Below are 60,948 nucleotides of genomic sequence, written 5' to 3' on the forward strand. Positions count from 1 at the left end.
GCTGAAAAAAGTGGATCTTTGATAGAGTGATATAGGTGAGACACCCCTTATCTTCTTCCTCTAGAAGTCTTGAGACGACAGCTTTGGAGATTGAAAAAATAGCTTGTGTTAATAATAAAAAGGAAGCAGCAATCACCAGAAGTCAGCATGAGTTCACCAAGAACTGGACCTGTCAAGGTCAGCTCATCAACTTTGACAGGGAAGTCAGACTGGCAGAAGAAAAGGTAGTAAAGTGTGGTGAGATTTTATTGAGACACCTGATAAATTTCCTTATGATGTCCTTGTGAACAGGATGGAGTGGTTGAGTTGGAAATTAGTAATCAGTTGTACCTCGACTGATGATTAATTAATGGGGCTATGCCAATCTGGGTTAAGGTTTCCAGTGGAATGTCACAGAGTGTTTGTAAAAGTGCTGCCTTATTCAACGTTTTTATCAGTGACTTGGAAAAGTCAAGTGTTATCAAATTTGTGTCTGATGGACCAGATAACTCCACCTGTATTTGGATATCTGCATTTTGTTCTGGATGCCCTATTTAGGAAAGGCAGAGGGAAGCGAGATGTTTTGAAGACAGCGACCAAGTTGGTGACCTGAAGGAAAGTGGCAACTATGTAACACAAGAAATTAGTGAGATATTTGGCAATATTCAGCCTAAACAATAGAAATCCAAGAAAGACATGACAGCCAAGAGATAATGTGCTTTACTTGGATTAAAGGGTGGTGACCAATGGTTCAAATGACAGGAAGGCAACCTCAGCTTGGCATACAAAGAAATTTCAGGATGTGAATTTTTCAAAGAAAAAATTCTAGCAATGAAATTTGAAAGTTAGCAAATCTCTATGGATTGATTTATAAATCTAGTAAAAATTCTAGCGAATATTTTTAAGGAATTAAGTTATTCCAACTATAGGAGAATAGAGACCCATAAAAGATAAATCAGTTTTGAAAAAGAAGAGCAAAACAGTTACTCTTGCCTAAACAATGATAAGATGTACCGCAAAGCCATATTAATAAAATCTGATGGACCTGGTACAGCCATGGGTAAATAAGTCAATGGAACAGAAGAAAGAGTTTAGTGACAGACAGCACTCCAATCAATTGCAAAATGAATGACTATTCAATGGGTGTTGTTGAGGAAACTGATGCATGAATGATACAGGAAAAACAAATTGGAAAATTTATACAACATACAAATATGGATTAAAGAAGTGAGAAAGATAAGCTCTAAGGCAAATGGAAGAAAATGTAAAACTACATACCTACAATTTGGGGGGGGTGGCAGGACTTTAATAAGACTTCCAAAGCACAAAGCATTGGGGGAAATTATACAAGTGTCTATTTTAAAATTGAGGATTTTGAGTGATAACATATAAAAAGTTATCAGATTTCTGACAGGTTGGGAAAAGTTATTTGCAATGTCAATGCTATAAGAGATTAATATCTAGGCAATATGAGGAATACCACAAGTAAATATTTAGGATATACAAGCAAACCCACAAGAAAAAGGTAGGAAACCTATTTGGAAAACAGTCCTATCAAAATGGACCCATGAGACTTTGGTTTCCTCATTTATCCATTCAATAAATATTTATTGAGTGCCTATTGTATACCAACACTCTTCTAGGCCCTGGGGATACAGCAGACAAAATTCTCTGACCTCATGGAATTTAAATTCCAAAATGTTCTTTCTCACCAATAGGAAAAAGAAATTAGTTTCTACTAAGTGTATTTTCCCTTTATATTACAATTACATAATTTTAAAGTCGGAAGGATCTTTAAGGTGCCTTTATTTTAAATTCATACTTTTGCATGGTGACAAATGGCAGCGGGGCATAGAGGTTGACGCCTCCCCAGCATTTAGACTATAAAGCTCAACGGTTAAGTGGATTCAGAATGCCAGACACTGAATCCCGGCTTTTCTTCTACAACCTATGTTGGCAACGTCTCTGAGCTTCAGTTTCTTCATCAGTATAATGGCACCAATGATGAGACTTCACATAAAATTGGTATAAATATTAAATACGGTATTTTGAAACAGAACAGCATCTGACGTGGTAAAAACTCAATGTTAGCCATTTTATTTCTATACTTTGATTATGATATGATTCTACAATTATTTTCCTGTACACCGTATTTCAAAAATGGTAACCTCTCTGGGTTACCAATCAAGTAACTAATTTTTTAAAGGAATAATCAAAAAAGGAAGTTATATACTCTTTATTATATTATACCCTAAAGGTTTATGAAATGTGTCTCATGGATTAACCGTTTACCCTCATGTGTGAAATCTCAACTCAGGATGTTAGGGTTGGAAGGGATGTGACAGACGATCTTGCCAAGCCTGGCCCTTCTTCTACAAGGAGGTCTTCAGAGATCTGGAGGAGGAAAGTGCCTTGCCCTGAGTACGCTGAGCCAGAACAATAGGACTTCTTCTGTAGTTGTGAAACTTGTCAATTGTCTAAGTCAGGTTAATGTCATCTGGCTGGCTTTTTAAAAGGGTGTGAAGTAAGAACATGAGTAATTGTCACTTAATTAGAGACCTAGACTCAGAGGAATTATAGTTACTCCATGTATGAACAATTGCAAGACTGTTGACTATCATTCTTTGGTTTAGTGGGTGGAGCCAGCTGTCCTCATTAGAATAAAAGTTGTTTATTCAACCCAAGTATAAATGGAAAAAAAAGATGTGCCCTCTGTCACTGAGGGTTGACTGACTGGAGAGCTCAAGTGCAGCAAAGAGAAGTGTCAGAGCATGAGCGCCAAGTCCAGAACCATAGGGATTATTGGAGCTCCTTTCTCAAAGGGACAGGTAAGGAAAAAAGTCTTTCTTTGAATTCCTGGAATTCAGTTGAAAATTTTGGACTTCAAAATTTGTAAGGTGCTATTGTCTAGTTAGTTCAGTTTTCTGATACAATCTGGCCTGGAAATGCATATTTTAAAGTCCTCTCACCATTTTCCAACATTGTATAATTATAGTCACATATCCACTTACTTTTGTGGCTCGTGATCTCAGCCAAAGCTAAATTCATTTGAACCTACAGAATGTTTTCTCACATTTTTTAGGAGAAAATATTTTTCTTTGAATTGAAATGGACTCTTTCTGCATTGTAGGTACTCATTTAGGTTTAGTTGCTCTTGTTTTTGATGTTACTGTGTGTATGTAGAGGAAGAGAGAATTTTAAGAAATACATTTGTTTAGTTATGTAATTAATGCCTAGAAAAATTTAATAGTTTGGTGGTAACCTTCAGACTTCTTATAATTTGGATAACCTAAATATTATTGTTTCATGCAACTTTGTGAATAATTCATGTTATGTTAGGGTTTTAATGTTTCTATGAAACTGTTCATTCATGGACTAGGTAGAATCTTTTATGTGCCTCACTTGGAAGGGGAAAAAAAGAACAAAAAAAGAAAGAAAATCCTACTGCAGGCTGGCAACTCTAAAAGAATTTTAATGGATTTATGAAACTCCCAGACTTCCTTAGAGCCACCAGCTATGAATCCACACATGCCAGCAACATTTGAATACACTTTTCTTTCTGCCTGGGCACACTTATTCTAGTAAAGAGAATGTGATGACAGAACACCATAGACTTCAACACGCATCTGTGCTTAAAGAGGATAAAAAACAAAGAACAAAATCAAACAAGACAATGTGTGAGTTGAAACTGCTAAAGTTGATTTTCTCCAGGTTTCTCAGGATCTGGGCAGCGTTTTGCTTTCTCTTAATTTGGAACCCTTGCTGTGTACTCTGACTTTTTACTGCAAAACAAATTGAGAGAGGCCAGAGGTTAGAGGCCCAAACTGCATTTGGACTGTCAGTAAATACTACTTTGCTTCCCCTGGAAATCCTCCAAAAGTCTCTCCCAAACACAGGGACATTTTGCTGACACAGAAGTGTTCCTTTTAAAATCCACACTGTTCTCACCCACTCTTGAACAGGTTATAATAAATATATAATTTAAAAACCTCACAAAAGGGAAGCAAGTCTCCTTCTACCACCCTCCTCCCATTAAAACATGATAATGAGGATGGAGTTCATTGTCTCATGATTGTAAGGACTAAGAGAGAGAGATTTTTTACACTAAGTCATAGAGTAGAGAGGATAAAATGGCCAACATTTAAGTATTTGTCCTCACCTAAAGGAGGTACAAGTTTGACAAATAAGCAAAAGGAAAGGATTAGAGGGCAGATGACTAAAATGTTGAGTCTGAGAAAGGGCTTCATCCCTGTCTCACCTCGTTGAAAGGCTTGCAAGGCAGTGAACAAACAATAAGGTAGGTATTATTTTTACCTTACAGTTGGGTTAAAAAGAGGCTCAGAGAAGTTTGGTAATATGCTCAACGTCACACAGCCTTGACTGTATAAGTCCAGACAAGATAATCTGATTCCAATGCCTATGCCCTTGATTTGCACTGATGTCTCTTCAGACTATTCAACTCCAAAGGCGACCTTATACTTGTGGCCATTTAGGGATTGGGCCCAGCTTAGAAAGTCGGTGGAGCTGACAAAGCAATTTCCAAAGTCGGCAGATAGAGCAAGCAAGAGGAAAGCCCAATCACGAGAAGCCATTTGAATAAAACAAATAAAAAAAATTCTAGAAAATTTAATGGCTGTGTTATAGCAAATATAGTGTCAACTAAGAGGTCTATGAGCTTTGTTCTAAAATCTGAAAGGGAGAAGGGTAAAAAAGCCAATGAGTTTTATCAAACTGAGGATTGAGTATCTACTATATGTCAGCTCTACACTACAAAATATAGTGCCCCAAGTGTAAAGCAAGCTGGACTGAAATCAAACAATGAGGAAAATACAAAAACAGACACAAAACTAAAGGCAAAACATGAACCAAGCAGCACCCTATTGGGGTTGAAAGAAGGAGAAATTATGTTTACTTGATTGGGGAGAGGGAGGTGTGTCAAGCAAAAAGGGAGTAAAGAAGCAAAATGTGTCAGGCAGAGGATAGGGCGGATCCCTTGCTGCCAGGGACAGGAATTTGACATCAAGGATTTGCTTGGCGCCCAGGGCAAGTGTTCTGTTCCTTTGAATGGGGAAGAAATATTTGCTTACTTTGATGCCACAGCCCCAATCCTAAAGATAGACACACGTGTCTTTTAACACATTGTCTCATCTGACAACATGTAATAGTCTTCTGCATCTAAAAGCTCTGTTGGAAATTAAAATCAGAAAGATACAGAAAAGAACTGTGCCTTTGGACCTCCAATTGTTCAGGGGGCTGAGGAAGACTTGCCCCTTGGAGGAAGAGTGTTAGCTTCCCTAACGTCAAAACAGCAAGGGTAGAACTTCCCATCTACTGTGTAAGCAGGCCAAAACTTGAAATTACTGGGTTGGTCTTTGTTTGTAGTTTTCAGCTCCCAGGTGATGACTTTTTCTGTTGCCTGCTTTCTCTCCAAGAGCTCTAGCTTACTGATGTGAGTACATTTACGTAGGTCTCTTTCATGTCACACTCTTTCGATGCTTTTGCCCAATCGTTCTCTTGGTTTGCAGAGTTTCTCCATCACTCTGTCTTGTTTTCCTAACTACATACTTATGTCGCAAGACTCAGCTTAAACAGCATTTATTTCTTGCAGCCTTTACTGACACACCCTGTCCCCGATAGTGTTAAGGGCATCCTGTTTTTGTTACTAGGACATTTTATATCATCACTGAAGAAGCTATGTATTGTAACTGGGGTCAAATGCCCATATCTCCTATCAGCTTACGAGGGACTCTGAGTCAAAAGCCTTTTCATTATTGGATCTCATCTACCAGACTGCTTTTGCACAAACTACGTGTTCACTGTGTTGATAACACGGTTTGACGGGAAGAGGGGATGCAGGTTTTGGAATCCAAAGACCTGAATATGAACATAGGCTCTGCCACTTATTAGCTGTGTGCCAGTCTGAAAACCATATAACCTTTGTGATTCTAGTTCTTTCTGTTTGGCATAAAAGTCATTCAGTCTACCTTGCTGTGAAGATTAAAAGAGATGATGTAAATTCCTGGCTCTGTAGGAGCTCAAAAAATGATAGTTACAGTCCAACTGATTAAATAATGAAAAGGGTTCCTGCTGTGAGCATCTGATGGTCATGATAATGTCTGAAGTACTTTATTTTTTAATTGTTCAGCCACGAGAAGGGGTGGAAGAAGGCCCTACAGTATTGAGAAAGGCTGGTCTGCTTGAGAAACTTAAAGAACAAGGTAATTTTTAAGTTGAAAAATGATCAGCCTGATTTCTTCCCCACTCTGAAGGAAGGAGCAGGCCCCTGTGAACCTGGAGTGTGTCTGGAATATTTACACCAGAATTGCAGTACTGGCTAAAACCTGAGAAACACATCCTACAAAAGGAGCAGGGCATGGGGAGAATGCTCAGGAAGCATTGCTGGATGTACATCCTCACTCGGATATTTTGTCTTTCCAGCCAAACTATGGTATAAGATAAATTGCATGTGCAAGAACGGGGGTTGGGGTGGATGGTAGGGGAGCCGGGAGAACAGCAAATAGAAGGCAAGGTGCAGCAGGAAGTATGGTACTAGCAAGAGGACCCCTATTTGTGAAATAAAATAAAATAAAATAAAATAAAATAAAATAAAATAAAACAGTAATAATGATAATAACAACAGCGCCTAGTGTTTGCGCAGTGTGTATATATACATACATATACATAAGCATGCAAATGTAAATTTACATATATTTTTAAAGTATGGGCTCAGTTTTCTGTTATCTTTACATATAAGATTCTGATAAAGTGTTGGTCAGCATGTGGAGCAACTAGAACCCTCATATATTTCTGATGGGAATGCAAATGATACAGCCACTTTGAAAGTAGGTGGGCAGTTTCTCAGGTAAACATATATTCACATTTTGACCCAGCAGTTCTACTCCTGGGTGCAGAGAAGTATAACTACAAACATTCAAGTACAAATCTTTGGTGGATATGTTTCTACTTCTCTTGGGTAAGAGATTTGTACTTGAATGTTTGGGGGCAGCAATATTTATAATAACCAAAAAATGGAAACAGCAAAATGCCCATCAACTGGTAGATGGTTAAACAAAAAGTGTCACATCCATGCAATGAGATAGTACTCAACAATAAAAAGGAATGGACTGGCCGGGCACGGTGGCTGAGGCCTGTAATCCTAACACTTTGGGAAGCCAAGGTGGGCGGACTGTCTGAGCTCAGGAGTTCAAGACCAGCCTCGGCAACACAGTGAAACCCTGTCTCTAGTAAAAATACAAAAATTAGCTGGGTGTGGCGGCATGAGCCTGTAGTCCCAGCTACTTGGGAGGCTGAGGCAGGAGAACGGCTTGAACCCGGAGGCAGAGGTTGCAGTGAGCTGAGATTGCGCCACTGCACTCCAGCCTGGGCGACAGAGTGAGACTCCATCTCCAAAAAAAAAAAAAAAGAAAAAGGAATGGACTGCAGACACAGGCAAGAACATGGTAGATCTCAAAACCAGCATGATAAGACACGAAAGACTACACGTTGCATGGTTCCACTGATGCGACATTCTGGAAAGACAAAATCATAGCAAAAGAAAGCAGATCAGCAGTTCCTGGGGGTTGGGGGCAAGAATTACCTCTAAAGGGGCAGGATGGAATTCGAGGGAGAATGGAAGTGTTTTAAATCTTGATTGTGGTGGTGGTTTCAAGACTAGATTTTTTCAAACTCATTGACCTGCACACTTAAAATGAGTGAGTTTTAGTGAACAAGAATTACACTTCATAAATCTTTTAAAAAAAAAAGACAAATACAGACACCCAGTAGAGAACAGAATGCTTGGGAAAATGGACTTGTCCCTTAACTGACAAGCATAATTTGGTCACGTGTTGTATCAGGTGAAATTTCTTGGAGGCGTTACTAAATCAGATTCACACAGACATGTAACAAATACCATATTTAATGGCCAATTAGTTCAGAACACCAAACTGACACCATATCACAGTTTTACATGAGACTATCTACTTTTCAAGCCTAATTCAAGGCCTTTTAGGGAGCACACCCAGTCCTTAGGAATTTGGGGTTACTTGCAATTTTTCCTTACTAAAAAGAATAACTAAAAAGCTTTATTTCCTAAGCTTCCAAAGTGTTAGGCTCAGTGCTAAGCACATATTCACATATTCTTATTTATTTATAATAATACCACTATGAGGCAGGTTCAATGGATATTTTGTGTGTCTGTGTGTGTGTATCTCCAGATGAAAATACACCAGTGCTTTCTAAATTTTCTGAGAATACATATATATATCGATATATATGTATTTAATTATTATCAAAATGAAACATGCTTACTATAGAAAGGTAAAAATCACATAAGCAGAGAGAGACAGAGAGACAGAGACAGAGACAGTGACATTGCCTATTAAGCCCAAACCAGATTATCACTGTTATATTTTGGTGTCTAGTTTAACTGGATGGATTCAAGAAGTGCTCACTGAGAGCCCGGTATACAGCCGCACCAGTGTGTGGTACTGGTAACACGATGTCAAGCAAAAGCAGACATGGGTCTACCTTCCCGAGATTTACAGACCTTTCAGGTTTTTCCTTTGCTTATACTTGTGAATATATGCCTGTTTTATACAATTGAGATCATCCTACACAGACTGATTTATAATCTACTTCTTAATTTAGTAACTCAAAACTTTTAATTTTAGAGTGTGATGTGAAGGATTATGGGGACCTGCCCTTTGCTGACATCCCTAATGACAGTCCCTTTCAAATTGTGAAGAATCCAAGGTCTGTGGGAAAAGCAAGCGAGCAGCTGGCTGGCAAGGTGGCAGAAGTCAAGAAGAACGGAAGAATCAGCCTGGTGCTGGGCGGAGACCACAGGTCTTGTTGAATAACTGTGTCTATGGGAATCTGGCACAAAGGAAGTGTAACCAAGGCCATAAGAAGAGAGAAAATATAGAAATATAGACAGAAAACCATTGACATATTTTATATCAAATTTTCTGCCTTTAAAAAAATTTTATAGGTTACTAACTTTATTATAGAAACAGACTTAGCTCAATTTGAAGTCTTACAATATCTGTATTTTGACCTAGTACAGCAGAAAATGTATGAAATACGAATGGATTTCATCTAAATATTCATCACAAGCTTACATTTCTAAATAAGTATGTGAGGCAATTCATAGCTTATTTGTTCTTAATTGCCGATAATATATACAACTCATATAGGTCAACAATTTCAAAGAATGTGTTTTTCATTATAAAAGTAATGATCAAAACATTTTTGAAATCAGACACACACACAAGAAAAGAAAATGTGGTAATTGTACTTCTCTAGCAACCATTTCAACCGGAATTGAAAATCTGGCACATTTCTTTCATGGCATCTTTTTTTCCCTTGTACATGATGACTTTGTTTAACATGTGTGTTTGTGTGTGTGTGTGTGAGAGAGAGAGAGACAGATGTGTATGTTGTGTTCTCACTCTACAGCACAAATTTCCTTGTTGCTTCATGGGATGTGCATAAGCATCATAAGCATCAGTTTTTTAATTGCTACATGATTTTTCATCAAGGGGTTACATCACTATATATGTACATATTGTCGCATATTCAGGTTGCATTATAATTTTCACCATTACAAATAATGTGGCAAAGACCATTTTTGTGCATGAGCCTTTTTAAATATTTACTTCCAAGGCCTAGGATAATTTTACCAGAGAGGCCTAATTAGATCTAAAAGCAGAAACACTTCTATGGCTTTTGAGCAGTCAGTGACTTCAGGCCTCCTCAGCTTCCTCTTCTAAAGCCAAACTGTCACCAAGGCCTCTGTATCAAAACTGCAATTGGGAAACTGAGGCTCGCTTTCTTTTTTAAGTGGAGAAATTTGTTAAGTGGAAACTTTAAGAATGGCACATGGCAAAAGACAAGAAACCTGAAGGGAAAACAGACATCACACTGAATAATCCATACCTGAACATTAAGGCATGATTGCTTCCACTTTGAGAATATAAAAGCTCATGATTCTCTGAATGATACTTAAACATTCACAAATGGGAGAATACAGGCATTGTATAGTATTAGCTTGGTGCAAATTAATTGCAGTTTTTAAATGGCAAAACCACAATACTTTTGCACCAACCTAATAAATCCTAACTTTCAACTTCTGTGCAAGATATCATTTATGTCTTCCATTCCAGCAAAATGTCTGGAGCTTGAAGTATTTGGGATGAACTTTGTTCCTGGTTGAGTGGGTAACTAGATGCATTGAATAGAATGAGTGAACACACACCATACGCTGGCTGAATAACTTTTGAGTAAGAACATGTAAGAACTTCTGAGTGATGCTCTCAAATTATAAAAGAGCTGGATTTTAAGAAAAATTCTACGACTTTGTCATAATTCACATGAAAGAATTAAGTATTTACCAGGAGAGATGAGTGTGCAGAAAATGATCCAAATTTAACTCTGAGAATTGAACAGTGTCTCATGCTAAGGAATTTCTTGTGTGGCTAGTATTTTTATACTCATTTATTTTTTTGGCTAAGCTCTAATCATGGTTTTCTTACAAGGTGGGTTTTGGGAAAAAAATCACAATTTTTTTTAGTAATGCAATCGATGTAAATATAACTAGTTAGTAAGCGTTAAGTGTAAGTTATGCTTTCTCTATTGTTATAACTAATTGGCATCTCCAATTCAGAACCTATCAGAAATATCAGACACTGTGACTTAAAGGAAAACCAAGTGGGAGCATTAAGTGAGTGAATAATATGATGTATGTAGTGACACTGCAAACTTGATGTTCACACAAACTTTTTTCCCCAAAAGTTTGGCAATTGGAAGCATCTCTGGCCATGCCAGGGTCCACCCCGATCTCGGAGTCATCTGGGTGGATGCTCACACTGATATCAACACTCCACTGACAACCACAAGTGGAAACTTACATGGACAACCTGTATCTTTCCTCCTGAGGGAACTAAAAGGAAAGGTAAAAGACTGGTTGGTACTCTAGTGCAATAGAATACTTTTTAGTAGACACTCAGGAGGTGGAAGGGAAATGAGTCCATGTTATCTTATTCTTGGTGTAATCTCAAATCATTTTCTCTGCAGCCAATAAGCAAAGGGTTGGTTGATAAAAGGCAGTGAGGCTCTCTATCTCTGCCTTGTGAACTGACTTAATATATATTTTCTCTGCTAATCGTTAAACTATCCTTTTAGTAGGTGGGGCAGAGAGTAATCATTTATAAACAGGTCAGTGGAGGTTCAGAGGTTAACCAACTTGCTCAAGATATATGCCAAGTCTATAGTGAAGCAAGGGCTAGCACCAGGTCTCCTCATTCCTTCCTCTTTCCACTACATGCCACACAGTTCTGCATTCTTACTGAGTAGTCCTTCTATATCATAGAGCCTTTTCAAAAAAGAAATTTTAAAATTTCAGATACAATGGTTTATGAACTAATATATTTACTGGGAGAAGCACCTATCTAAATCATAAGAGAAAGAACTATCTCCCTGCTCCCTAGAAACTTCTTTTCTAAAAGATGGAAAATAAAATGTCAGATTAAGATTTAATATTACAGCTTATAACTTTGTTGATATGCCATAGTAAGTATATCAATAAGAACAGTTTTTATTGATATAACATTTGGTCCTCATGATGATACAAGAGGTTAAAACCTCCTTATGTTAAATGCTCAGAAAAAGTGTCTTTTGAACTAATGACCAAGGGATGGGTTTATAAACTTGCAAAGTATCTACCCAGTACATGGGAAAAACTAAACGTCCTGGAGGACAAAGCAGATATCATCATATTATCATGTGAAGAATAACCAAAGGACAGGTCACAAATTTCCCTCAGCTGCTCTAGGCCATCCTCTGGATTAAGGACTTACTGAGAAAGGGAAGTAAAGAAGGAAGCTACCAAAGTAATGGGAGCACAATCATTTCTTTATAGAGGAGCCCCGGGAAAGAAGGGCCCAGCAGGAATGGGGCACAAAGTGGGTAAATGCCAAGTGGTTCAAGGCAAAGTCAAGGCAATCAAGGGGAGGCACACATCCTCTTCTTAATTGTGTATTATTTTTACATGATTTCTTCTATATTTATATTCTAAATATAAGATATATGCAATCCAATAAGTGTCTTTACCTTTGAATGTAGGATTTGTTCAAGAGAATCATACATAACCAAGTGAAAACATTGTAATTTTAGATTCCCGATGTGCCAGGATTCTCCTGGGTGACTCCCTGCATATCTGCCAAGGATATTGTGTATATTGGCTTGAGAGATGTGGACCCTGGGGAACAGTAAGCTTATTCCTTGATGTGATTTGCCTTCATTTTTGTCCCTTTGTGTGCTAGATATGCTTTACTGACCAAATCTATGAGAGAAAATTAAACATCAAGACACACACACACACACATACACCCACACACATATATTTATATACATGTACATACATATGTATGTATCCAGGCAATTAAATCTCAATTGACTTGCTGTTAAAAATAAATACAAATAAAACTATATTGAGTTAGGTTCACAGAACCTAAATGTTTTATATATTTTACTATATTTATATTTCCCTTAAAAGGAGACAGGCAGGCACAGTCAGCCTTACTAATTATAATTATCTTAATTTCTCTTTTATAGCTACATTTTGAAAACTCTAGGCATTAAATACTTTTCAATGACTGAAGTGGACAGACTAGGAATTGGCAAGGTGATGGAAGAAACACTCAGCTATCTACTAGGAAGGTAGGATTCTTTTGTGTGTGCACACCTGTGTGTAACATAAAAGGTTGCTACTGACATTAACCAATGTAAGTTATTAATAAAGTCTTTACGTGAAATAATGGGTTGCTACTTTTTATAAAACAAGGTAACAGATTATTTATCTATGAAATGTGAAGCCATCAACCTTAAACTGAAATCCTTTCCCACTTTTTAAAAGAAAGAAAAGGCCAATTCATCTGAGTTTTGATGTTGACGGACTGGACCCATCTTTCACACCAGCTACTGGCACACCAGTCGTGGGAGGTCTGACATACAGAGAAGGTCTCTACATCACAGAAGAAATCTACAAAACAGGTAGTTAGCAATCTGAGGGAACAGAGAAGCAAGTGTACACTTGACTAATATATATTTATACCTCCTTGACCTGAAAACCAAGTCCCAGTTGACACTTTCAGAATGTCCATCAGTCACAAGATGCAATAACTAAAGTGTTTTCCATTGGTTACTACCTTTTTCTGTTAGTGGATAATCTTTCAAGTCTGTCTGTGCTAATTTCAAAATGTCAACTATTTTATAAATTACATTATTACAATTTGCTGTTGTAGGGCTACTCTCAGGATTAGATATAATGGAAGTGAATCCATTGCTGGGGAAGACACCAGAAGAAGTAACTCGAACAGTGAACACAGCAGTAGCAATAACCTTGGCTTGTTTCGGAGTTGCTCGGGAGGGTAATCACAAGCCTATTGACTACCTTAACCCACCTAAGTAAATGTGGAAACATCCGATATAAATCTCATAGCTAATGGCATAATTAGAAAGCTAATCATTTTCTTAAGCATAGAGTTATCCTCCTAAAGATTTGTTCTTTCAGAAAAATGTTTTTCCAATTAGTATACTCTACAAATTCCCTCTTGGTATAAAATTCAAGATGTGGAAATTCTAACTTTTTTGAAATTTAAAAGCTTATATTTTCTAACTTGGCAAAAGACTTATCCTTAGAAAGAGAAGCATACATTGATTTCCAATTAAAAATTTGCTGGCATTAAAAATAAGCACACTTACATAAGCCCCCACGCATAGAGTGGGACTCCTGGAATCAGGAGACAAAGCTACCCCATCTGGAAAGGTACTATGTGTCCATGTCATTCAAAAGATGTGATTTTTTTATAATAAACTCTTTATAACAAGATTATATTGTCTACATATTTCTAAATACGTGCAACACACACACACACACACACACACACACCCCACATTCATAAATACGTCCTGCTTAAAACTACTAAGCAGGACGTATTTATGAATTACAGGCTCATGCCCATAATCCCACTGCTTTGGGAGGCCAAGATGGGAGGATCTCTTGAGGCCACGAGCTTGAGACCAGCCTGGGCAACACAGCAAGACCCTGTCTCTAAAAAAATAAAATAAAATAAAATAATTAGCTGGGTGTGGTGGCACATGCCTGTAGTCCCAGTTACTCTGGAGGCTGAGGCAGGAGGATCACTCGATTTCAAGAGTTCAAAGCTGCAATGAGCTATGACTGCGCCACTGTATTCCAGCTTTGGCAACAGGTGAGACACTGTCTCTTAAAAACAAAAAAATTTAAAAAACAAAACATTTGAAAAGTCACAGTGAAATCATCATCCCCAAAACACTGTGAGGCCTTGAGGCTATTTAAACTCCCTGGCTCTGGTTTCTTCAACTGTAAAACGGGTAATAATAGGTTTGGGCAATCTCCAAGTTCATTGGGCTAGATGTCCACGTTTTACTTTTTCTAAACCTCAAACATGATTTTGGTTAATATTTTAAAAACATGGTTGCTATTCAAGTAGCCTTTTGGGAGGTGGAAGATATTCCTGGCTGGATGTGGTGGCTCACACCTGTAATCCCAGCACTTTGGGAGGACAAGGAGCTTGAGTCCAGGAGTTTGTGACCAGCCTGGCAACATGGCGAAACCCCATCTCTACAAAAAATACACACACACACACACTAGCTGGGCATGGTGGTGAACATCTGTAGTCCCAGCTACTCAGAAGGCTAAGGTGGGAGGACTGCTTGAGCCCAGGAGACAGAAGTTGCAGTGAGCTCAGATCACGCCACTGCACTCCAGCCTGGGCAACAGAATGAGACCCTGAAAAAAAAAAAACAAAAAAAACCATATGCCCCAAAATCTATTCAGGAGCCACATAAATCAAATTGCTAGTTTGTTTTTAATAATTACTAATTCACCTGAGGATGTCATCTAAAATTACCTATGGCTTCCAACGTTTCACCCTTCACTCACTGCAATAATGGCATATCTCATTAGCTATATCCTAAAAACTCATCTTGGCTCTGGAGTGTAGTAAGGAAAATGGAAAAAACAAACCAGAGTAAACAGTAATCAAAACAAGGGAAGCAAAGTTTTTCTCCTCCCAGCAATTCATGTGAAAACCCCAGGGGGTTCTGTAAAAAAGGTAGGCTCCATGAATGGATTTCTCCTGTGTTTTTGTTTTAACAGCTATATGATAAAGAGCCCCTACAATCTGATTTTTCAAATGTAACACAGAATTTAAAAACTGTTACCTCTAACTCCTACAGGCCTTTGAAAGATAAACATTTTATTGAATTACTTTTAGATGGGAGCAGTTATAATGGATGTCACTCTAAGATATATTGTCTAACACAGTAGCCACATGTGGTCATTTAAATTAAAGCTTAATAAAATTAAAAAATTCAGTTCCACATTTCAAATGCTTCCTAGATAAATGTAGCTGCTAACTAGTGTATTGAATAGCACAGGTAAAGAACATTTCCATCACTGCAGAGTCATACTGGACAGAGCCACTCTAAACTTACTATTAATTTTCAAAAAGAAAATCTTTTAGGATGTGATAAATATAAAGGCATTTTTCCCCTCTGCTGTATTCTAAACCCAAATAAAGTTTTTGTCTTCTATTAGTCTCTGATTAAAAACGTATTTAAAAGCCTATCCAGGGAAATTATATTCCCATGTTTTTAAGCTAGAGAGGGAAAACTGAATTTTTAATAAATTAATTAGAATGTTTATGTCCTTAAGAAAGTGATTATATTGATTTTCATTTCCTCTATTCTGTTTGTATAATACTAGTGTCACAATTTTATCCTCATTCTAGGATCAAAAAGCAATAAATTCCTCAAGGCAGCAAGAATATATTGACGCTATGCTAAGATTAACACTTGAAATAATTTCTAGCATTTTTTCTGGGTAATTTTAAGAATGAATCTACAGGGACTGGGTGCGGTGGCTCACGCCTGTAATCCCAGCACTTTGGGAGGCCAAGGCGGCAGATCACGAGGTCAGGAGATTGAGACCATCCTGGCTAACACGGTGAAACCCCGTCTCTACTAAAAATACAAAAAATTAGCCGGGCGTGGTGGCGGGCGCCTGTAGTCCCAGCTACTAGGCAGGCTGAGGCAGGAGAATGGCGTGAACCTGGGAGGTGGAGCTTGCAGTGAGCCGAGAGTGTGCCACTGCACTCCAGCCTGGGTGACAGTACGAGACTCTGTCTCCAAAAAAAAAAAACAAAAAAGAGTAAGTCTGCAAAAATTACTTTTACCATTATATAAATTTTTAGCTGGACTTGCATGGCCAGTAATGATTTAGTGATGGCAATAACAAGAGCTACAAAGAAAATAAAGTTCTAGGAGGAATGTATTTAGAAATACAAATTTGAAATACAGTTGGTTAAATTCACTAGTTCTTTTTAAAAGAATCTGTAACTCTTAATTCCTAGGCCAATGTCAGTCACCAACTGTAGTGTAGAACCCAGGGAGTACTCCATTTCCAACTGACCTGAGCCGGCACACCGCCTGGCACACAGCCGACACTCATTCCAGTGAAGTCATGAAACAATCACGTGGTTTATTCATTCAGCAGACTTTACTCATTAGTTTTCAAGTCTTTCACAATGCCAATTCCCACAAAATTAACAATGTCTCTCAAAATCCAAGAAATAAAATGTGTACTGTATTTACAAATATAAAATTTAAAAATTTTAAGATTATAAAAATTGAAGAATTACATCATCTGTCAGGTGAGAGTGTCAACCTGCAAAAGCAATTAACTTATTTTTAAAAAAAGAAATTGGAGAATCAACCATTTAAGCATGATTCTAAGTTCAAGAATTTTCAGATGTTATTTTCTTACATGGCTTCCAACTAATTTTATACAGTAAGCTCGAGTCCATAGCAAAGGTAATAAAACTGCCAGTTGACCTTGATGGAAACTATGGAAATTTATAATAAAATTTCAAGTCATTTTAAAAAGAATATGAAGACTTGTTTGCTCCTACAATGCAACAAAATCTAGATTCTTTTTCTTGATATAAATCTCTATTATTCTGAAAATCTACCAGAAGAGATTTATGTAAAAAATATTTGTAATAACTGTTTTACATGTGTGGTGCCTTTAAAATAATATATCTGAAGACTAAATATGTCATTAATAATAAAAAATACAAACAAAAACAACGGCTAGAATAGGACAGACTGAAAGTGCCAATGACAAAAGTCATTTGATCACAGATACCTCTATGTTCCTACGTAGTTCTAATAAGTTGTTATGAATATGAACAACATGTATCTTACTTGGTCTCTTAGAGACAAAAATATAGATAGGGAGATGGGAGTTACAAGGTGTCAACAGATTCATCATTTGAATCAAAATAAAACAATCTGAACATCATCACTGCTTCTACTATATCACAATAGCGTGATCGCATTCAGATTTAAAAGGTTTGAGTCCACTCTCAAAGATGGATGTATTTCCACTTTCTCCACAGTACAGTCTGGCTTCACTGAGTTACTGGTAAAGACACGGGCACCTGATTAGACTGAGGTGCTGGAGACCCGCTGTTCATGGCTTGTGGAGGCACTGCAGCGGGCTCCATCTTGCTAATGTGTGTGATGAATCGAAGACGAAGTTTTAAAGCTGGTTTTAAGTTACAGATAATCTTCTCTACCTAAGAAATAAAAACACATTAAAACGTACTTTAATCAGAAAATTTCAGCTTCTCACATTTAAAGCAGGATTTACACATATCCGGAGACAATAAACTAAGGAGTGTCATGGGGTAGATGAGAAGTTTCTTAACATGTTCTGTGTTTTAAGAAAAGCAGATACAATTATTTCTTTCTTGCATGAGAAACAATATGTTCTCCCTCACTCACACCCCTTATATATTACATATGCATGTCTGTACATGTACCATATGTATATTCATATATATGCATATACTTACAAAAGCGTATCCACTCATCTAGCTAGCCAGTCATTCCACTAACAAAAGCTAGCAGAGTTTACACTGGAAATTTTATACATCCAGTAAGTTGATCATTCTTTTAAAATGCCATCTTTACAGAAGCATGAAGCATAATTATAAAGTTCTTTGAATAACTCATGTTTGCAACATTTATCTACAAAACTAATTATTTTGGTTTTAATTTACACTTGGAATTAACTAAATAATATTAGATCTACTCTTTTGAAAAACACTAAGGAGACAAACACATCAAGTCATTTCACAGCTTTCTTAGCTTTACTCAAATGCTCTTTGACCTTTTCCTTTCTGTACTCCCTTGTGTTAAAGTTTCTTAGGCCTAAATGTAAAGAATACTTTTTTAATAAAACAAACAAATAATTTCTTTTACAGTTTCTCTGCATGTTCTGTGTTGTAACAAAAGCAGATATAATTTCTCTCTTTCTTACATGAGAGAGAACAGGTCACCTCTCTTTGCCACTGCTGCTGAGACATAAAAGAGTCAACCTCCTTGGTAGCTCAACCTAAAGCACTGGGAGGGGTAGGAGGATGGACTTAACTTTCCCTCTCTGTCCCACCTCCACTCCTTTAAAATGGCCCAGATTCTGTTTCCTACACATAGGAAACTCAGTTATGATTCAAGGTCTTTTTCTACTTTCAGACATCCCCATTAGGAAGTTCCTCTTCATATGCTAAGTCAGGATGGCCTCCCTTTAACTTTACCAGAATTCATACACCCTCTAAAGTGACACAGAACAAATCTAATACCTATTCCAAATGAAAACCCTCCAAAATGCTGAGGTCATAAATAATTCCCTAGGACTTTTTTCTTCAGGATAAGCATTCCCATATTCTTTAAATGCTCTTCATGAGTTAGTCTCTAGTCAGGATCAGTCTAGAATCCTGACTTTAGACTTCTAGTTATGCCATGGTTTGTCTAATGTCACCATGAGTGTCAGGAGAAGTAGGACCTCCTTTACTCATAACACAACAACCTCTCTGCTCATATTTCAGCAGCCATATCCCACTGTTTCTCCCTAATGAGATTACTATTAATTAACCCTCTGGGTCTTTTTCAGATGTTCTGTTGCAAATATCAAGGGGGAAAAGTACAAGAAATTATAACATGTATTTACTTTAATACTACATCTAGAATAATATGCCTCTGTTGCCTAAAAAGATCTCATACCCACCCTTTTTCCTTAAAAAAAAAAATCAGACAAAATAAAAATAATCACCCAAACCAAAAAAGTCTTATTACTATATATTCAAGTTTTCTAAATTAAACATCATTAAAAATAATTAAACAAATTCAACTTACTTGCTCTTTCACGCTGTCGCCAGTAAACATATACTTCATGTGATAGAGGAAGTCACAGATGGGATCCATGTAATTTAAATGGGTGCTACACTGGTCAACATTCAGCAGCATGTCATAAAACGCCACACCAATCTATTTAACAAATAATGTAAAATTATTTAAGTGATCAAAAGTGATTCAATAATTCAGCTTGATGCAGCTGGGCTCCATTACAACACTTGCACTGGAGGATACTGTCTTTGCTGTAGAACTGTCACATACCATATACACCTCTATGCACATGAGATATGATATAGCTTGCATTTATAAAAGAATCTATAGTGCTACCAAATGCCCCTGACAAGGCTTAAATAAAATTTCTCTTCATAGTTTAGTAATTTCTCTTAAAATTAAGAGATAAACAATCCCCTTTCTAGACACCATCTCTCAATGTCTGGGATAACTCCACTCCTAGGGAGCCTTTGGATTATACTTTCTTAGTTCCATTTGGTAGCTCTTGCTTTAAGGTTCTACTCCTGAGTCCTTTCCTGTTTGCGACATCTTGTTAGAAGTGACTGACTTCATCCATTCCCATGATTTTAATTAGTTCCTCTGCACTGTAAGATCTCAAATGTACTTCTCCATCCTTAACCTCTTCTCAACCTTCATGATGGGTGTTTCCCCTGCATCTCCAATTCAATACATCCCACCCTAAATTCATTACTGGCACACTAAGTCCTCTAAAATTGCTCTTGGATCCTGTTAAACTAGTTTCACTACTAATGGTTGTGACCTGCAGTTTCAATAACACTGGTAAAGAAACCTAAATAGATACTTCAGAATTTAATCATGTCACAGGAAACCCAGATTATATTTTACCTCTATCATACAACGAGTTCTCTCTTGCTGAAATCTTTGTAAAAATGGTCCAACAAGATGGTATACATAAAGCAACTGGAATTCAGTCTTCACTATAGGAAGAAGTACTTCAGTAAGAAACCTAAAATTTGAAGATAAAAATAAAAATCTCCTGTGACTTGAAATTATTTAAATTGTTTGAATTTTGTTCATACAGTATTTACAAAGTATTACAATAAAATACAATTTTTTTAAGGTTCCTTTTAATTTGGTAACAATAATATTTCTAATTAATCTCACATCTCACTGGCTATTACTTTCACTTGATTATTTTTATTTATTTATTTTTTTGAGACAGAGTCTCACACTGTTGCCCGGGCTGGAGTGCAGTGGCGTGATCTCGGTTCACTGCAACCTCTGCCTCCTGGGTTCAAGCGATTCTCCTGCTGAGTAGCTGGGATTACAGGCACATGCCACCATGCCTGGCTGATTTTTTTATTTTTAGTAGAGACAGGGTTTCACCACATTGGCCAGGATGGTCTTGATCTCCTGATCTTGTGATCCACCCACCTCGGCCTCCCAAAGTGCTGGGATTACAGGTGCCTGCTACCACACTCAGCTAATTTTTTGTATTTCTACTAAAGACAGAGTTTTAATCAGATTTAAGTCATTCTTAATTGTAAAACTACTGATAGGTGAATTATCTGAAATAAAAAGAGAATAATCCAATAGAAATGCCACTCTTGAGAAATTTCAATCTAATTAATACCATTATTATGGTCAAGGAAAATAATCAGGAAAATAGGATAATATCAGTTATTCAGTTTAAAAGGTAACTTTTGGGATACATTCTGGAAAAAGCATGCATTTGACTAAGCTTCTTCAAACTATAGTGGAAAACTAGATTACCAGATTATTACTAGCACATACAGGTCAATTTTTAAAAAACAATTCTGAAGCAAAAGGAGCTTTCTGATTAACTTACTTTGCAAGTTGTTCTTTTTTTTTTTTTTCTTTTGAGACAGAGTCTTGCTCTGTCACCCAGGCTAGAGTGCAGTGGCGCGATCACGGCTCACTGCAACCTCCGCCTCCCGGGTTCAAGTGATTCTCCTGCTTCAGTCTCCTGAGTAGCTAGGATTACAGGAACACGCCACCACGCCCAGCTAATTTTTTTATTTTTAGTAGAGACGGGGTTTCACCATGTTGGCCAGGATGGTCTCGATCTCCTGACCTTGTGATCCCCCCATCTCGGCCTCCCAAAGTGCTGGGATTACAGGCGTGAGTCACCGCGCCCGGCCGCAAGTTGTTCTAATGAATGAAGTATATACCTCATCTGTTAATGAGATTAGAAAAAAATGAAATACATCCAATTTCTTTTTTTTTTTTTTCAGATGGAGTCTCACTCTGTCGCCAGGCTGGAGTGCAGTGGCGCGATCTTGGTTCACTGCAACTTCCGACTCCCTGGTTCAAGCGATTCTCCTGCCTTAGCCTCCCGAGTAGCTGGGGTTACAGGCACACACCACCATGCCCAGCTAATTTTTGTATTTTTAGTAGAGATGGGGTTTCACCATTTTGGCTGGGATGGTCTCAATCGCCTGACCTTGTGATCTGCCCATCTCGGCCTCCCAAAGTGCTGGGATTACAGGCATGAACCACTGCACCCAGCCTATGTCAAATTTCTTTAAGAAATTATTATACTTACTTTGGAATGAGAGAAAGTTGTCCGATGCTAGAATGGTGCCACACGGCATGTGCGAGAGCTAATGTATAGCTACAACTCATCTCAGAGTAGGACTGATGACAGGCAGTGAAATCAAAGAGGCGGAATGGATAGCCAACCCACTCTGTTTCAGACGTCAGGCTGGGGCTGCTGATGACACTCACAATTCGATCATGAAGAACAATCCAGTATGGCTCCTTTAAAATCGGAGGAAAGCTAGTGAAAAATGTCACTTATCCAGCATTCCACCCCAAAGTCTAAAGTAGTAGTGTTTTCTTTCTTTAAAGTTTTCTACTTTTCCAGCTTCTGCACAATACAGTTGGGTGACTTTGTAATTGGTCAAATTAAGCCAGTAACAACCTAGGAGAAGTACCTGTGAGTTAGGGGGCTCCATACATGTATCTGTCCAGCTCATTTAGGTACCTGATATATACTATGCAGTAAATCAATTAATTTATCAAACAATAAATCTATAGCTTTATTATTTATTTAAAAATAATAAACTTTAAAAAAATATGTGTGGAGGTCAGAGAAAGGCGTCTTCATGTGAGCTGGAAAAGTCAGGGAAGACTTCATTCACTGAGAAAGGAGGCTCTAAGCTAGCAAAGAATGAATAGGCTTTAGAGAAGGTGATGGAAGAAGAAGGTTCTGGAATAAGAAAAATGTCTTATTCCCTCACATTCAGAAGTACCTAAAACATGTCTTAAGCACTATCTGCAGGAACAAAGGCTGTAGATATACAACATGTTAAGTGGCCAAGAGTAGATCAGGCTATGATGTAAAAACTAAAGTTGGATAGGTAAGGTGGTACCAGAAAATGCAGAGACCTGTAAGTCACATAGATATATTTAGATCTAATACAGAAAAGCAAAAACTAGTCACTGTAGATTTTTAAAGCAGTAATAATATGAAAAAACTTTAAAAACATAAAATACTTCATTAATTTGCATGACGTCCCGTACAAGGGTATCCTATATGCATCTTTTTCTTTTTGCTGACATGGAACAGCTGGCTGTATTTCATCCCTAAGTACAAATCACAATTATTAACTCACTGGTAGGGCAGTGATGATCAAACCAATTGCATTCATCCATGCTGTAATGTTCTCTCTTGGCACTAAAGGCTGACTGCAACCGGCAAAAAAGAATGTAAGTATGAATTTATAAAAACATTTTAGATGGCTGACAACGGATCTTATTTTTAAAGAATATATCTAATTCAGAGGATCGACAACTAATCCATTTCAATAAAACAATGGGGAATTTTTTATTGAATAAAAATGTAATATGCATAAAAACTCAAGAAGCCTTTTTAAAAATACTTCCTCCCCAATCATTATCCCATACTTCATGCTAATTTTTAAAAGAATCTTGAAATCTTGAAAACAAGATGAAGAGAATCTTGTTTTAAGTGACAAGTTAACATTATTCCTATATTAAATGTCAAACTGCTATTAATGAGTAGAAGTAGGAACAAACCCGGATCTTAGGATCCTGTCCAGGGCTCATTCCATAACTCCTATATCACAAAGACAAGATCTGGAACCAGAAAACAGTCATCATCCAATGTGCATCAGCCTTGCAGCAACAGGTTTGTCTTAAAGTTCCAAATAGAATACCATTCTGTTTACAAATAAACAACAAATCTTACTGCATGAACCAGAATACATACCTTTTTAGGACAACATTTAGAAGGGCATTCCCAACCTCTTTGCCTGAAACTGCCAAGGCCATGAGCTCCACACAAGTAACATGGAGAGCATGGGCAGCTGGGTTGGGAAACTCATTGAATCTCCAGTCACAGTTTGGAAAGGGACCAGGAGATTTGCCAGCCATCGGTGCACACAGTTAAAGCAATAACAACTGGACTATCTCATCTGATTGTCAATTTATCTGATTATGAGCTGCCAAGAAGTGATTTATCTACACTTAGAGAGATTAAGAGGCAAATACAAACCAAATACAAATGAGTTTGACATGACTGAAATGTATTAAGAGCAACCATTTGACTAACCACAGGTATAAATGGTTGGTCTTACAGGTGGGTTCTTATAAATAGGACATATAATAGCCACAGACGCAACCAAGGTATACCTAGGTTTCATAAGCCTATTTCTTTTAATAGTTATAAGACATTAATATGAAAATTATTTTCTAATGAGTCATTCTTTTGCTTCAGAAAATAAATTCCTTTGTGTAAGAAAATAAGTCATGCTCATTTATGCAGAATTTCTCTACCTAGTAAAATAGTGGTATGGTTATAGACATTAAGTATACAGTGCTAATAACTGGAAATATAAAATCAGAATGAAGAAATAAACATCCAAGTACATTTTCACTAAAATATACCTTTTGAATAAAGAAAAATACATTTTATCATTTATTATTTAATACAGACATTAATTTTTTTAAAGTAACAAGATCCTACGTTCTCCAGTAGCACACAGATGCATGTGCTACAAAACATAGTATGTAAGAATAAGATTTTTTCTTTGAAACAAATCTCCATGAAGTCTATTTTTAAATATAATTTTTTTACCACTTATCCTCAAGTTCTAAAATATAAATTTTAATAGAATTTCAGCCTATCTGGCGTGATGCTGCTAATTTAAGATTTCAAACCTTTACAGAGATGAAAATGGAAGTAATCTTAAAAAAAATTAAAACCTTGAAATATATAAAAAATTACTTTAAAAGAAAAAATATGTTCTCATAAATCAAAATACTATTATTTCTGGGAGTCTAAAATCACAATAAAAAGGATATTATCGACTAGTCTGCCAATCAATCTGCAATAGTAGGTGTCATCTGGAACCCAGGGATTTTCCTCTCGTGCATTCATAGCGCATTTCAGGTAAGTGTCACTTAGACACCAGCCCTGTGGTCGATTATCCTTGAGAGAGCCAATGATCGCATGGACGAGTTTTCGTTTGAGAAATGCGCGGTCTCTCAGGTGCATTTCATAATAGTGCAGAGTGTTATACAGATAAGTCACTGGACGATCTGCCAAGAAAAAAACATAACACCACAATGTTTAACTGGTTACTAATAACTGTGAAAAACTGATCAACTGCTTTCCAGATAACTGAAAAACAGCTCAGAAGATTTATGAAACAACTTCACATACTGGGCAATTGTATACTATGAATATTTTAATCTGAGGAGAGGCAGAAGGCTCAGAATGTTTCTAGTAATATATAGTTTGTATTTATATTTTTTTTATTTAAGTGGAAGCAGTTCCATTTCTGAAAATTTATCCTGCATAAATTTTAATCCCTTGACATACAACAAGGGATGTCATTGCAGCCCTGTTTACACTAGCGAAAGATGAAAAACAGCCTAAAAGGTCAAAAACAGGGGACTGATAAAGTAAATTATGGCATGTATGAGGCAGCTCTTTATGTACTAATACAAATGACCAACCCTAATACATGATAAAGTTAAAACAAACAGGGTACAGAACAATATGTGTATTATATTTTACTTGTGTTAAAAACAAACAAACAAAAAAACCAGCCAGGATATCTAAGAGGGGATGGCAAGAGACTGGTAACATTGGCTGCCTACAAAAGAAACTGGCTAGCTGGAGGCCAGGATGGGACTAACTACCTTTCACTGTATACTCTTCCCCATCAAGTATGTATATTACCTAACCCAAAAGAAAAATGTTTTTAAAAGAATGCTCACTTGAACTTTATGCCTATTCTATCACGTTAACACACAATTCGTACTTCTGCTTTGAGGGAAGGTATCTTAAAGATGAAGCAGGACTGCCCGCCAGACAAACACTTTGTTCCCACAGTGGCTGCTCCAGGACCTTCACATTTCTGTCACTGACCCTGCCACTCTCCAGTTACTATGCTTAAAATTTCAGTTGTCTTTTTCTTTCAATATTCTCCTTATAACCAGCCAATCAAGTCCTGTTTCTTCTTTTGTGACCATTTGTCCCTTTTCTCTCATTTTCAATGCAACCATTGTTGCTTAGATACTAATCACACAACTGAGCTTTTTGACATGTCCTTGTAATGGCTTCATCCCAAGACTGCTGCCAACTATAACTGGATGTACCTTTCTGAAATAATGTTTCCTATGCCATGATCATACTCAATAACTTCCAGTTGATTATTATCTGCAATTATAAAATCAGCCTAGCATTCAAGGTGATCTACAGTTAGGTACAATCTGTCTTTCCAACCTTATTTCTAGAACTCTCTGGTAAGAATTTTCAATTCAACCCAACGTAGCAATTTTTCTTCAAATATACCTTATTTTATCTCTTCCATGATTTCCCCCAAATGATCCCTTCTGCCTCGTATGCTGTATTTTCCCTGCTGCTGCTATAAATTGGATGCATCAAGTTCAAATCCTACCCACCCAAGAAGGCTGCCAAGATCTGTTTAGTTTACAGTAACATCACCCTGTTCTGAACTCATACTTTTGTTTATATTTTTATGTTGTATATTTTATACTTCATGGCACCATCCATAGTACTTATCCTCAAAACACTTCATTTTTAAAATAATTAAAATAAAACCTTTAGAGCCACTATTACACACTATTATGTGATCCTGCCCATCCTACTTTTGATAATGGAGGTATTAGATGAAATTAAAATTTGAAAAAGCTCACCATGAAATTTATATAAGCCTCCTAGGTGATCCAGTAGAGTCTCCAGTGATTTGGACACTGGAAGCAACTCTAAAAATCTGTGGATTACTATATCAAACACTGGAAGGAATCGAAGACACACATTCCCAAAATAGATGGGCAGATAGGGAGACTGGATCTGTACAGGAGGATCTACCTGTTCCGCGAGGCCCTCAAAATACAACTTCTCTGGATATTTCTGTGGGATTGAGAAGATGATAAATGGTTAGAGCGTTTTTAAAAAAATTCTCTTAAAAGAGCTAAATGTGAAAGCATTGTTTAGATTTTTTTTTGCAGGGAAACATTTAAAGTTATACTTGATTATACTTTACTTCTTTTTATATAAGTACTTATGTCCACTAAAACTGCAGTTTCAATTTATTCTCAACATTATAGAAACTCTCAAACCTTGAAGAAGTTCAGAGAGCTAACTTACTTCTATATAGACAAGAGAAAAAACATTAGAACCAGAGAGAAAACGGCCAAATCAATTCATCAAATACTCAAGTATGGCTTTAAAAGGATTATTTGAAATACTAATTAGAACTAGTACCTTGTGATAATTCATGTGCTTGGTGTGCCAGTCATTCTGTAACCAGTGCTCTGGGGAATTTTCCTTCACAAAGTCACTTACTCGATTTCTAAAATCGTTTGGTTTGAGTAACAGCAACTGAATTATGAAATAACAAACCTGGGCTTCATTTCCTTCATGACTACGCATGGCCTTTGAAAAACAACAGAAAAATTATATGAAAATGTTCAACCTGTGTAAAATCATGAGGGCCATCTGAAAGCCTAAATTTTAACAAAGTAAAATCTCGCTATTATAATTTCCTTAGACGTCTAGTCTATCCCAAACCAACTGTTCAGTATTCCCCAAACATGGATGACCTTTCTTGCCTATTTTTGCCTTACTATTCCTTCTGCCTGGGATGTCCATCTTTATTTTTTTAAAATTTAATCTATCTTTCACATCTATCACCTAAGCAGATAAGATTTCTCACTGTTTCCTAGAAATATTTTTTCTACACCTCCATCTTATCCTGATATCTTATTGATTTATAGACTTACATTATTTCCCCTAAAATATAATAACTACTTTTATATCTATGCTCCACAGCTAAGGGGTTAACGTTAAACTATGCCACTCCAAATATCACCACCATATAATTTTTTTCAGTGTAGCATTTTCCAGCCTACTTCAGTATCTTTTTAAAGAAATCTACCCAAAGGCCAGGCGCAGTGGCTCACACTTGTAATCCCAGCACTTTTGGAGGCCGAGGCGGGCAGAACATGAGGTCAGGAGATCGAGACCATCCTGGCTAACACGGTGAAACCCCATCTCTACTAAAAATACAAAAAATTAGCCGGGTGTGGTGGTGGGCACCTGTAGTCCCAGCTACTTGGGAGGCTGAGGCAGGAGAATGGCGTGAACCCGGAAGGCAAAGCTTGCAGTGAGCCAACATCACCCCACTGCACACCAGCCTGGGTGACAGAGCAAGACTCCATATTAAAAAAAAAAAAAAAAAAAAAAATCTACTGGAAATAGACATCAAAGTCAGGAGAAAAAAAAAAACATTTGGGGAATGTTTGTTACCAAAGTGTAAAGAAATGGTTGTATTAGCACTCTGTGAAGAAACACAGTGACTTACTGCTACTTCCTCCCTCTAGTGGGAGTTTTGGAGAATCAACTCCGGGTCTAATTGCTCATATTTTCAAAGTATCACAAGGCTAGGACCACACCTATTTTATTTACTTCTGTACCTTCTATACATAGAACACAGTTGATATTCAATATGTACTTATTAAATGAATGAATAAGGAAATTGGGGCTGGAAGTAGTAGCTCACGCCTGTAATCCCAGCACTTTGGGAAGCTGAAGAGGGAGGACGGCTTCAGCCCAGGAGTTCGAGACCAGCCTGGGCAACATGGAGAAACCCCATCTCTATAAAAAAGTTAAAAAGAAAAAAAATTAGTTGGGTATGGTGGCATATGCCTGTACTCCCAGCTACTCAGGAGGCTGAGGCAGGAGGAGATTGCTTGAGCCCAGGAGGTTGAATCTGCAGTGAGCCATGATCATGCCACTGCACTGGGCGACAGAGCGAGACCTTGTCTCAAAAAACAAACAAAAAAACAAAAACAAACAAAAAAAGAAATTGGAAAATTTCTAGCTCTTTAGGGAAGTGACAGCAATGCTTGATATAGTATAAATTCATTAAATCCTTCAAAGCAATATAGAGCAGATCGGCATAAGATATATTAGTCATACATCTTGATCTAAAAGAGAATAAGTTTAGAAACATATTTGTTCTTACCAGGCAGAGAATTAATCTGTCCAGTGTAACAATGTTATATTTCCATACCATGTCATTAAGAATTTCAATGCATTTATTGAGTTGCTGACCCCCTGCTGATGTAGAAAACTCATATACCAGGAAATCTGCAAATGTCCTCACATGGGCTACCAAGGCCCTGGCTCCAATTCTCTCTAATACTCTGGAAGGCAGAGAGTAAAACATAAACTCCATTGTTGTATGTATACAACAATTTGCCAAATGGAATGCAAATTAGGTTTTTGACTTACCTATAGCCAATCTGATTAATATGATCTGTTTCCAAGAGCATTTTCCAGAGAAGACAAAGAAAGAGAGGAGGGGAGCCCTGCATAGAGAAGTGGGTAATAATGTCGTTTTCGTTGCTCATTGACTTCCACTTCCTATACTCCTCCTCCACATTTTTTTTCAGATTAAAACGGCTTTCCTGAGGCACATTATTTTGTTTGAAGAATGCCTAAAAAGAGGATCAGAAGTTTATTTCATTGGTTATAGTAGAAAGAGCACTGGATATGGAGTTAATAAACCAGTTCTAGACTTGATTCTGACATTAATAAACTCTAGGTGACCTTGAGCAACTCAGCAATTAAGGCTTGAATTTCTGTGTCTGGAAAATACATAAGCTTGACTAGATTATCTCCAAGATTCCTTTTCCTAGATTTCCTAAATGGAAATTCTAGGCAAGCCTGAATTCAAAGCTTCTTCAATCATCTGTTGATACTTCCGCCAATCTTAAAAAGAAAAAAAAGAATGAAATGTCTCTACCCTTTGGCTACATATGTTCGTGCCTTTAAGGAAAATCCATTGCACTAGCCCAGTGATTCTCAAGAGTGTGGTCCCAACACCAGCAGTATCAGCAGCATCTGGGTCTTACAAGAAATGCAAAATTCTCACATCTTATCCCAGATTTACTGAATCAGAAGCTCTGTGGCTGGGGGCCCAGCCAACTGTAGCTTAGCAAGCCCTCCAGGTGATTTGGTAAGTTTAAAAACCAAATGCTCTAGCCCTACCAGGAGTTATGAAAAATGGATGTTCATCATGCCTAACATTTTTTCTGAAAAGAAGAAGACAGATGAGGTTTGCCTTTCTCCCTATTAGAAAAGCCAGGTTTACAGTTTTTCTGTGATTAAGAAAAAAATTCAGTGAAGTGTCATATTATGCGCACTCTGTGAAGCTCCATTACATTATACTTCTCCCCATTTCAGTTCTATGAGAGAGAAAAAAATTTTCAGGTACTATGTTAATTTTCATGAGATTCTAAAACCATTAACTATTTTTTTCTCTTTTTCAATTTTTTTCACCTTTACTTTTTTCCTCTTTCTACTCTTCCTCCCCTTAAAACTGTTAACTAAGATGAAACCATAATAATTAAATTTTTAGAAACATGTCCAGTACCAGAGTAGGACACAGAACAACTTGAGAGATTTTGTAAGTAATGACTTTTTTTTTTTTTTTTTTTTTTTTCTAGAGACAGGGTCTGGCTCTGTCACCCAGGCTGTGGTACAGTGGTGTGACCATAGTTCCTTGTGACCTTGAATTCCCGGGCTCAAGCCATCCCCCTTGCCTCAGCCTCTCAAGCAGTTAGGACTAGAGGTTTGTGCCACCATGCCCAGCCCCTAAATATTTTTTAAAATAAATAAAAGCTAATTTTATTCAGAAGTCACCAAGACTCACTCTAGAACACCATTGTGAATGGGAAGAAGGATTTCATGTGTATTCAGTAAGTAATTCAAGACCAAATTACCTGTAGTGGGCCTGGAAAACAGCTCAGGGTGTGTGAAGCCCAATTATGAGGAGTGAAACTCATGATGGTCTGAAGTATGTCTTTACACCAAGTTCCCTGAATTGAATCAGAGCCTGTAAAAAAATCTAAACATAAACAAATAGATGTAATCCAGATATAAATGATTATATCCACAATTCATAAAAGATTATAGCGAAAATAATAATTATATACACTGAGAATTTCACCGCAGTGCATTCATTGCTTAACTAGTTATATTCAGCTTAGAACCTAAATTTGCTTAGTTTATGAATGATCTGGATGATCACATTAGAAAATATGAGAACAATTTATGAAAAGATGACAAAAGACATTTGGAATCTCTCTTTTTTTGAGGTTACAGAGTCCCAGTGATAACAGTAACACAAGCCCACCACTACTGTTCATTTACTTTGACACTGATTTAGTAGTACTTTATTCGGCCAAGGGAATAGAATAAAGAAAGATGTCTTTTTTGGTGAGTGAAATAATTACATAATGCATGCATAAATCTCAGAATTGAAGAGGGTTCTTTATGTAAAACAACATAATTTACATAAATGTATTTGAGGTTGCTAAAATCAATAACTATCTCTTTAAAACATCAGTTCTAAAGTGTGGTCTGTAGACCTCTGGGGGATTCCCCAATAGCCCTTCAAAGATTCAATGAGGTCAAATAATAATAAAAAGATATCATTGGCTTTTTCACTTGATATGAGCACTGACGGTGCAAAAGCAATTGTGGTAAAACTGCTGGTCCTAAGCACAAATCAAACAGTGGTGCCAGACTAGATGAAAAGGCTTTGTATTCTCCACCACATGCACTCAGTGAAAGAAAAGTGCCAGTGTCAATCTCGACACCTATTTTTAATATCATACGTAACAAAAGGGGAAGCATATGCCTAGTGTTCCAAAGTTTGATGGGTGTCTTGAGGAAAAACACTTGTGCACTTGTGTGACTGACTGAGCACTGAGTTAAATCAGTTGCTTTTTTTTTTTTTGAATTCCAATTTTACTTGAAAGAATGTCTGACGGAAAACTATAGCTAGCTAGACTTATGTATTTAGCAGACATTTTCTTGAAAATTAACAAAATGAGCTTGTCACTTTAAGGAAAACAAATGATAGTAACTTTTACCAATGATAAAATTTGACCTTTTAAGTAAAAGTTGAAATTTTGGAAAACCTGTATCTACCACGACATGATAGCATTCTAAAACTTAGATTTTTCTAATAAACTTTGCAGTGATATTAACAAATGTAATTTTCTGATACTGTATAAACAAAATGTCAACGTTTGCTAGATCTACGTAACTCAGTGAACCAGTATTTTCAAAATGAATAATTCATGAAGTTACAAAACATGCATGGATTTAAATATCCACTCAATGTACAAAACAGATGTACAGGTTACAATGTAACAAAGTGCATGAAGTTCACTGGGGGTTTTGGATTCCATATTGCAGCTAACCTTTAAGCAACTATCATTTTTCCATGTGATGTCAAAGAACATTCCCTATTATCTGAAAAGGCTATTAAAATACTCCTCTCTTTCCAACCTCATCTGTGTGAGGCCACATTTTTCACTTACTTCAACTAAAACTTCAATGGATTAAATGTCTAAGCAGATGAGAATCCAAACTATGTCTTCCTTTACGTCAGATATTAGAGAAGTAAAAATGTAAAACAATGGCACCTCTTCTCACTAAAGTTTTGCTTTAGAAAATATACTTTTTTTCATAACATCATATATTAACATGTAATGTTTATTATTGCTATTTAAAAACAAATTAAATATTTGTTTAAATATTTTTAAACTTCTTAATTTTAATATCTAATAGAATAAATATCCATAGATATAATCCATATAAACAGAAATTCTTTGGGAATTTCAATTTTGTTTTTAAGAGTGTAAAGCAGTCCTCAGACCAAAAAGCTTAAAGTATTACTACTTTAAAATTATGGAAGATAGCTGAAAACTGATGCTCAACCCAGTTATTAATAGAATGATGGTACACAAAAGAACTTCCATAAATGAGTGAAATAGTGAAGATATCAAAACAACTGGCTTTTTTCAAACAAATGAAAAGTATCTTTTTAGTATGTTATAACTATAGTAATTAGTAGAATCATGGCACACTTTAATTCATCTGTTGTTGTCTGTAGTCACATATTCACCGTACCTGTTACATGAGTTGCTCTAGCCAAGGTCAATATCAAGGCTCGGTTCAGTTCTTCAGATTCTGCTGAGAGCACTGTTTTGGGATCACTAAGGAAGCGTGTGAACTGCGGCTGTACCTCTGAACTACCTAATGCTGTTATAAGCCTGAGGGCAGTGCTCTCGACACTGAGAAGTGGGAGAACAAAAAGAAACGTAAAAAAATTTCAGAATTATGGAATTAAATCTAATTCTAAGGTTAATTCCAATGGAAAAACATGCAATCTATGACTATCCCTTCTTTAATTAAAAAAACACTTTTGTGTGAGAATAAATGTTGCTTAATTTGTTTAAAAAACCTAATTTGTCCAATTTTATAGTGAAAATCATGACTTTTTACACATTTGAAAAAGATGGCTTGTCGCCTATAGGACTAAAAAATTTCACCTGGAGATACTGCATTTCAAAAATTATATTTTTCTATCTAAAATATATTTTAATTTAAAGCAAAATCAATGTGACATGATACTTTAACCATAATCTGAAGTATACTTAAAACCAGCATTCTAAAGGGCTAAGTTACAACATAATAATAAATATCCTGGAGTACTAATTCTCAGTCCAAAGATCCTGAAGGAAGGACTCAACTATCTTAATCAGTTTCTATTTAAAAAGCTGGACTCTGCTCCTATACTGGAAACAAAATACTTTAGAAGCAGAGAAGTTTTATGACAGACGAAAAAAAAAAAAAAACAAAACTATAAGGTAAAGGATTAAGAACCTCATCTCCAAGAAAGCTTCTAATAAATCTTAAGGAAAGATGGTCTTCAATGAGCTCACCAAAGATGGAGCTGGTTCTGGTTGGTTTGTGCAACTGCAGCCAAAGTATGAAGATGACTCAGGAGCTGAACTCTATAATGAGGCTGAATATGATGCATCCGGTAGCTAAACATCTCAAGGAGTGTGTGTAAGATCCCCCATGCATGTGATTTGAAAACAGTTGGCAAAAGCTGACCTGGAGGAAAAAGACAATTTAACGTACCAATTATTAAAGGCTATGCATGAAAAGATATTTGAAGAAAGTCACATTGAGTAAAATATAAAGATTTGATTGTGAAAATACACACGCACACACACATATATATTCTCCATATTTTCTTATTTTCTACTTTTAACAGTAAGGAAAAATTCAGATCCTAACTATAATGCCAAGTTTGCTTTTTTCCTGGGATTTGGCAATTGATAATCATGTTTATCTGGAAAAATAAAATGAGACAAGATATGAAAAAACATTAATCTTCTCAATTCTGGTATCTTTTAAGTTATTTTTAGACAGTTAATGTTCCATACCTTTTGAAGTATGAGGTTCACTTTTTAATACAAAAAATTGTATTACACCTGCCCTTGTTTCCTCCTACCCCCAAGAAAGTTTTATTCAACAATCAGTTATCTAAGAAGAGTTATTGTGGTTAAAATTAAGACTATGCTGTATTCTTGAAAAGCTGGAATTACCATGAATCAGAAAAACACTTCTATATTAGAAAGTATCTATTATTTTAGAACTATATAATAAATAAGACATTATAATGTATCTTCTGCAATGTAGGAAAATTCCTTCTTTATTGCCAGTCAGCCTTCATATGCATTGGAGGACAGCATTACTGCCTCAGGCAGAATCCATTTGCATGAGGACAGGGACCGAGTCTATCCTGCTCTCTGCAACCCAGGCACCTAGCACATTAACCTTTTCTTAACACTTTACTTAAAAATGCAACAAACCTCCCGACCCTCACACTTCCTATTCCTTTTTGCTTTATTTTTCTCTATAACATGTATCATCTGACATATTGTATATTTCATTTATTTAATGTCCCCCTCCATAAGCTCCATCATGGTGGTGACTTGTTCTCTGCTGTGTCCCCAGGACCTAGAAAAGTAACTTTAGAGTTAATGAATGGGTTAATAGTTATAAACACCAGAAAGTCCTGTCTTACTGATAAATCCTTTGATGCCCAAAGACTCTATTTCCATATAGACCAATAAACGACTGTAAGTTTCCACTAGGGCTGGAGCCAAGGCCACACTGGACTTTGCATGAGCAAGTTTTATCACCCTGGTTGCAATGCTGTGAATAAGGCTGAGGAGAAAAAAAGGGAAGAAAATAAAAATCCATATTTTTGACATAAACATATGGGCTACTCTTCTTAGAAGTAACTTAGTATAAATTTGAACTTAAAATGATTCAAATGAAGTTGATTCATTTAATGTGTTTAAGCTGTGCAGGACACTTGGTAAGGATGCACTGCACAACCTGAGAGTCATTCCGTTTCTATGGTGCTTTCAATATGCATACGGATCCCCTTGCTCATGGAAAAACAAACTTTGGGTTCAACTCATAAGAGCATGCTTGAGGGATTTTGGTCACTCAAATGATGCATCAAAATACATTTGGGAAATTAAATAACTTTTGTCACAGATTTACTTTAATAAATCACTGCTAAGACCCAAATGTTAGGTTCTAATGGGGCTTTGCTCAAATCTGTTATATATGCAAGTGAAGCACATGTGTAATTCTATCACAATGGTTACCATTTGAAAAAAAGCATAGCTCTACAGGACTGATGCTCCACTTGGAGGCCCACAGACAAATTCTCTTTGGCTTATACAGTGGTTGTTTTAAATTTGAGCCAATACTTAAAAGCTGAAAGACTAGTAATAAAAAATCTGGATTTCTAGCCCTTTCCAAAAATATTGGAAGCTCTAGCTACACTAGTCCTCATTCTTAACATCTATAAAAAATGAAAAAAATATGTGCAAAAAATTTTTATAATGCTTATCTCTCATGGAGAGATTACGACAATTACTTTCTTTGGGTTTGTTTATCCTAGAATTCCTATAATAAAAAATATTTACTTTTGTAATAAAATAAAGCTAATTTTTTTTTCTTAAATGTACCTGACTATGAAATAATACACACATAAAATCATGAAATAAAGGTTTATACTATACTTGTATCAATTCCCTGACATGGAACCAAATTAATAAAAAGAACATACCTCATTTTGGCATGAACTGTCAGTGAATCCAGGAGGTTCATAGGTAAGGGGGTAATAGATCCTGAAGCCATACAGTTTGTTCCAGGGAGAGGTATCCTCATAATTCCATTTCCATAAATAGTTTCTACCAGAGCTCCCATGGGTAATGTAAAACATTCTGAATTTGTAGAGTATGCATTACACAATAGAGCAATCTTATAGTCATTCATCTGTAAACTTTTATTTCTCAGACTCTGCTGCAGGAACCTAAAAATTCATGTTCCATTAAAAAGAAAAAAATGAAAATAACTTCCATAATGTTAATTTGTATTTTTTTAAAAGTTCAATTTTTTGCAATTATTTATTAATGCTATCTTTGTTCCTATAGGTATTATAGTTTCTGTGTGAAATGTACAGTGGGAATACACATAGAAGTTTGAGTAGCATTTCAGAAGAAAAATAATATGAAATAAACAATTAATGGGTACTGTTAAGTATGTACTACATATATAACCACCATATTAGGCTAAGTTTCAGAGAATGAAGAAATAACTCACAAGTCTATGAACCAGGTTTCTATTTATTATCTGTCTGTATAAACACAACAATGTCTTCATTACAAATACCACTATGAAAAGGTGGTTAAGGGGTGTCTCATAAAATGAAAACCAAATGAAATATCAAGTCTGACAATCCTGCCATCTCCTGTGAAGAGATGTGGCAGTCCTTTTCAGAAGCTCTAGGTGGGAAGTTAGGCTACTCCTAGCACCCTTGACTATAATACAATGCTATCTAAGAATGGTATCTTCTTTGAGTCATCACAACTTTGGAAGAGATATTAAGGGGCATGCCAGCCAGATCAGCTCAATCAATACTGGCAGCCCAGAGATGAATGATATCTCAGTCAGCTTATGCTCAAGTTCCAAGCACTTGAGAAATTCTGAAACATTTTTACATTTATAAAAAATGATATGCTTTCATTATATTAATAACTTTAAAGTATAACATACACAACTGAAGATCAGCCTTGAAAATTAAAAAAAAAAAAAATCTATACATATAAGCAAGACTAATCTTGTAGCTGTTTCCTGATATAGGTACTGGTCAGATTCTCTTGCTATGACATATACATCAAGTATTTGCCCTTACCTATAGTGGGTATGGGGAGATTTCCAAATTTCACACAAACACCGAGACCAATATTAGTCTACAATCTGCTATTAATCAAACAAGAAAATTAAGTATCAAGCAACAAATAACTTACTCATGGTGAAGTCTTAGGGAATGAGGTATTGGAATCTGTAGCTTGGAGTTGTCATTTTGAGCTTTTCTATTGAGATGAATCCAAATACAAGTCATTGCAAAGGCATGGGTTGACTGGGGTTTGTTAATATCAGGAACTGGGATATACTGAAAAATAACAATTTGAAAAATAACACAATAGAAGAAAGAGAAGAATTAAATAATTATGTATATTTTCGTAATCAATTTCTAATATAACTCTTTTTAGCATATCATGTCTTACTTTAGCCCCGATAATTCAATAATACAAATCAGAAGGTCTAACAGCCATAAAATTTTGAAATTATTACAAGATGCTTTATTTGGTATATGTTTTTACTTGTTTTAAGTGACACAAATTCACAGGTGCTTTGTCAAGATTTTCCTACTATCGCAGAGCATTCTCAAATAAAAATAAATTTTTAATTTTTACTTTTTAAAAATTAAAACACATCATCATGAAATCTTACTAAAGTGGCAAATGTAACTAAAAACAAGACTTTCTAAAAGTCCCATAACAATTTTTAAGAACATATTAAAATCTAAGAAATACACAACCTAAATAAGTATCATTAAACATATTGACTATTAATAGGTAAAATGATACGGGTGTCTGGGATTTGCTTGAAAATTGTCCAACATTAACAAGAAATATAAGGAGGAAAGATGAAACAAGAGTATTTCTTGATGATGGGTATAACATGGTGGGGTTACAGCTAGTGCATGGTGGAGTTACAGTAACCCCACCATGTTATACCCATCATCAATAAAGACTCTTGTTTCATCTTAAAATTTTCTGGGCGGATCACCTAAGGTCAGGAGTTCAAGACCAGCCTGGCCAACATGGCGAAACCCTGTCTCTACCAAAAATACAAAAATTAGTCGGGCATGCTGGCATGCGCCTGTAATCTCAGCTACTCGGGAGGCTGAGGCAGGAGAATTGCTTGAACCCAGGAGGTGGAGGTTGCAGTGAGCTGAGATCACGCCATTGCACTCCAGCCTGGGTGACAAGAGCGCAACTCCGTCTCAACAACAACAACAATTTACGATAAAGTACTTCTAGAAAATGGCAATCATCAAAATCCATCACATTTTACTCAAATATCTTATATGACAAAATACCCAGGGGACATACTGAAGCTCAATTGTCAAAGAAAAAATAGCTATTAACAGAGACTGTTATCTGGCCATTCAATGATGTATATAGATTAAAACAGCTTTAGTGATTTCTATAATTGTAGACCTACCTAGAATGTAGAGAAAGAGCTTGCTACACTTAATATTCAATTGTGATTTAGCATAAACTTTAGAAATACACAAAATCACACTAAAATCCTTAAACATAAATTAGACATAATTTACTCATCATGTTGTTATGAATAGTTACTCAGTAAAGCTTACTTCTTTTTCTGGGTATAGCAAGTCGAAGAGCTTCATCACAGGGAGAAAATCAGCTAGTGCATTTTTCTGAATACTTCCAGAAATGAATTGCAGGAGAACCCACATAAGATGATCTCTGCCTTTAATCAGTCCTCGCCCTGCTAACTATAAAAGATGTTTAAATACACATGTATACACTGCTACTTAAAGATATGAATACAGGAAGTTTTTTGTTGTTTTTTTGTTTTTAAGGAGAAACCCTGGTTCTTGCTCTCAGAAAGTCAGCATCTAACTTTGGCACTTAGTAATTACTTAGTCTCAATTCAAGACACACCATGCAAAACCTGCTAAATTATTTTAATATTATATATATGCTTATTTCCTGCTCCCCAAAACAACTATGCATATAAAAAACGCAATGTTTTAGAACATAGTCAAGTTGATCATGTGTGCATGAGAATCAAGTTTAATATGGGATAATTCTTATTTAAAAAATCTCATCAAAACCTGGGGAATACTCTATCATACCAAAAGGATTTTTTTTTAAATTTGAAATTATCATGGACTGGTTATCATAAAACATGCTTCCTGGTTTTCTGTACACTTTGTTTCTTATTTATTTATTTATTTATATCTTTTTAGAACAAGGATAGAGATGGGGTCTTGCCATGTTGCCCAGGCTGGTCTCAAATTCCTGAACTCAAGCGATCCACCGGCCTCGGCCTCCCAAAGTGCTGGGATTACAGGAGTGACCCACCCCACCCGGCTGGTTTTCTGTACATTATAATAGAAACTAATGGTGGTTTCTGGGAGAAGGTGGTTGAAAGGATTTTAACAATATTTATGAAAAATTTTCCCCAAGATAATTCATGCTGTGGAGATGTTACATAAAACAACATTTATTTTATTCCCATTCAATATGTCTAAAATTTTTGACAAAAAACATCTTTTCCCACAAACTTAAGTCTTCCACTTGTCTCCCTCTTTTGGATTCATCATCCTCCCTTCTATTCATTCCCAGAGTAGGAACCACTCAGCAAGCCTAGACTCCCGCTACTCTCTGTATTCGCTGTCAGTCACCTAGTCCTATTCCACTTCAGTGTACCTGATCTCTGGCTCCTCCTTTCTGTCCTGGTTGAGTCCTTCAGCATCTTTCACCTAGTCCACTGTAGTATCTCTCACTAATTTCCTTGCCTCTGGCTTTGTACCTGTCCATTGCTATACCACCTTCTTTCTCCCTGTGGACATTAGCATTTTTCCAACTTGCATATGATGATGCCATTCTCCTCTGCATTGCCTCCAAAACAAAATCTAAACTCCTTAGAACAGGCACATGGCCATTTAAAGCTCTCCATGTCTGCCCTTGCTTTCCTGCCTTCCTTATCTCATCAACGATTTCCCCTTTATATTTTTATTTCCAGTTCTCACACATCTCTATCCCTTTCTAAATGATGGTCTTATTGCTAGGAAACACTTTTCTTTTTCTCTCAGCAAGTTTCTATTTGTCCTTCAAGTGTTAGCTTAAAGATCTCTTTGATACAGCCATCCCTGATATTTCTGATAGAGACTATTCCTTTTTTTTTTTTTTGACACGGAGTCTCACTCTGTCGCCGAGGCTGCAGTGCAGTGGTGTGATCTTGGCTCACTACAACCTTAGGGACTATTACCTTTTATTTGTGTTGCAGGCAAATGTGCTTTCTTTAGAACAACTATTAAGATATAATCATGTTGTGTGTGTGTGTGTATATGTGTATATATATGTAAAGTATCTCCTCCTCTAGTGAGGTGCTCCTTGAGGATATTACAGTGCCTTTTCATTTTATATCCACTGGTGCCTGCACTGAGAATACATAGAATGAATGACTGAATCCTGTTTTTACAGTGACAAGAAAGTAAAAAGTTAAGAAACTATAAAAGCACTGAACAGGACAGAAATTAGGGCTCAGAACTTCTGTCAGTTCTAAAATCACTAGGGAATGCCCACAGCAGTCTAAAATACAGTAATCAACCGGTGAAGTCACTCCGACCAAAAGATTTAGTACATACCTTCTGATGAAGAGAAAGCACCATATGTGGAAAACTTGCAAACTGGAAAAGCACAAAGAAAATGAGCTGACTTGAGAGATGCTGCCACAGGAGTTGGCTTGTTCCCCCATCATCAAACTTCTCCTCGGTCTCAGATCGTTCCATGGCATAAACAACCAGATCCACCAACTGGTCCTCCAGCACAGGGCAGCGCTGCTTGTGCTGTAGGGCAGAGATTAAATACAGTATTCCAAAAGCCTCTCGGTTAGTTTCAGAAGTTACCAGTTAATGGGCATTAATTGTAACAAGAGGCTGAGAAGCATGGAATGAAGTTGAAACTTAAGAAGTCAAGGTTAGATTTAGACTATTAAAGCTGCATCATGTTATATTATTATACAGGATAAGCTTCATGAAAAAATTTTTTCAGGTTTCCTACAAAACAGACTTCCCATTAACTTTTGACTTCCACTATGGACATCATTGTTTCAATTTGACAAAGGGCAATGCATAGTAGAAAATTTTGTTATTTATCCTTTGGAAAAAGATAACATCTTAAAGGGCATATGAAACAGGGATAGCAGTATTAATTTTGCAGTCTAAGTCAAAAGATGAAAACCCTGGATTTACAGGGATCAAACGTTGTGACAGAACAAATAAAGCAGTTATGTGAATCTCTTTATTTTAAAGTAACCCCTATAAGTTTACACTAACTTTATATACAGAGGTATATCTAAATAGCTACCAGATTATTCAACATCTGTTTTCAATATGTGGTATTGGTCCTGATACTGAAATGGAAACTTCTTCCACAAGGGGAAAAAAAATTGATCTCTCTGCTCTTCCTTCTTGGAAGCCAAACATAATGCAGCTTTAATTTTAAATTAGACCACTTTAAAATCTAAAACAAGAAAAAGAATTGAGTTTAAACACTAAAAATGAGAATGCAACTTCCCTTTCTAGAGGCAAAAAGATCTGTGCTTTTAAAAGTGATTTAAAAAATATACTTTTACCAAAAGAAATATGTTAAGCCATGTTTAAGCCATTTTCATATTTCCTTTATAAATATGTTATATGACTTAGTAGCAGGCAGTTGGAAGCCCTTCTAGTGAATACAATTACTAATACAGATCTTTCCCCCTAAACTTTAGATGTGATTATCAGTCTTTTGCCATGAAAAAGGGATATGATTTTTTCAAATTTAGGGAAAAAAATGCAAAATGGGGACAAATTTGGAAATAAACAAGACATAATGAATAGCATCCCCTCTTTTGCATGCTCTTTGCCAGCTCCAAACTTGTAAAGCTCCAATATGGCTGCAGTTTCTTAAAGCATGCATATAAAACAAACATCTATCCAAATGATAAGCATCAATGGTTGTTTCATATTTTTTCCAAAAACACAATGCCATGACCACAGTTCAATCACATTACAGGTTTACAAATAGCAATATTAACACCACCAGTTGAGACTACAGTACTTTTCCTCCAAATGTAATTATCATTATGAAGCAGAGCAAAGTGCAACAGACAACACTACAGACTATTTCTTAGATCAGCATGCAAAACTACTGTGTACAGGGCTTGAAATTCACTAGTTCTGCCAACCACCAACAACCTAAGAAATGTGTCAGACAACACAAATTTAGAGTGAGATCATTCAAAGTATATAGAGTCAGAAAAAATTGTGAAAAGAAGTAAAGCCAGGATTTCCAGTAGGAATTTTTCACTAGTGATGGGAATTTGCTTCCAGTTTGGAAACTGACCAATTTGTCATCTATTTCTCCATCCATAATGGTCTTCCATCAATCTGCTTTAGGAAAAAAGAGCAAACTAAATAAAACTGGTTTTTAGCACCTGAGTCACTTTGGAGTTTCCTTTTTTAGTATTAGCTATTTAAGAAAAAAACTGGATTTTCACCTACATATTTTTAGGCATGTAGTGATTGTCATACAGTTAATGATTTTAAAAGGAAAGCAAAAATATTATGATTTTGACAAAGCAAGAACAACTAGGAAATTTACAGTTAAAGCTGATGGTCTTTCAATATATGCCATGACTCAAGATTACCCTTTTCTGTCAAAAATTAAGTCAGTCAGGAATATCTACAGTACCTAATGCTCTGGTAGCTGATGGTAGCAGAAGAGCTATCAGGATTAACTACAAATTTCCCAGGTGTTTTCGGTTAAAACCAAGGCTATTTCTCAAATCAAATTTAAAGACAGCTTAAATATGTTGCTTTATTTGCAAATTTTGGTAATATCAAAAAAAAAAGAAAAGTCTGAGATACAAAATGATCTGTGTTGCTACTTCAGAATAATAAACTGCTTTAGTTTTCAATTATTTAAAGATAGGTACATCAAAATTAAGACTCTCTACTACATAGCAGATGGTTTTACAAAGTGGAACAAACATTTGTAAAGCAGTTTCAGAATCTATGAATAAAAGTTAACTGTCAATCACTAGGCTAAGATTATTTCACAAGCCAATGGATGCTATCCCTATGACTGTTCACATCTTGTTTTGTGAAAGCTTTGGTGAATTTAAGTCTTCAAAATACTGACATGTACAGTTAAATTTGTTAGTGTACATCATAACTATATGCCTATTTAGTTAAAACCTGTTCTAAGAATATTTACATTCAATATTTTAACAATTCTATTTCTACCTAGTAGCCCAAACTATACTGAAACTTCATTTAATAGTTTCAGCTTTGATAAAAGCTAAAAATCAGGCAAAAGACATTAATAGAAACATTAATATTAACCCTTGACCTATGCCCAATTCCTCCCCAGCACTATTTCAAATGGCAAATGATAGCGGTTTTCAGTCTTAGCATCTCATATCCTATATTGAGTGGTACTTCACGCTTTTCATGTACAGATCTCGTAATGCTTTTGCAGCGAAATTTTAACATACCTGTACTTAGGTGAGCTTAATTTTAAATTATTTCAGTGATGTAAATCAGTTTTAAAATAATATCTATTCAGGAGAAGCTGGGAAGAAAAATTCTTTTCAATGTCATTTTCTCTTTCAAAATCATATTCTGTGCTTTAACCGAGAAAGTTACCCAAAATCAGAATAATTTCAAAGAGAAACTTACTGATTAACATAAGATCAAATGAATGATGAATACTTCACTGTCTCATAGTAGCCAGGGTTCACACACCACCATGTAAGAGCTTGAGGAGTGTATCTGTTTTGTAGTGCTTTTATTCGGCAGAAAGAATACAAACTCTTGTGTAAGCACATAAAAAACAAGATTTTTCCACTGTGAGTTGAAGTCTAATGCTCCACCTTGCAGGTCATGAAACTGGGCTATTTATGACTCGCTGAACGGAACCAATATTAGCATAAAATATAACCCAATTCCTACTGGAAAATGTAATATGAACAGCTCTTAAGGTTTCAAAAGCTGTGCGTAAATTATCACATTGCTAGAGAAAGGACAAGAAAGTATAGTGTAGGATGTAGTTCTGTAATGATAAAAGATGTGATAAGATGACTTGGTTATCTTTAATCATATGCTTCTTATACTGTGGGTTCTCGTTTTCTAGTCTACTTTCCACTAGGTAAAAATATCAAGTCAACTGAGCATATTGTCTTCTATCTACACATCCCCTAACTAAAGAGTTTTCTATGAAAACGATTACTGATGAATTGTGAATTTTTGACAATGTTTACACTACAGTGGTACCAATACTAATAATGTTCTGTCAGCATTTCCATTATAAACTTTATTTTTTATGGATTTATGTCTTAGTCATAAACTTCTTTTAGGTTGAAACTTGTTATCGAAATGATCAGATCAGAAATACTCTCAATGGTTTTGTCAATTTCTAGTTTGAGAAGAGCTGCCCGCCCCCAAGAGAAAAAAGCTTAGGATAGCTAAGGATATCTGGGGGAAGGTATTTGCAGCTCAAATGACCATGGGTACATTTATCCACCAAACTGTAAAAAAATTGAGTCCAGTATGACTTAAGGTTCACTGTAAAAATTAGTTTTAAAACATAGCATGAAGCATTCTTTCAAAGTTAACTGAATACTTACCTCTAATTCAATGAAAGTTGATCAGAATTAATGACTTGGTATTTAAGATGTTAAATTGACAGATTATATGAGGTAACTGTCAGATACTCTAGTGTGAAGCAGTTTCAGTTTCACATGTACAAAAGCTTGTCCAAACAAGGAAACTTGGCAAATTTTTCAGAAGAAAAAACTTAAAATAATAAAAGAGATACTGCTACTAGGGTGAGGTTTGGCATGCAAAGTTTCAACACTGAGCAAGTTTTATGGCCAAGCTATATGTCCTTAAAAATAGGGCTTTATAAATGGAAGCACTGGCACAACCTTCACTATAGTATTGCAAACAGTAACGCTATTTTATATAACCTAGACAAGAACGTCTTTTTAAAATCAAAAAGCTGGTCTATTTTAATATGCTGGGCTCAAAAATTTTTAACAAAAATAATTGGAACCACTATTTTGTTTAAAATATCAAAGGTGAAAAGTCCTGGAACAGACTTGGGACTGTTAAGAGTTTGATTTATAAAGTTTGGCCAGAGTGTTTTTCTCCCACCACAGGTGAGCTCCAGTTGAGAGGAGCTCACTCTAGGAGGAAGGCACTTCTGGCAAAGACTGACAAAGAAGGGTGTTTGTCAAGCAGGTGTGGGGTCACCTAAGAGTCTGACATTTCTTAGTCAATCCCCATGTTTCCAAAAAAGCCTTTCCTGTATAAAGTTTACCACTCCAACTTTTAAAAGCAGCATATCTCTATTAAAGTGCCTTTTTTCTCTTTTTTGTGTTGTTTTTAATTTGTTTTTGTTTTAAGGCAAAGCAACATAAGTATTTTTGTTGTTATTATTTTTCTTTATTTGTTTTAGTAGTCTGGAAAGATAAAGGCCACCACAAATCTTTCCATCTCTGAAAATTCCACCAGGCTAGCTTTAGCCCTAAAGTAGGAAAAAGTAAATGGAGTGGGAAGGAAAAATAAACCACCAAAAAGTGACAGGCTTCATTGAGTGCCAGGTGTTGTCTCTTAGTTACCAAAAAAAAAAAAAAAAAAAGAAAAAAAAAAGAAAAAAGAATATTAAAAAAACAAACACCAAAAAAACAAAAACAAAAACAATCCACCAAAAATAACTCTCATATCCCAAGAAGAAATCGTTTTTTAGTGGCCTTGGTCTCAGCATGGTCCTGCCAATTTCAAGCCCCGACCATACACGTATTCTCTAAATGGAATCAGTGGCTACAAAGCGGCCAGCGTATCGTTAGTCACAATACAACAGTAAGGTTGTGAACATACCTGAGCAATGTTCAAGGTCTAGAGCATTGGAGGATGGGCAGGACAAGACAGGACAGAACAAAAATAAAGGAAGAAAAAAAGAAAAGACAAAACAGTGACTATGAGGCCAGCCTCAAGGAACCCAGAGTCAGCACAAACCCTCCCACATGTTAAACCACCAAAAACAAGCAAACACACACCAAAAAAAAAAAAAAAAAAAAAAAAAAAAAATCAGCAAGAAGGCCACGCTGAAGATACCAAGGGTTATATAAAAATAGACACCCAAACAACAAAAAAAGTCAAAAATTATGGTTGAGTCATGTGTAGGTTTCTCTGGCAAAAGGTATACTTGAAACTGGCCTTATAGAAAAAAAAGCAATGCAAAATAAACCAACTTTAAAAATTTTTCTTTTTAAATTTAAACATTCTTAAAGCAATATATAAATGATAGGAATAATATATTGTTTAAAAAACCATGTATTTTTTAAAAGTCACTAAATAGTTCTTAACTGTTTTGCTCAGTTAGCTATAGCAAAGAAAAGAGAAAAGAATAGTGCAGATTCTATGCAGAATTTACTAGGTTTCCAGCATAGTACAGTACCTGCTTATTTAAACCTAGCATATTGCAGACCATATCCCTGGAATAAGGCTGCTCCAATACATATCTCAACAAAGCAGTCTGTGGTTCAAACAGATCCTTTAAAGAAAATAAGAAAATCATTGCTTCAAGATCAATGTCAACATTAATCCAAATTATTAGAAATGAGATTAAAAAATCCTCTAAAGGCACTTGTTACCTTCACAGAGTAGGCAGTATCTAGTGGGAAAAAAATCATAGGATTTTAGTGCTTACAGTTCATCTGTTCCCACCCCTCATTTTCCTCATTTGACACGTGAGATGAAGTGGCTTGCCCCAAGGTCATACAGAGGGTAACAATAAAGATAACACTAGAACCAGACCTTCCAATCCCCCTTCTCCAGTGCACTTTCTACTATCCTTTCCCTGAAAACGCAGAAGGTTTAAACTTTTTAAATTTTAGCATCTCACTAATGTCAATTTATATAGATTTTGTCCTAGGTGATCATGTCTCCTAGACATAAAGAAGCATCATTAATAATATCTTTGCTTCCTTTCTGTTAAAACTTAACAAGTCAATTTTCTAGAAGTCTTTCTAGGCATGTAAGTATATAATTTCTGATAGCCAAATTCAGCTTATAATAAATAGTACTAGGCTGGGCATAGTGGCTCACGCCTGTAATCCCAGCACTTTGAGAGGCCAAGATGGGAAGATCTCTTGAGCCCATGAGTTTGAGGCCAGCCTGGGCAATATGGCAGAACCCTATCTCTACAAAAAAAATACAAAAAACTAGCCAGGCATGGTGGCATATGCCTGTAGTCTCAGCTACTCAGGAGGCTGAGGTGGGGAGGGTCACCTGAGCCCCAAAGGTTGAGGGTGCGGTGAGCTGTGATTGTGCCACTATACTCCAGCCTGGGTGACGGAGTGAGAGCCTGACTTAAGAAACAAACAATCAAACAAAAAATAATGATAGAAAGTGACATTAAAAACAAAATCTTTTTCAGAATTTTCCAAATGACAGGCTGAATGTTTATTCAATGTCTTGAATATAGACCAATCAATTCCCTATTTTCCTAATAAGATTCAAAAAACAGCTTTTTACCTTAAAGCATATCAACTTTTTGAGAAGTAGATGAAACAGTGATAAGCCTATTTATATCTGTTAATTTTGCCTGCCCATACTTAAAATATATGAATTTAAAAATATTAATTTATATTTATTAAATATATTAATTTAGAAGGATTTCATTCTAGTTTATTCTAACTCTTCCATGATGCTAGATGGTTTCTGAGTCATCTAACGGCTTTCTAGAGCACATCGTTTTCATTTCTATCCATGTTGCTGGGGCCACAGCATTGTGATAGAGTCAATGAAAGTTTTTCTTCTTATCAACCTCAAGTACTATTTGCATAATGTTAGCTGGATTTTTTTAAATGTCCCCTTAGGTGGATGGACGGATAGATAGAAAAAAAAAAAACAACACTTTATATACCGATTTTTAAGATAATCTTTAAAAGACTATGCTATTTTAAGTATGATGTAAAAACCCTAGAAACAGTTACGGCATTAAATTTCTTTTTTTTTTTTCTTTTAAATTCATTCCTATCAGCCTGCAATCCCTCTCTATTCACCCCATCTACCAGAATGTCTTTGTTTACTGTTTCTTTCTTCATTTTAACAGTAAAATGTCTGGGAAAGGGGTCTGAGTACATAAGCATTCACTTCAATGTGCTAATTTTAAAGAATTCCCGAGGCATTTAAAAACAGAATAACCAAAGTGACTGTTTTACGAAGACGTTCTTATAGCAAGAGTTGACAATGTAGATATAGTTGTAAAAAGAGCAACTAGGCCCAAAAAATTATCAGTTCAGTCAGCAAGACTGCTCACTAATGCAACAATTTAGAAGGACTGGTGCCCCTTAAAGGGTATATCAAAATTTCAGTGATTTGAAAAAGCATACCCTCTTCCCTTTAGGGTTAAACTTAGAAATGTGACTTCAGATATAGTCACATTAGTCTTAAGTATCATTGTAAGGAAGTAATTTTCTGCTCAGAAATGTAATCTAAGAAGAATGGAGACAGTTTCTAAATACTGTTTTACAAGTGTAAACAAAAACACTATTTTCAAATTTGGAAGGACAAATAACTTGATAGCACAGGTGTTAAGAGTGTAGACTGAGTTCACATTTAAAAAGCTCTACTACTTTTAAAATGTGGGGACTTAATCAAGGAATCAATTTAAAATTTCAGCTTCCCACCTCCAAATACTTCGCCAGAGGTGGACCACTGGAGCATAAACACCCACAATAGCATAAACCACAGGGTATATTTAGATACTAGAATAACATGATAAACTATAAACTATCTTTCATTAAATATTTACTTCTTCAGATTATGAAGCAACAATTTAGCATCACATATCTTATAATCTAGGTTGAAGACTGTCGGACTAAAAGTGCCATTATATTTAGCAACATACCTTATCATATGGCAAAAGGCCTTTCAAAGGAAAACGAAGAGTAGCAGGATCCAGTTTCCATGAATTACAAATGGCACCTGAGTTATTTACAACTGGCAGAAGACTACAGCGACCTGTATGTATTATAAAAATGTTTTTAAGTAAATGTGAACACAGCAGTACTTCATTCACTTCAGAAATATTTAATGAACATATATGCTGAAATAGGCATTGGTTTAGTTTAAAAATGGCTTATAAAAATGTTTCAATGAGACTGAAGTTTGGGAATTTTTAGTTCAGACAGTTGAAGATCAATTTGCACAGTCTTTCCAAAGTTGAAAATATTGCATTTTGTCTAAATGTCTAGGGCAGAGATCAGCCAACTATAATCCATGGGCCAAATCCAGCCTGGCACCTGTTTTTGTAAGGTTTTATTGGAACACAACTGCTTTTGCAGTCCAATGGCAGAGCTGAGTAGCTGCAACAGATTCTGTAGCCTACGAAGCTTAAAATATTTACTACATGGCCCTTTACAGGAAAAAGTTTAAGACCACTAGTCCAGTGTCAACATGATTAAACTTTATGCATGATATTCCTAGAGGCCTTAGATGTCACATATGACTATCAGCTCATACATCCAACTGCCTAACAAATATCGTCACTTGGATGTCCTACAAGCACCTCAAGCTTAACATGTCTCAAATTCATCATCCTTCTCCAACCTACTTTGCTTCCATAATTCACTACATATCAATATCCACTCAGTTACAAAAGCTAGAAACCTGATAATTATCTGTCTAGTGTCTATTTAGATTATATTTGTATTTTCAGTATCTAGAATAGCACCTGGCTTATAGGAAGTACTCAATATTTGATCACTGAATAAACAATGGTCTATATTTCCACACAGTTCTGAGGTCACCATGATTTCTACAAATAATTAAAGAGGATATGTGGGCACTGCAAAAATTGCCAAATCACATGGTTATTTTTAAAAGAAAGTTCAGAGACTCTAACAAAACATGGGAAAATGTGAAAGGAAGAGCAAAAGTGGGAATTAGAATGGGCTGAGTGAGCCTGACACTTTTACGTTCTGTAGCCTCAGAGGGACAGGTCTGTTGAGACTTCCAGCTGCCTAGAAATTCCATGGTGCTTTACTAGCTGTATTAAAATGTCTTTCTAATCACTAAGAAACCCACTTCTAGAATGGTTTTAAAAGAAGCTTAAACCCATTCCAGAGAGTTTCTTTTTCCTCCCTGTACTTGGCACACAGAGTAAGTGAAAACAAGTGAAAGGCATTATATTAAGCTCTTAGAGAGTCACCGAAATGACAAGCCACCAAGGCACATATTAAGAGACCATCCCTCAGCTGTGTTCAATAGTTAGATTACTAAAAATCAGGTACTATTTTGCATATTTAAAATTATAATCCTACCACAAATGGAGTTTATCCTTGCTGTGGGCCTGAAGGTATCCACAAAGTCTGATACTAGGTTTCCAAGTAACTAAAGAGAGAAAGAAAGAGGGAAGTCAAATAAATAAGTACAAAAGGAAAATTGAGACTGCCCCTGAAATATCTGAACATTTACATAAAATGAGATAATATATGTAAAGATTGCACACGATAACTGTTTAAAGGTTAGCTCCCTTTTGCTTCCTTCTAAAAAATCACTCACCAGTTCATCTGTCCCTTAATTAAACCAAGTCACACCACCATATCCTTAGCTATTTGATGAAGCTGATCATATTTTATCACATGGCATATAAATTGTCTCAATGGAAATGCAAAGAAATGAAAGAAATACGTCATGATTAAAAATATACATATTATCTAAGGATAAAAATCATCATTAAAAAAATAAGCACACAAAAATAAGATTAATATAACTGTTTTTTATAAAACACCCTTTTTTGTGTGTGAGACAAGGTCTCGTCCTTTTGCTGAAGCTAGAGTACGGTGGCATGATCACAGCTCACTGCAGCCTCGAACTCCTGGTTTCAAGTAATCCTCCCACCTCAGCTCCTGAGTAGCTGGGGCTATAGGCACGTGCTACTATGCCTGGCTAATATGTGTGCGTGTGTTTTTTAATGTTTTGTAGAGACAGAGTCCTGTTATGTTACCCAGGTTGGGTCTTGAACTCTTGTCCTCAAATCATCTTCCCACCTTTGCCTCCCAAAGTGCTGTGAGCCACCAAGCCCAGCCGAAAATTTATATTAAAAATTCAGGAAATACAAAATTTACCCAGTGTGGAAGTTTGCCTTCAGGATACAGTTTCCTGATCTCAGTGACTGCAAAATAGGCTGGTAATAAGCAGGCATTTCTTTCCAAGATATATGCTATAACCTGAGAAAAATAAAAAGGCCACATCATTCTTGACTAGTCCCACATATAAGCCCTTTATTTTATTTATTATCATTATTATTTTTTTTTTGAGACAGGGTCTTGCTCTGTTGCCCAGGCTTGAAGTGCAGTGGCGTAATCATGGCTCACCACATCTTCAACCTCTGGGGCTCCAGTGGTGTTCCCACCTCAGCCTCCAGAGTAGCTGGGACTACAGGTGTATGCCAGCAGGCTTGGCTAACTTTTTAATTTTTTGTAAAGACAGGGTCTCCCCAGGATGTCCTGGCTGGTCTTTAACAATGGGCTTAAATGAGCCTCCTGCCTCGGCCTCCCAAAGCACTGGGATTATAGACATGCGCCACTGCATCTGGCCCGTGTGAGCGTTTTAAACACTACAATGACAATGACAACAAAAAAGATATTAAAAAGTAGAGATGTTACTTTCTGGAGAGATGTTGGTCAAAGGACAAAATTTCACTTTGACAAGAGGGATAAGTTCAAGAGACCTACTGGACATTATGGTGACTATGGTTAATAACGATATAGTGTATACTTCAAAATTGCTAAGAGAGTTGATTTTAAGTGTTATTATTATAAAAAAATAAGTATATATAATATATACATATACACGCACAGACAATTGCTACTTGTCAATTAAAATAAAATATAGAGTTATTATTTAATGGATTTATTGGGTTTCAACTGTAGCATAAAAGAATACATTTATATGTAAAAAATATCTAAAAATAAAGATTAATAAACAATGGAATGGATTGTTCATGGTTAGTAAGTAACCTTGCACATGCTTTAAATATTGGCACACTTAAACAGGAGAGCAACAGACCAGCGTAACAATTCGTGCGATACTAGTTACAAAGTACAAAGATCTTTTAAGTGGTCCATATGCTGAGATTTTGTAATGTTTAAGCTATTTTAATTTCTATTTCATTGTTTTCATAATTTAAAACCATGAATTAAAATTTAAAATGTCCTTTTGAAATATAAGGGAACTAGCATCTTTTAAAATAGAAGTGATTTTTTTTTTTGGTAGAAGAAATAGAGCATCTCACAAAATACCATAAGTATTAAAAGCACAGACCTAAACAAAGCTAGACTTTTTTGAGGTTATGATCACGAATTTCAGACATGTCTAAATTACCTCTCTTGCTGCCAGAAGCTGCTGTACAACAGCAGAGCTCACTGTATTAGGAATTGTCAAAATCTTCTCCAAAATCACTTTTAAGAGATCTCGAACACCCTGATATAAGAAAAAAGGCATGGGTTAAAATTAAGTAGTGTCTACTGTGTTAGCTAAAACATCCAAAGGTTTCAGGGTTATGTATTCCTTCAAGGTCACACCTTTAAATTTTCTGAATCAGAGTTACAATCTAAGTCCCTAACATTAACCCAAGAGAAGAGTCATGTTCCAAAACAGAATTCTAAAGACTGTCTTACAATACAATGAGCAAAGAAAGTCATTATACAGTTTGTCAAGCTTTTTTGGCCCTCATAACATTAGAAGGGTTTACACTGTTACAAGGGTCAAAAACCTTAATTATACATATAGACAGAAATATATTGTAACAAGACTTGAAAGCATTCTGAAAACTTGAGTAACGGTATCAAACTTTTTGGTAGAGGAGTGTTTCTGCTCACTCCCTTTTGTGCTGGGATTATAGGTGTAAGCCACTGTGACTGGCCTATTCTCCCTTCTTATCCATCATATACCTTAATCTCTCAATGATATCCAAGGCTATTCTGTTAATCATTTCCACATATCTAATACCAGTTACATTATCTGATATATAAAGAAGAAATTTCATTCAACATGCATTTATTGACTATGAACTACGTAACCAAGCTTGTAAAAGAACATACACATAAAAGAACAATTATGAAGTACCATACAAATAAGAAGGCAAAAATTGCATAAATCTGAGTAAAGAGAAAATAATTAGCAAAAGCTTCTTAGAGTTAACTGTGTGATAAATCATGATTTAAACTAATAATTACCTGTTAGGTCATTACCTGTTAAATCATTTCAGATTAGAGAAAATGCAGAAATAAAGCACAGGGTCAGACACTGGTAATTCCTGGGAAAAGGACAATAACAAAAGTCTCCTGAAGATGCAGAATGGCTTTTGTAGCCATGGAGTCCTTAAGCCGTTTTATGAGACAAAATTAAACAGTGTATGTTGTTTTTGGTCAAGAGCCCAAAGTGCTGAAGATATTAATTGAGGTAAGACCCACGTTCAAGGAAGGTAAAGCAGGTCTTGCTTCCTTCATCAGTGATGCCTACATCCCTTCTCAGTTCCACACACCCCTGCACTGTGTTTTCATTTGAAGGGATCATAATACTTGCAGCATGAAGGAACACGGATTCTGCTTTGTGACTTCCCTACTCTTCATAAAAATGTGTCAGCTACTTGTATTTATAAGAATGTTGGGAGGGGAGTAGAGGAGCCAGGGAAACAACTGAGTAATTTTAAATCTCTTCAGGAAATATACCACAAGAAATAGACAGATTTTGTAAATGCTTCCACATCATTTTTCTCACCTGAAAGTAAGACATGCACATCGAAAAATCGATCATATCTGAAAGCAATCACTTTTTATAATAAGAAAAATATACCTTGTAATCCACTCCCCCAATTATTTTCCGAACCAGTTTAAATGTTAAGGCCCAAAGCTGTGTTCTTTCCCACTCAAGAGCGTCAGAGTTTATCAGGGATTCACAAACCAGCCTATAAAAAAAGAAACAGCCATTCCAGTTACAAGACAGAATTTTCCAAGTTCTCTAATAGCCACCGATATGTTTGGCTGTGTACTCACACAAATCTTATCTTGAATTGTAGTTCCCATAATCCCCACGTGTCATGAGAAAAACCATTTAAATCATGGGGGACAGTTTCCCCCGTACTGTTCTCATGATAGTGAGTTAGTTCTCACAAGATCTAATGGTTTTATATGGGGATTCCCCCTTCGCTGGGCACTCATTCTCTCTACTGCCACCCTGTGATGAGGTGCCCTTTGCCATTATTCTAAGTTTCCTGAGGCCTCCCTAGCCATGCCAAACTGTGAGTCAATTAAACCTCTTTCCTTTATAAGTTACCCGGTCTCGGGTATATCTTTGTTAGCAGCATCAGACAGACTAATACAGCCATAGTCTGTGGACTGTATTATATTTATCCTCACAAGTATCTTTCATAAAAGTGATTACTAAGCACACTTATAAATCTGTGTAGTATTTTACATTTTTTACTTGTATGAAAGATCAAAAACAAAGTAAGAATGAAATAATATTCATTATGTTATATTTTACGAGAAAGAAGTCTATCTAAAGCTTTCGGTTAGATGTTTCCCATCTATCACCTTGTGGTACACTGGATTTTTCCAAGAGGGTGGCAACAAGATTTTTGATCCCACATCTTCTTCTGAAATGTGACACTGACATTTCTCCCAAGGAGAGGTAGGGGGAAAGTCTATGTTCTCACTCCTTAGATCTGGGCAGACGTAAGACTATGGCCGAAAGGATGCAGTATGACTTCCAAGACAAGGTGACACAATTTCTGCCTAGCCCTCTTTTCCACACTTGCTGTTAGGCTCTACCATGAGGTGAGAAAGTCTAGGCCACAAGGTGAGGGCCTGTGGAGGTTCTGGCTAATAATCCCAGCTGAGGTTCCAGATGACAGCCAGGAACCAACCACCAGATATCTGAGTGGGGAAGTTTTTGCCCTGCTCCAGCCCTAGCTACATCGATCATAATCATTACAATCTTGAGGAAAAAGTGCCTCCTAAGCCCAGTCAACCACTAAAACCATGAATAATTTTAAAACCTGAGTATTACTGTTTTAAGCCATGAGGTGTTGAGGTTGTGCAGCAAAAGTAAAGTGTTACAAACTAATTAAAGTGATTAATCTCAGCCCCTGGGCAGAAACATCTGGTTTTGAGCCCACAAGCATTATATAATTCAAAGACTCTTACTCCTAGAAACTAAAACCTGAGGTATTATATAAAGGATTACTTGATGAACCTCACTTTCTTCTTCATTCTCTTATCTTTTTACAACAACAACCTCAACCAATTTCCAATCACGTATAGAAAAGAAAATTCTTCAGATTGCTCATACCCATTAAACGTACCTGGGTGGAAGGAGACCAGTCTCAACTGCCATTGCTAAGCAGTCATAAAGAAAAGAAATTCTTTTAGGACTATGCTGACCATGAATAAACTTAACAATCCACTGGATACACTGTTCATGAGACTCCTGGAAAATTAGAGAATGATTTTACTTGGGGTCTAAAGTTACATTTTTATAACAAATAGCTAATACTACAACTGGAAGTATACCAATACTATGAATGAAATACTTCACTATGAGCATCTGTGGATGAAAATAATTTTTTAAAAAAGCAAAATTAAAAAATTCAGATTTAGTATTTGTCACATTAAGCTTAACATTTTGCAATTATATAGATAAAATGCTACCATTTTTATTACATGGGAACTTCAAAAGTAGTAATTAATTAGTTAACATATTAACAATCAATAGAAAACTCTTAACACAGATCTTTGTAAGGCATTGTAAACAGTGCCCTTTATGGCATAAATATTACTGTCACTGGGGGTAAAATTCATTATGGATCAGTATGTATCAGCCTTAGAAGAATTAGGTGTGAATCTAATCCCCAAGATCCCAAACAAGAGCCCATTATGAATCCAATGACATGTCACATTTCTAGACTTGCAAAACTTTAAATATGATGTCAAAATGTTGTGCCCGTATCAAAGTTTGTCTTCTAGGATATCTCCAAAAAGAGCCTATAATGTTCTGCTTCTCTCCTCGACCACTGTTCTCATACATACTTCTATTGTGGCACATATAACAATGATTTGGAAATACCTATTTTCTTCCTGGTCTCTCCATTAGAGGGCCACATCATAATTCATAAAGTGTTTAATGAATTTTTTTTAAAAATTTTGGAAAGATGTTCAACATCACTGAGAGAAATGCAAAATAAAATTATACTGAGATAAAATTTCTCATGTTTTTGATTGGCAAAGATCAAAAAGTTTAACACTCTATTGTGAGGTTATAAGTAAAAGATACTCTCGGCCGGGCGCGGTGGCTCATGCCTATAATCCCAGCACTTTGGGAGGCCAAGGCGGGCAGATCATGAGGTCGGGAGATCGAGACCATCCTGGCTAACACGGTGAAACCCCGTCTCTACTAAAAATACAAAAAATGAGCCAGGCATGGTAGCAGGTGCCTGCAGTCCCAGCTACTCGGGAGGCTGAGGCAGGAGAATGGCGTGAACCCGGGAGGCAGAGCTTGCAGTGAGCCGAGATCATGCCACTGCACTCTAGCCTGGGTGACAGAGTGAGACTCTGTCTCAAAAAAAAAAAAAAAAAAAAAAAAAAGAAATAACCTATATGGAAAATTTAATAATTTCTATAAAAATTAATAATTTCTATAAAAATTACAAACCGATAAGGCTTTTGACTCAGCAATACTATTTCTAGGAATTTATCCTATTTTTCATGCATAATATTATTCATCACAGCATTGGTTAAATTAGAAAAAGTAAGGAGAAACTTAGAAGTCAGTAGAAGATTGGTTAAAAGGAGGAAGGTACAGCCATACAGTGGAATATCATGCTGCTATTTAAAAAAAAAAGTAAGAAAGGAAGGAACAAGTAATGCTTGGACTGATAGGGAATTACCTTTAGATTATTATTAGGAGAAAAATGTGCTAATTAATGAATAGTGTACATGGTATATGATCATGCTATAAAAGTGTTTCTATATGCATAAAATACTTCTAGAAGAAAATATAACCTGAGGATATTGGCTACAGACAGAAAAAACAACAGGTAAGAGAAGAGAAAGAGACTAGTTATCGGATCCACCCTTTTATACCTGTGCATTTTGAACCATATGAATGTATTACCTATTAGAAAATAATTAAACGAAAGGTTAAAACATGACTGTACTGGCATTATATGATCCATGTCTGAGTGGCAAATCTTATCACCAGTGGCTGACACACAAACAGTTCTCATTTCCCAACCTATAGTGCACCATGAGAAGGTAAGGCACTACTGGAATGTGAGCTCTTCGAGGATGACACATTTTGTCTTTTTCACGGATACATTTTCTGGTAGCTGTTCTTTGTTACTTTTACAGTTTGTTTCCTCATTTTTACTATAATATTTTCTTATCCTTATAGAATCTTGGTATTCCTATTGTAGCATCTTTGTATCAATGCTGTGCCAATTCCTTTATTTAGCAAAAAAATGGAATTTGTATCCTTGACAAGCAAAGCTTAACATATCTGTTTTCAAGTGTACCAAATAAATCCGAATAGGATGAAAATGATCTTAATTAATCTAACATAGGGGAGGTGTTTTTTTTTGGTTTTTTTTTTTTAACATCTCACACTGTGCAGTATCAACTTGACTTCTCTACATAGGTTTTCCACTGAAATATACAAATTAAAACAAATGGAAGCCAGAATAAAAAATGATGACAATTTTATTTCTCCATTCTCAGGAAGATCTTATGAGCAACATCAAAGTAAATGTTAAAAGAAAAAAAAAAAAAAAAAGAAGGGGCCAAAAATCATCAGCTGAATGTATTAAAAATGAAGTGCTCACCTGAGAAAGACCACCCCAAAACTGTCTGAAGGCCCCCAAACAGCTAATTAGTTTTGTTTTCTCATCTTCAGGAGTATCCATAAACATGCTAAAAAAAAAAAATTACATTATTTGTCACTCGTTTTAAAAAGGCAATTACACACAATCAGAATAGTGGATCTTATAACCTTCCAACATGAAACTAAGTAAAATCTGACAGACACAATCACATAAAAACACAAAACTCTGCCACGCATACACTCACCCAGGAAAAGCCTCTTCTATAACTTCCGTTTTCTGTAAAAAAAAAAAAAAAAAAAAAAAAGTAAACAATGTTAATTTTAAAAAGGCGCCTCCCTTAAGCCAAGTATTACAATGTAACACAGAGCAAGTCACCTTAATCAGCTCTGAAACTATCAATACCTGTCTGGCCTGTCACTGTATCGATTTCAAAGGATACAATGAACTTGACAGCAGTTTGAGAATCACTAAACCTCCCCGCATACAACCTCGGTATCAAAACAAGGGAATAAAAAGGGAGGCGTGAGAGGAGGTTGCCCAGGCCAGTTTCCTTGGTCGGCTGCCCCCGCGTCTCCCTGTCCCCGAGCCGCAGTCCTGGATGGCCGGCAGCTGCACTCACCACCACCTCTTCGAAAATGCTCTGCAGTTGCGTCTCCATCTGTACTATCACCCCCGCCTTTCCAGGGTGCCCGGCAAGGCCCGGATCAGACTCGAGCTCTGGGAATATAGGGGCAGAGGGGCGGAGACCTCCGGAGGAAACCGTAGCTCCCCGGCGTCGCTTCCCTCCCCCAGCGCTTTACCGGGAGCGTTCCCTCCGGAGCCCAGCCAACAGCAGGAACCTGTACGGAAGACGGGAAGGGCCCGGTACGCGCTGTTTGCAAACCCCGCAGAAACCAGCGGCGCCGCCAGATGGTTCCGCCTCTGGAGAAGGGAGGCCCGCAAGCCGGACGAGAGCGCCCCCAAACGGAATCTTGAGCCCAAGGACCCCGGAGGCATCGTCGACCGCAGGCCGCCACCTCCCGGCTGGAGAAGGAGTTGCTTCCTGTTGGGGGCTAACCCGTTTGCAGACTGGGAAATGGAAAGCTTGTAACCCAGAAGCTGTAGCCTGCGGAAAATGCTGGAGCCGCAGTTGATGTCTGTGAGCAGCTGACCTTCTGGACCTCCATCAGCGGCCTGCAGCCAGGAGCTGAAGCCACAGAGATGGTGTCTTCTCAGCTATGATAACCTCAGTGCAAATGTTATTGATTGACTATTGAATGCCAAACCAATTTTGCTTCTATGGTATAAATGCTACTTGGTCATAATATATTATCCTTTTTAATATATTGCTGGATTCTATTTGCTATTATATTGTTGAGAGTATGTGTTTTTCTTCATATGCCACCATCATCACCAACCCCTAAAACATCTGTTATGTCTTTTGAATGATCAGCTTTCTTTACCTCATAAAGAAAATTGTTGATGAGAGTCATAGACATCCAAAGGCCTTTCACTTCTTTGAGGGCTGTGAAATGCCACAAACTGCTAAGCATGAACTACTCCTTTGTAGCTGCTAAGTGATGAGCTGATGACTCCCCATTCATGGTTTTGTTATACAAGTGTCTGACCTGGCATAAATTTAGTTTTCTAACAACTTTAATATGCACATGCAACCATGTTGTCCACACAATAGCTACTAAAAGCTGAAAAGAAAGAATTCAGATTTCCTGCTGGAGAAAAACTTGAAAAGTTAGGCGTAGTATATTGTTTGCTAGGGTTGCCACAACAAAATACCACAGACTGGGTGGCTTAAACAACAGAAATTTCTTTTCTTGTAATTCTGGAGGCTAGAAGTCTGAGGTTGAGGTTGGTAGGGTTACTTTCTATAGAGGCCTCTGTCCTTGGTTTGTAGATGACCTTCTTCTTGTGTCTTCACATGGTCTTCCCTTTGTACATGTCTGTGTCCTAATTTTCTCTTCCTAGAAGGACACAGTCAGGTTAGGGCCCATGTATCTACTCTAAAGAGCTTTAGCTTAGTTGAAGACATAGACATTTTAAACCATAATAGAGTGTGATATGTGCAATACTAGTGATGCTAATAAAGTGCCAGGCAGAAAAGGAGGAAATACAAATTTTTCTACAGAAAGGGATTAGAAAGATACCTAGGTGAGTTTGCTTAGACTGCTGTGAACAGCATACTATAAACTAGGGGGTAATTTGAGTCCGAGAAAACTGAAAGCTGAGAATTCAGGCTTCTTGTTCCATCCTTGTCCTATCAGGATTTAGAGTGGGGGACTAAAGAGCCAACTGGAAACTCTGAGCAGCTGGGCAGGGCTTATCAACTTTGAGCATCATTATAGTGTGTTCTGGGGACATTGTTTCTTGGAGAATCCCCAAAGTTGGTATCATCAGGTCTTTCCCCTTAGGCTGGTCTGAATCACCAAGGAAGATACATCTAATGTCTTACAAGTGGATAAAGTTCTGACTGGCTGCCAACCTTCTTGCAGCCAAAAGGAACAAGAAGCCTGAGTTCTCAGCTTTCAGTTTTCTCAGACTCGAATCACCCCAGCTTATTGTATGCTATTCACAGCAGTCTGAGCAAACTCACGTAGATATCTTTCTAAATCCCTTTCTGTAGAAAAATTTGTATTTCTTCCTCTTTCCCCCAGCACTTTATTAGCACTACTAGTATTGCACAGATTACACTATATTATGGTTTAAAATGTCTACTTCTTCAACTAGACTAAAGCTCTTTAGAGTAGATACAGAAATTAAACATGCCTGCATTTCCTAACACCTGGCGTAAAGTCTGGCACTTGGTGGTGCTCAGTCATTATTCATTACCTTGGGTAGAATATAAACATCTGAAATGCCTTTATTTTATGGACAAGACTTCCTTTGAGGTAATAGCTATTTCTGGAATGCTGGATGTAGAGAAAGATTTGGAACACCTAAAAAGTTATACCTAGTAAAGTTATTATAATTTATAACAATTGGGTTCACTGGACATTTACGTATGTGGTAGCTTATACTTCTAATGTTATTTCTGAAACCGTTACAAAATTTATTCAGCAAGTGTTCATTGAATGTCTTCTAGGTGTTGGCCACTGTGCTAGACACTAGAACAAGACTGCAAGCCCAAACTGACCTAGTTCCTGCCACCACGGAGCTGACACAGCAGAGAGGAGTTTAAAGGTT

General features: G+C 36.4%; 2 protein-coding genes across 6 annotated transcripts; one reads left to right on the forward strand and one right to left on the reverse strand.

The window, feature by feature from the left end:
* Nucleotides 1–2,687: 2,687 nt before the first annotated feature.
* Nucleotides 2,688–13,870, forward strand: ARG1 (arginase 1). The gene is made up of 8 exons (XM_054491196.2): nt 2,688–2,807; nt 6,125–6,197; nt 8,652–8,826; nt 10,774–10,933; nt 12,154–12,248; nt 12,595–12,699; nt 12,896–13,032; nt 13,284–13,870. The coding sequence occupies exons 1-8, from the start codon at nt 2,751–2,753 to the stop codon at nt 13,448–13,450; spliced, it is 969 nt and encodes a 322-aa protein (XP_054347171.1). The 5' UTR covers nt 2,688–2,750; the 3' UTR covers nt 13,451–13,870.
* Nucleotides 13,871–16,563: 2,693 nt separating this feature from the next.
* Nucleotides 16,564–58,993, reverse strand: MED23 (mediator complex subunit 23). 5 transcript variants are annotated; one of them, XM_054491198.2, is made up of 30 exons: nt 58,391–58,993; nt 58,016–58,047; nt 57,772–57,859; nt 55,258–55,382; nt 53,748–53,859; nt 52,275–52,373; nt 51,017–51,118; nt 50,210–50,279; nt 48,796–48,908; nt 46,339–46,434; nt 45,759–45,776; nt 40,479–40,679; nt 38,454–38,597; nt 37,036–37,181; nt 35,793–36,038; nt 34,731–34,873; nt 33,577–33,751; nt 32,762–32,925; nt 30,562–30,686; nt 29,069–29,274; nt 28,800–28,980; nt 27,038–27,208; nt 26,467–26,683; nt 24,604–24,840; nt 23,510–23,675; nt 22,893–22,965; nt 21,821–22,035; nt 20,140–20,260; nt 19,282–19,413; nt 16,564–17,663 (listed from the first exon to the last, which is right to left on the reverse strand). In XM_054491198.2, the coding sequence occupies exons 1-30, from the start codon at nt 58,427–58,429 to the stop codon at nt 17,496–17,498; spliced, it is 4,125 nt and encodes a 1,374-aa protein (XP_054347173.1). In that variant the 5' UTR covers nt 58,430–58,993; the 3' UTR covers nt 16,564–17,495. The 5 variants fall into 5 exon arrangements, with proteins under 5 accessions (XP_054347173.1, XP_054347174.1, XP_063522672.1 ...); XM_054491199.2 differs by lacking the exon at nt 45,759–45,776; XM_063666602.1 differs by lacking the exon at nt 38,454–38,597 and having other exon boundaries at nt 58,391–58,639.
* Nucleotides 58,994–60,948: the final 1,955 nt, after the last annotated feature.

The sequence above is a fragment of the Pongo pygmaeus genome, chromosome 5 (assembly GCF_028885625.2).
Source record: "Pongo pygmaeus isolate AG05252 chromosome 5, NHGRI_mPonPyg2-v2.0_pri, whole genome shotgun sequence".
Taxonomy (NCBI): Eukaryota; Metazoa; Chordata; class Mammalia; order Primates; family Hominidae; genus Pongo; species Pongo pygmaeus.

Excerpts from the sequence above, each read along its gene's own strand:
- ARG1 (XM_054491196.2), top strand. The coding sequence starts at position 2,751 with ATGAGCGCCAAGTCCAGAACCATAGGGATTATTGGAGCTCCTTTCTCA. Across the intron at positions 2,808-6,124 it reads CTCCTTTCTCAAAGGGACAG|CCACGAGAAGGGGTGGAAGA; the intron begins GTAAGGAAAAAA and ends TTAATTGTTCAG. Across the intron at positions 12,700-12,895 it reads CTCAGCTATCTACTAGGAAG|AAAGAAAAGGCCAATTCATC; the intron begins GTAGGATTCTTT and ends ACTTTTTAAAAG.
- MED23 (XM_054491198.2), bottom strand. The coding sequence starts at position 58,429 with ATGGAGACGCAACTGCAGAGCATTTTCGAAGAGGTGGTG. Across the intron at positions 50,280-51,016 it reads AAGGCAAACTTCCACACTGG|TTACTTGGAAACCTAGTATC; the intron begins GTAAATTTTGTA and ends TTCTCTCTTTAG. Across the intron at positions 23,676-24,603 it reads GATTGGCAGACTAGTCGATA|CGATGGCTGGCAAATCTCCT; the intron begins ATATCCTTTTTA and ends AACTGTGTGCAC.